The 72,089-nt window shown below is 41.4% G+C and overlaps 5 protein-coding genes across 6 annotated transcripts; 2 read left to right on the forward strand and 3 right to left on the reverse strand.

Moving 5' to 3' along the window:
- Positions 1-19,762: 19,762 nt before the first annotated feature.
- LOC310931736 (glutathione synthetase-like) lies at positions 19,763-26,533 on the reverse strand (the record flags this gene model as incomplete). Its single annotated transcript, XM_083894967.1, has 8 exons — positions 19,763-19,886; positions 22,458-22,535; positions 22,615-22,695; positions 23,770-23,886; positions 23,971-24,104; positions 25,138-25,213; positions 25,378-25,523; positions 26,432-26,533. 8 exons carry the CDS (start codon positions 26,531-26,533, stop codon positions 19,763-19,765), a joined length of 858 nt encoding a protein of 285 aa, XP_083751093.1.
- Positions 26,534-27,956: 1,423 nt separating this feature from the next.
- Positions 27,957-32,133, forward strand: LOC310931737 (dynein regulatory complex subunit 5-like; the record flags this gene model as incomplete). Its single annotated transcript, XM_083894968.1, has 3 exons — positions 27,957-28,116; positions 29,425-29,933; positions 31,633-32,133. 3 exons carry the CDS (start codon positions 27,957-27,959, stop codon positions 32,131-32,133), a joined length of 1,170 nt encoding a protein of 389 aa, XP_083751094.1.
- A 5,485-nt stretch (positions 32,134-37,618) lies between these two features.
- On the reverse strand, positions 37,619-46,283 carry LOC310931738 (glutathione synthetase-like; the record flags this gene model as incomplete). The annotated part of the gene is made up of 12 exons (XM_083894969.1): positions 37,619-37,742; positions 39,285-39,474; positions 39,994-40,075; positions 40,594-40,788; positions 40,886-40,955; positions 42,297-42,374; positions 42,454-42,534; positions 43,953-44,069; positions 44,170-44,309; positions 44,446-44,521; positions 44,686-44,831; positions 46,182-46,283. The coding sequence occupies 12 exons, from the start codon at positions 46,281-46,283 to the stop codon at positions 37,619-37,621; spliced, it is 1,401 nt and encodes a 466-aa protein (XP_083751095.1).
- A 5,209-nt stretch (positions 46,284-51,492) lies between these two features.
- LOC310932301 (glutathione synthetase-like) lies at positions 51,493-60,273 on the reverse strand. Of its 2 annotated transcripts, none has more exons than XM_083895595.1 (13): positions 60,178-60,273; positions 58,278-58,422; positions 56,864-57,009; positions 56,686-56,761; positions 56,414-56,553; positions 55,253-55,369; positions 55,065-55,145; positions 54,863-54,940; positions 54,679-54,748; positions 54,179-54,373; positions 53,395-53,476; positions 53,113-53,302; positions 51,493-52,129 (listed from the first exon to the last, which is right to left on the reverse strand). In XM_083895595.1, exons 2-13 carry the CDS (start codon positions 58,407-58,409, stop codon positions 52,006-52,008), a joined length of 1,431 nt encoding a protein of 476 aa, XP_083751721.1. In that variant the 5' UTR covers positions 58,410-58,422; positions 60,178-60,273; the 3' UTR covers positions 51,493-52,005. The 2 variants fall into 2 exon arrangements, with proteins under 2 accessions (XP_083751721.1, XP_083751722.1); XM_083895596.1 differs by having other exon boundaries at positions 58,278-58,419; positions 60,178-60,268.
- A 3,006-nt stretch (positions 60,274-63,279) lies between these two features.
- Positions 63,280-69,372, forward strand: LOC310932311 (U8 snoRNA-decapping enzyme; the record flags this gene model as incomplete). The annotated part of the gene is made up of 4 exons (XM_083895611.1): positions 63,280-63,411; positions 63,601-63,641; positions 66,401-66,656; positions 67,998-69,372. The coding sequence occupies 4 exons, from the start codon at positions 63,280-63,282 to the stop codon at positions 68,241-68,243; spliced, it is 675 nt and encodes a 224-aa protein (XP_083751737.1). The 3' UTR covers positions 68,244-69,372.
- Between the last annotated feature and the right edge of the window lie 2,717 nt (positions 69,373-72,089).

The raw sequence follows: 72,089 nt of genomic DNA on the forward strand, positions 1-72,089 counted from the left end.
ATATCGGTTTAAATCGATGATTTTCCCTATGGGATTTGGTGCAGGGAGAGTGAGCGGTTTAAAATTAGGTTACAATTAAAATATACTGTTTTGTTTCCTTTGCTGGCCTGAAAAAGACACATTTAAACCTTACTTTGCCCCACACCAAACTCCATAGAGAAAATCATCGTTTTTAGCTCGCAGAAACACAGGAGCTGCTGGTGCTTTGCTGCCTCGTGTGGTCAGATTGTGTCAGTTTTGTGCATTTTAACAAAGGATATCAAACAGCGTTGTCACAAAATAACACATTTAAACTTTCTGACGGAGGCAAAAGTGCCTTAACGACACCTGTGTGCTGTGATGTTAAATCGATGTTTTTCTCTATGGGGTTTGGTGCAGGAGAGTGAGCGCTTTGCAAACGTTGGGTTTCCAGATGGAAAAGGCTGAGATGATCGTCTTATAATGTTGTTTTGGCTTCAGCAGGCATATATTATTGAGGTGGGCCTTTTGTTAAGTGGGTAAAATCAGCATTTTTTTTTTAATGCAGTTACGGGCAGCACCGAAATGTGTCATACAACCACACTTTTAAAAAAATTACTGATTCACAGTGTGTTTCTTCAATAAATATTTAGTAAAAGGCTTGTTTCGGTTCACTTTGATTGAGAAAATCATCGTTTTTAGCTCGCAGAAACACAGGAGCTCCTGGTGCACTGCTGCCCCGTGTGGTCAGATTGTGTCAGTTTGGTGAATTTGGAGAGTGAGCGGTTTACAGAAAGTGTTTTTTATCAGATTGGCCTTTTGTTAAGTTGCTAAAATAAGCATTTTTTTTGTGTGTTCTTTAGGTTTTATCTTTTATCTCACAGCGACAACACACACACACACACACACACATGTGAAGCTAACCTGGTTCCATGTAAGTGATTCTGTGTGTTTTTTTCTTATCAGATAAAAACAGATTGGGTTTTTCAGAGGAAACAGTTTCTCTGAAAATAGAACGTAATCGTCTCTATCGCGAGTTCACAGTTGCGTTTCCTCTCATTTTAGCTTCTTTAACCGTACATGAATTTTCTTTGAAGGCTTTTTCGTCGACCACAGGTCGATTCTGCGAAAGACGCCGTCGCTCGTTTCCTCTTTCGTTCTGAGAATCACACACAGCAGCATATCTGACACCTGACTGCTGCTGCTGTTGTTGTTGTTGTTGTTGTTTGTGCAGCAACGCCTGTTTTCTACATGGACTTTGGTGCAGGAGAGTGAGCGGTTTGCAAAGAGACAAAAATGGACACTGAAAACTAAGAAAGAAAGACTTTATTTTGCAACAAATATGAAAAGTCAGACTTTTATTCATCAAAAGAGTTGAAAAATGAATAGAAAATATATTCAAGACATTGATAAGATTAGAAATAATGATTTTCTCAAAATTAATTTTTTTTTCTTATTTTTTTTTTTTTCAATATGTTTTTTTCTCAAAATATTTTTTTCCTCAATATTTGATTTTTTTTTTTTCAGAATTTTTTTTGGGGAACGTGATTTCTTTTTCTGAAAATGTTCATTTTTCTCCAAATTTTTTTCTCAATTCATTTTATTCCTTTCTCAAAATGAAATGTTTTTTTCTTTAAAAAAAAAAATCAAATTTTTTTTTTTTTTTCAAAATGTAATATTTTTTCTCAAAAAACTCCAACACAAAGTTTCCTGTACGTTAAACCACTGCGTTTTAACGTCGACAAGGACGCTGAAGTTAGTTTGAATGAACTTCATGAACTTCCGTGTGGACTTTGGTGAAGGAGAGTGAGTCACAAACATGACACTGTTTGCCCTGCAACAAGAAAAGTTAAGTTGTTTTTTTCCTTTTTCTGAATTCTGTGTCAGTTTTATTCAATATTGTTATAAATAATACAAACTCTTATTGATGGCGTCGCAAAATGATCGTTTTCAAAAAATGATCACAAATTTATTTAAAAAATAACTGTTTTTCTCCGTGTATAAATATTTTCTTGATAAATCTGATAACTTGATAAAGTTTGTTTAGTTGGTGTTTTTAATTTGGTTTGTCGGGCTTTTGTTTTGTCACTTCCTGTTTTATTTTGGCGATGGGTTTTCCTGCTGTCTGTGTTCACTGTCTCTGTCTTCACCGCGGCCCCTGTGATTAGTAACCACTGACACCTGGTGATTATTACTTACTGCACCTTTAAAAGCGTCACTCTGCCCTGGTCAGTTGTCAATGCGTCACCTATGTGTATTCAAACCTCCTCCAGGCTGCAGCAGGTCTTACTCTAGCCTCTTTCACCTGTTTTCAAAGCTTTTCTTGATGGACTTTGGTGCAGGAGAGTGAGCGGTTCAACGCAACGTCCAGACACAGAAGGTGTCGTTCCATCGTATTCCCATCACATTTGATGAGTCATCGACGACGACGGTGACGACGAGGGTTAGTTTTCATCGCTGAGTTCAGTGTTTATTATTTTCACGGAAACGACAAAGTGCAATTAAAAATAATTGCACCCAGAGCTAATTTGCATCTATTAAATAATTACGACGCGGTCGGGTTAGCACGACGCGCAAAGTCAAACAGTGCGCGTACGCGTCGTACGATACGACAGGAATGTCGCGATACAACGATTCTGTGACGATCGACACGAGTCGCGAAACTGAAGAAAACCCGCTGTGAACTCGCTCTCCTTCACGATCAGCGACATCTCGGTTATCGTATATTTGCGCGAGGAAGAACGACGATACGCTAGCGTTCAAAAGTTTGGGTTCACCTGTACAGTTTGTGTTTTGAATGAGTTTGAATGAAAATGAATAGAAAATATAGTCGACATTGACAAGATTATAAATAATGATTTTCTCAAAATTTTATTTTTTCTCAAAATTTTATTATTTTTCTAAAAAAAAAAAATTCTCAAAATAATTTTTTTTCTCTCAATTTTATTTTTTCCTCAAATTTAATTTTTTCCTCAAATTTTGTTTTTTTCTCAAAATCTTTTTTTTCTGAAAAATGTAATTTTTCTCTCAATTGTTTTTTCTCAAAATGTTTATTTCTTTCTCAAAATTAAATGTTTTTTTTCCAAAAAAAAGACATTTTCAAAATTTTAATTTCTTTCTCGAATTTCTTTTTTGTTTTCAAAATGTTATATTTTTTCTCAAAATGTAATTGAAAATAGAGATATTACATGTATGATGTAACTCCAACAGAAAGTTTCCTGTACGTTAAACCACTGCGTTTTAACGTTGGCAATGACGCCGTTTTACTCTGGAGCGCTAGCATCGATATCTGGCTTCTCGATTATCCATGAAAAGTCAGACTTTTATTCATCAAAAGAGTTGAAAAAATGAATAGAAAATATAGTCAAGACATTGACAAGATTAGAAATAATGATTCAAAAAAAAAAAAAAAAAATTGTTTTCCTCAAAATGTAATTTTTTTATCCTCAAAATATATTTTTTTTCCCTCAAAATGAATTTTTTTCTCAAAATTATTCTCAAATTATCGTATATTGTACGAGAGAGGATGACAATGCCACCCCTAATATACACACTTACAAATATACTTTCCGGGCTCTTCTAGCGTACGTCCCACAATCCCATCATGCAACAGTCGTCCATAGACGTGCGTACAGTATATACCAGGAAATATGTCGGAGAAGCACCAGGGGGCAGTATATAAGGCTCAGTATTTCTCGATCTGTGTAGATTTAAACGTGAGCGGCAGGAGCGTTTTTCCTGCCGACGTGGCGGCATAAACGAGATATTTCACAATGTAACACTAACGTTTCCTGTACGTCAAACCGCCGCGTTTCAGCGCCGCCGTTACCTCGAGAGCGCGACGTTCACGCCGCTGCGACGCGGAGTCGTCGGTCACAGAGTTCGAGGAGTTTGAGGTTTTGTTGTTTTGAAAAGTGCCGTTTCCTGCGTCTCTGATGTTCAGAAATTTCACTTCCTCCTTCTCTGCTCTGAAAATGCGGGCGGGCGGGCGGCGGTCTCTGAGAAGGCCGACGCCCACCCACCCCCGTGGCGGCCGATGCTGCGCGCCGATTGGCTCGCGGCTGCGGTTTGTTCCCGTAAAAGCTGTGAGTTCCACCTTCTTCTTATGAGAAACACAGAGAGTCCGGACTGTTGTGTAATCAGCAGCTCAACTGTCAACCTCTGTGTGTGTGTGTTTGTCAGAGAGTGTGTGTGTGTGTGTGTGTGTGTGCGTTTGTCCTCCATAGACACACACACACACACACACACACACAGTTTAGTAGCAGGTGAATGGGATTCACGTGTGGCCTTGAGAACGTGAACTCGTGGGCGTGAGCGCGTGAATCACGTATCAGAGCTTTGACCCTCGGGTTAGGGTTAGCTTACCCTAACCCGCGTCGTCATTAGCTTAACGTAACTCTAAATTCAAGCACTTTCAATGACCCAGGTCTATTTAGGATGATTTTCAAAAACCTTCAAGGGCCTTGAATTGTTCGCAGACGCGTTCACGGTCGCGCCCCCGCGTCACGCGCGAAGTTTCGAGACGATCGGTCGACGTGCGGCAAAGTTCGCGAATGGTCGAAATTCGCAAAAAAATGTGGATGCTTTTTTAGTGGCCACGCCCCCTTTTTTGAATCCGCGAAAGCTTCTGATAGCATTTCAACTTCGATGCATCGAGTACAAACGACGTTACGCTACGGTAAACGTGCTCGGGCGAGTTTGCCAAATCCAACATGGCCGACTTCCTGTTCGGTCAAAAATTATATTTAAAAAAAAAAAATGTCACAAAACGTACAAACGTTAATGGTGGAATGGCGGCGCTGTTGAGTCCATGTCACTACCGCAGTTTTTTCGCGCTCCTCTTCGAACTCTTGAACTAATGTGCCGAGCAAAGCAAAAATTCATGTTCGCACTTTAGCTAGCTCTGCATTTTTGTTTATTTTCTTAATATTGGAGACTCTAAACCACCAATTTTTCTGATCGTAATCAAAGTTTGCGCTCGATTCCCTTCAGTTTGGTCACAGAAATATCAAATCAAATGAGCACGTTACCGTTACGCGTTATCAGTGCTACCGTTAGCGTCCGTTAATGCATGACGCGCTTTCATGACGACTGAACCGGGAAAGCAGCGCGTGACGTCATGTTTACGCGACTCCCCGATTGTTAAAATGAGTCTCTAAAGCTAACGCTAAACTTTAAAAACAGAGGCGCACATACGCAGTTACACGGGTACGCTAACGTTATTTGTTAGCGCTCCAATTCCGCTGTAGGCTAACGCTAACGGGTGCTAACGGGTGCTAAAGGAGCTAACGGCGCTTACCGGTAAGCGGTGCCTGGAGTCCGGTGCCGCGGTGCGTAAACATGACGTCGCGCGCGTCTTTTTTACGGTCAGTGGTCATGGAAACGCGCCGTGCGCTAACTTTGACGATCTCTGCGAGTGTGATCACATCTTGTTCTCACGCTGCTTCTTTATTTATTATCTCATTAAATTAAAGAATACATTCCTTCTTTCTCTCTTTTTTTCTTCTTCTGCCCTCTGAATAAACTCCCACCGCTGACATTCGTCTTCATGAGAAAAAAAAACCCTCCTTTTTTTTTTTCAACTTGTGCTCACATGAAGTCGGTCGCTCTGTTGACTTTGTTTTCACATTTTTGTGAATGAGTCAGACTTCGTAGGAAGGGAGACACACACACACACACACACACACACACACACACACACACACACACACTCAGGCGAAGACCATCCCTGACCGGGTTGAACCTCCGCGGCCGACAAGCCCCGACACGGACGCAGTGAGGAGGTTCACACGAATGCTAACTTAGCGTTAGCTTGTTGTTGTTGTCGTTTCGTCAGCGTTCATGAAGCCATGCCCGCTTAAATGTCAGTTATTGACATTTCTTCATCCATTTCGCATCGTTTGCTATCGTTTTCTCAACGTGGGCGGAGTCGACGACCGTGGAAATTATCGGTTTTTTTCATATATATACGTGACGCAAAGTCGTGACTCATAAAACGGTCGTTTCGGGTGAAACTGAATCGTTGTAATCGGTGGATTAAAAAGATTTGTTCACAGAATCAGTCACTGAACTGAAATACACACCCAAGATACCAGAGTGCTGTTATTTATGCTACCACTAGGGGGGCGCCTGTTTAAAAAAAACACACCTACAGGCTGTAATTCCCGTCTATGACCCATAGTTACGTTTTACGAAAACTCCCTTTCCCTTTCCCCTCCTTCCTCTCCTCTGTCCCCCACTGTTCCTTTCACCCCAACCTGTCTAGGCACATGGCCGAACATCGCCTTTGAATCCCGAATTGTTGCCGTTTCTCGTCTCTTCTCGGCGATAATTGAGGTAACGTTTGTTGTGATTTGTCACCGCACAAATAAATTGTTTGCGTCGCGAACGAAACGACGTTGCAACACTTTCGCGTAGCCACGGCGACCGCGGCCCGCGTCAAGAAAAGTCACGTAGAACCGAGTTGTGCTAGAACCGTAGGACGTGACGTCGTGTTTCCGTGACTCCCCGATTGTTAAAACGAGTCTCTAAAGCTAACGCTAACCTTTAAAAACAGAGGCACACATACGCAGTACACAGGTACGCTAGTTATTTGTTAGCACTGCTCTTTACCTTTAATGGACAGACTGATCCAGTTCCACTGTAGGCTAACGCTAACGGAGCTAACTGGTAAACGGTGTCTGGACTCCTGTTGCCGCAGCACGCAACATGACTTCACGCGCGTCTTTTTTCGGTCAGTCTTCATAGAAACGCGCGGCGCGTTAGCGTTGCCGCCGTTGACCAACGTTTATTAGAAACATACATATTTACCGTGGTTTTTCAGCTGCCCGCTTAACGCATTGCACTTAGTTAGTTTTTAGCATAACCACACGCGTGCTAACCTGCGTGGGCGCTAGTGAGAGGTCAGGTGATCATGTAGGCCCTCTAGTGGTCACGTTTGTATGTTTTATTTGTTTTATTTATTGATTGATTTATCTCTGACGTACAGGACTTTGTTTCAGCTGTTGTTGTTATTTTTAAAGTGCTTCATTAACACAGGGTCCGCTGCTATGCTAAGCTAAGCTGTAACGCACCGCCGCGCGCTAGCTAGTGGTGCTGGATAAATTGTCACCGGGCAGCACAGGTGGTCCTACTTTAGTTCCGTGTTGTAGTTATTGTTGTTATCGCGTCCTCAAAAAATAGAAACATTTCAAAGCGAGACTGAGGTTTATGCACGTTTTTAAATAAACGTAACGTAAATAGATTTTTAAGACAGAAATTTAAAAAACAAATTATTGGATTTAAGCCTTTTTAAGACCCCGCGGATACCCTGTAATAAAGCTGGATTGGATTGGATGTGACGTTGATATCCTGCTGCTACTGCATGCATTCAAGGAACACGTGCACTTTTCAGTTAGCGTTAGCGCTTGTTAACGTCGCCGCCGTTAGCCGCCGCTAACGGGCCAAACGTCAAATATCGTCGCAGACTTTTTCCTCTGTCCTCCGTCTCGTCTCTCGACGGTCTGGACGAGGAGCAGCTGCTCAAACACCGAGCGCTAACGCTAACGCTAACGCGTCCTCCAGAGCAACAGACACTTCCAATTAAAGCGGAGTGGGAAAAAAAAGCGAAAGCACTCGTCTCTCGCTGTTTGCCTTCACTTTAAGGACTGTGGGAGTGCAGGGTCTGGCCCGCGGTGGCTCAGCGGCCTCAGTGTTTGTCTCTGGATGCCTGTCGGGGTTGCCAGGGCAGTGGGAGTGAGTGGGTGGATTCCGGGGGGTGACCCTGACTTTCTCTGTCAGACTCGGTCCCTGAGCAGCTGATTGGCTGCAGGAGGAGGAGGGAGTGGATCCTTCAGTCTGGGAGGGTTAGCGTTAGCTCTGAAGAATAGGACTGGAACCAGTGCCTAAAGCTGTAGTATGTAACTTTGTTTAGATCTTCGCCCAGCGCTGCACACAGGAAGTGATTTATTTAAAATAAATAAAGCGAGAACATGTTGGAGGGAATTCTACTAGTGGCATAAAGACTTCTTGTCCCCGCCCACCCCTGCTCTCCTGCTGTATACACACAAACGCTCCCTCAATCGGGTCTGATAGTTTTGAAAATGAAAAGGACACAGAAAAAAAAAAAAAACCCAAATAAATCTGTCCACGAAGACCAAAGAGAGTGAGGGAAAACGGCAAAATAACAACAGCAATCAACTAGTGCTGGCGCCAACCCTAACACACGTTAGCGCATGGCGTGTTTCCACGACGACTGAGCGGAAAAAAGACGTGCGTGACGTCGTGTTTACGTGACTCTGGATTATTAAAATTATTCTCTAAAGTAACGCTGAACTTTAAAAACAGACGCACACATACGCAGTTACACAGGTACGCTGGTTATTTGTTAGCGTTGCTCTTTTTCTTTAATAAACAGACCGCTCCAGTTCCACTGTAGGCTAACGCTAACGGCGCTAAAGGAGCTAACCGGTAAACGGCGCCTGGTTTCCGGTGCGCGTATACATGACGTCACGCGCGAGTCTTTTTACGGTCAGTCGTCATGGAAGCGCGATGTGCGTTAGCGGCGACAACACGGCGCTCGGACCGCGTCGCGTTTGAGCTAAACGTAAAGGTGTGATTGGATGAGTTTCGATGCTAACATGAGGTTTGGTTTCTATGCAGCTGTTTGTTAGCTTTGTTCCAGGTAAATAACGACAAAGGTGACGATAACCAGCAAGAATCTCAGCTATGACGAAGTCGCGCTGAAACCGAAAGTGAATCATCAAATTTTTGGCAGCTAAGAGGTGGAATGTTCCGCGGAGAGCGGACGTAGCCTTAGCATCTGTGATGAGCCACACGCCTCACTTTTTGAATACTTTTACTTAAACGTACATTTTATATCAGAAAATAACTTTTGGCTTTAACCCTTAAGAAAAAAAACTTACTAATTTGTCCTTCGCGGCAGAAAATGTCCACCTTCCCCAAAAACTTCTGTAAAAATAATATATGTTCATGTTTTCTAAATTTAAAAACGACTTCAGTCTGATATATAATATTGATATATACTGTACATATCAAATATTAATACATATTAATTTTAAAGTTCAGTATGTTTATATCGAAAAATGAATGGCAGAAACAAATAAATGAAATAAAACGTAATAATTTGTTCTTCGTGGCAGAAAATGTCCACGTTCCCAAAAAACTACTGTAAAAATAAAATATGTATTAATAAGTTTTTCCGCTTTAAGTCTTTTACTCGAGTAAAAGGTGATTTTAACTTCTACCAAAGTCATTTTCTTGTACTTTTACTCAAAACTCCCTGGTACGTATTTTTGTGTCTTAACAGACGTAAATGTTTCTGTTTGTCTTCACCGGTTTGACCTGAAGGTCGAGGGCGCGTCGATAACCAGAGGGGCGGCGCCGTCGAGCAGGTCCGACCGGTTTCACGTTTCCTTTTCCCTTTTCAGAACCGGTGGGGGCGTGGCTTAGAGAGAATAAAGCAGTAGGGGGCGTGGCGTAGAGAGAATAAAGCTGTGGGCGTGGCCACGACGACGCTGAACCTGACCGTCGAGTATTTCTGTCACGAACGCTAAAACCAAACCCGTGTGAAAACCGCAGGAATGTACGCAGATAAATACGACTAAAACAACAACAACTCTGGAATGTGAGTTATTTATTGTGCGGGAAAACTGGAATGTAGAAAAATGCCGAATATGACTTTTCGGTTTTTGTGATTAAATCGCATTTTAATTTGTGTTTTTACTGAGTTTGTTGACGTTTCTTGTTCTGTTTGGTTTTATTTGAGGCCACAAAAACTGAAAATCTGAGCGAGTTTTGGGGTCGATCCGGTGAATTTTACCGGAATTTTCACATTTTGTCCTCCCACTAGCCACTTTGTACGGCAACCATGTCAAACCATGTCCTGGTGCAACAGCTTTAAGATCCCCCCAACAACAACAACAACTGACACATCAAACTGTGCAGTTCCACAGAGAATATTCGGGTTTTTGAGGACGCGCCACCTAGTGGGAACAGTTAGAGCTGCAACTGAGGAGTATTTCCTCGATTATAAATCCATAAAAAGTCAGAAAATGCAAAAAAAACGTTGTTGTGAGGGTGAACTGAAAGTTCAGGAGGAGGATTTTTCACAGGATCAGGAGTGAAATAGCGTCTTTATGACTCATTAAGGGCGAGAATGAAAGGTCAGCGAGGGTCAGACTCCCAGAACTCTGCGAGCGAGGACCTCGGCGAGGTTTCCATCAGATGCCGGTGGAGCGTTGGATGTCGGATGAGGGGTGGATGTGGCGGGTGGGGCTTACATACATTCCTGTTTGCTGACTGAGTCACTGCAGAACAGACCGAGCTGCTGCTGCTGCCACGTCCTTTAAGGGAAAAGGTCAGGCTGATCCTCGGCTCTGTCGGCGGATGCGGCGACATCCAGGATACACACAAGTGACATGACGCAACACGCGCACACACACACACACACACACACACACACACACACACACACACACAGGGAAGAGAACGGTGCGAACAAAAAACACGTTAACTGGAAAGACTGAAAGAGGATTAAAGCGGATTAGGACACACGTGACAACATTTTTACTAACTTTTTTTTTTTTTTTTTAAGTTGATTATATAATTACGGAGCCCCCGAAGTGACATGAGAAAAAATTAAAAAATTGAAATCTCGAGTTACAAAGTCGAGATTTCGAGTTTCAAATTCAAGATCTCGAGTTTCAAAGGCGAGATCTCGAGTTTCCCAAAAAAATGAAAAAAAAAAAAAATTCAAATTTTTTTTTCAGATTCAGTCGAGATTTTGAGTTTCCAAAAAATTGTGGAAAAATAAAAAAATAAATAAAAAAAATCCTTTTTTTTTCTGATTTTTTTGAGAAACTCGAGATCTCGACTTTGAAACTCGAGATTTCAATTTTTTATTTTTTTTTCTCATGTCACTTTGGGGGCTCCGTGTATAGTAAAGTCACAATCGTTGTGACAAAAGTTGAAAAAATTCTACAAAATGTTCACAGAATTCTGAGATTAAAGTCAGAATTCATAGGGAAAAAAAGTCAGAATTATTTATTGTTATTATTCTGAGGGGAGAAAAGTCATAATTCTGATATTTAAGTCAAGATTCATCTAACAAGACAGAAATCTGAGCTTTAAGTGATAAATCTGAGTGGGGGGGGGGCAGAATTCATAGAAAAAAGACAGAAATCTGAAAATAAAGTCAGATTTTTTTGTTATTATTATTATTCTGAGGGGGAAACTAAACCAGAATTATGGGGGGGTCAGAATTCAGAGATTTAAGTCAAGATTAATAAATCTGAGTGGGGTAAAAAGTCAGAATTCAGATATTTAAGTCAGAATTCTTAGAACCAAGACAGAAATCTAAGATTTAAGTCAAAATTCATAGAGAAAAAGACATCATTTTGATATTTAAGTCAGAATTATTTATTATTATTATTTTTCTGAGGGTGGAAAAAAATTGAATTACGAGGATAAAAAGTCATAATTCTGATATTTAAGTCAAGATTCATCTAACGAGCGAGAATATTGAGATTTAAGTGATAAATGTGAGGGGGGTAAAAAGTCAGAATTCAGAGATTTAAGTCAGAATTCATAGAAAAAAAGGACACAAATCTGTGATTTAAGTCAAAATTCTAAGGGAAAAAGAGATTAAAGTGAGAATTGTGTCTTTAATATCACAAATTTAACGTGGTTTTTTTGTTACTTTGTTACTTTTTCTGGCCTGAATCCTCTTTCCTTCACAAACTCAAAAGTTCAAAAGTGTGTGTTTGTGTTTTTGTTCCCACACACTGACACACACTCAGAGACTCCATGACTCAGCCTCTGTGTAATTAAACATTTCCACCTTTGCACTTTTTTTTTTTCTCGTCTGTCTCAACAAATATTTGTCATAACCTCGTTGCCCACATGCATTCCCACAGGCCACGCCCCCACAGACCACGCCCCCCTCCCCCCTCCCTGTCTTCCCGTAAAGCCGCCGCCTCGCTCACTTCCTCATTCCTGAAAAAGCACTAAAGCAGAAACGCTGTGGTAACGGCTTCTGTTCTGTGATCATGATGATTATTGACCTTTAACAGAGGAAATAAACTTCTGTTCAGGTCGAGTTACGGTCGGAAAACAAACGTGGTTTTACACTGTGTTTAGTACGGTGGCCCTGAGGTGCACAACACAAACGCAAATCAAAAAACACCAACGCAAATCACAAAACACAAACACAAAAAAAAATACAAACGCAAATCAAAAACACAAACGCAAATCAAAAAACACAAACGCAAATCAAAAAACGCAAATCAAAAAACACAACACAAACGCAAATCAAAAAACACCAACGCAAATCACAAAACACAAACACAAAAAAAAATACAAACGCAAATCAAAAACACAAACGCAAATCAAAAAACACAAACGCAAATCAAAAAACACAAACGCAAATCAAAAAACACAAACGCAAATCAAAAAACACAACACAAACGCAAATCAAAAAACACCAACGCAAATCACAAAACACAAACGCAAATCACAAAACACAAACGCAAATCAAAAAACACAAACACAAACGCAAATCAAAAACACAAATGCAAATCAAAAACACAAATGCAAATCAAAAAACGCAAAAACATTAACTCAAAACGCAAACACAAATCACACAACACAAACACAAAAGCATAAAACACGAAAACATTAACTCACAACACAAACACAAAAGTGACTTAATGTTTTCGTGTTTTATGCTTTTGTGTTTGCGTTTTGAGTTAATGTTTTTGCGTTTTTTCTGCTCTTGTGTTTGTGTTGTGAGTTAATGTTTTGGTGTTTTCTGCATTTGTGTTGTGTGATGTGCGTTTTCCGTAAGACCGGTTTGACTGTCGGCGAGCTAACGGCGCTAAAGGAGCTAACGTAGCTAACGTAGCTAACTGGTAAACGGTGCCTGGAAACTGCTTTACTTCAGAGACTCATTTAAAAAATCAGGAGTCGCGTAAACATGACGTCACTTTTTTCCAGTCAGTCGTCGTGGAAACGCATCATACATTAACGTTGATGCCGTTAGCACTAGTTTTAAAAGTCAGATTTGAAAGTCCTCTGGTGTGTGTGTGTGTGTGCGTGTGTGTGTGTGTGCGCGTGTGTGTGTGTGTCGTTAATAGCGCAGGAAACGGGGATTCTACGCTGCACAATATGTTTTTATAGTAGTGAAGAACTGGAAAAAGTACAAAAACAGGAAGTGACCTTGACTCAGTGTGTGTGTGTGTTGTGTGTGGAATGCAGAAATGTCCGTGGAACTCACGGGAATTCCTGAGTGTTGAAATCGCTCCGTTGACTGTCAGTGACTCCGCTCACCACAGAACACAGGCGGCGAGGGAACACATGAACACGTGCATGATGGGAAATAAACGCAACGAAAAGCCACAGCGATGAGGTAAATTGTCTGTTAGAGCCGTAGCTCCGCCCCCATCCACAGTTAGCCCGGGCGCACCCCAGGGCTCCGTGCTCGGACCCTCACTCTTCTCCAGCTACAGTTTATATGACTTAGCATTAGCGGCGTCAACGTGAGCGCACGCCGCGTTTCCATAACGACTGAGCTGGAAGAAGACGCGCGGGACGTCGTGTTTTTACGCGACTCCCAGATCGTTAAAATTAGTCTCTAAAGCTAACGCTAAACTTTAAAAACAGAGGCGCACATACGCAGTAACACAGGTACGCTAACGTTATTTTTTAGCGCAACAAACCGCTCCAGTTCCACTGTAGGCTAACGCTAATGGGCGTTATGCTAACGCAGCTAACTGGTAAACGGTGCCTGGACTCCGGTGCCGCGGGACGTAAACATGACGTCACGTGACGTGAACGTCGTTTTTTTTTTTTTACACAAACAGGGCAGCACTTCTCTGCAGTTGAGGTTTGTTACCTCGCCCCCCCCCCCCCCGGGGGCACCCCAGCGCTTAACTAGTCCAGGTATTTGAACCGGCAACCCTCCATTTACAAGCCCAATTCCCGTCTTCCACTTCCACTGCTATGCCGATGACACTCGACTCTATCTCAGCGCCAAATTTCTCGCCTCTCTGCGTCAACACAAATAGGCAAATTGTTATTTTGACCTCGTTTTTAAACTCAAACACGGGAAATATTAGACCCTTAAAGACACATTTAATGAAAAAGACGTCTAATAAATGACTTTAACGTCAAACAAACTCATTTTCTGAGGGTGTATGTGTCGAATATTGATTAGATTAGATTAGTCAGACGTTAGCTTAAAGCTTAACTTTCACCACCGTAAGAACAAACGTACGTGAAACTTTGCGAGACCGGGTTGGTGCTGGTTTTTCCCGCTAACAGACAGTAGGGGGCAGCAACAAGACATTTAAGCATCGCAATAAACTGCGAAGCTGTTAAATTTGGGTCAAAATTCATGCTTTAATTCATGGACATTTTTACTCGAACTAAGCTAACAACACAACAGGAAGTGGTCAAATGAGACTTTTGGGGGTTCCGTCCAGTGACAGTTGAGGGTTTTACTTCCGCCCATTCTTGTTGATAGGATGTCGTGGAAGTGGGAGGAGCACACGAGTGTTTGCTGTGATGGTTACTAAAATAAAAATAATAATAACACTCGTCGGCTTTGTCGGCCTATAACGGAACGCTCGACTCCTGGATTTAGATCCACACACACACACAGTGATCTTCATTCATTGGTGTAAATGAGAAAAGAGCAGGGTGACTCTGACCCACTTCCACGCTGCCATGGCCCACATCCACACACACACACACACACACACACACACACACACACACACACACACACTCACACACACACACTAATCCTCACACTTAAGAGAGCGAGGTCACCCGCTAACTAGGCTTATGTAACTGGCTTATTACACTTTATTATCATCATTACTATTATTATTATTATTACGACACGGTGGAGAGAAAAACACTCTCAGAGGAGGAAGTCGCTGACGTGGACAGAATTTCTGCTGAACTCTTCCTCTCTCACCTGAGCTAACACTGCTAATATGCTAACACGGGAATGAGCAGAAGCAGAGATCCTCGTTTGACCTCACACTCTTAGAAATAAGGGTTCTTCTACAAGGGCTGAGGTTCTACCTGGAACCATTGGCTTTCAAGGGCTCTTGGTAACACTAATGGTTCCAGTAAGAACCATTTTGATCCAGCCCTTATTTCTAAGACTAGCTTCACACGACAGCGATCTTGCGTTCCCACTTTTTATCAAAATCAAAAAACGCAAAAACATTAACTCACAACACAAACACAAAAGTGACTTAATGTTTTCGTGTTTTATGCTTTTGTGTTTGTGTTGTGTGATTTGTGTTTGCGTTTTGAGTTAATGTTTTTGCGTTTTTTCTGCTCTTGTGTTTGTGTTGTGAGTTAATGTTTTGGTGTTTTCTGCATTTGTGTTGTGTGATGTGCGTTTTCCGTAAGACCGGTTTGACTGTCGGCGAGCTAACGGCGCTAAAGGAGCTAACGTAGCTAACGTAGCTAACTGGTAAACGGTGCCTGGAAACTGCTTTACTTCAGAGACTCATTTAAAAAATCAGGAGTCGCGTAAACATGACGTCACTTTTTTCCAGTCAGTCGTTGTGGAAACGCATCATACATTAACGTTGATGCCGTTAGCACTAGTTTTAAAAGTCAGATTTGAAAGTCCTCTGGTGTGTGTGAGTGTGTGTGTGTGCGTGTGTGTGTGTGTGTGTGTGTGTGTGTGCGTTCCCACTTTTTATTCCGCGTTTAGACGAGCGTCTTTGGGTGGAAATCTGCACGCACACACGGCGACGCAAAAGTGTGTGAAATGTGATGTAGTATGCATGCCAGGTGGCTAGGTGGCGCTGTGAAGCACTGCCATACAACAACACCAGGAGCGTTGAAACTTTTAGGAATTACGACAATAAGCTACAGGAAGCGCGTTCGTTGACGCGTTTTTCCGTCGCTCTGCATCGTGAACATTCAGTGCGGCTTAAAAGTCAGACTTGAGACAATAATCCTGTTTTCTTAATGTCAGATAAACACGTTAGTCCGACTAGAATCAAGCTAGTCTTAGTCAGACTAACATACCCTGGATAATGCGATTCATGGTCCATAAGTAGAAGTCATACTTTAAGAGGTAGGAAACATACAGGCGGAGGAGGCGGAGTCAGAGTCCGTCTTAGTGCGTCTTAGAGTGTCTTAGTCCGACTACGGCCTTAGTCTGATTAATCTGTGAATGTTCAGATTGGTCGTCGGTTTATCTAATTACCGTAGAGAGCCTTTTTCATCTACGTTCCGTTGGCCACGCCCCCTTTGAAGTGGGAGGCGACTGCACCCTACCCAGGCGTATACCCAATCACAATGAGATGTGGTCCGGTGTTAGCACGTAGCGCTGTTCGTGACGATGCTAGCATGCTATTGTTTCTCGAGCGGTACGGCTAACGATTTCTCACTCGCGATACCTTTGCGTCCACGTCTCTCTCAGCTCAGAGGCGACGTCGCTTGCGGTTGTTGCAGCTTAAAAGTCCGATTTTAATCCGACTTGAGACAATAATCCTGTTTTCTTAATAATGTCAGATAAACACGTTAGTCCGACTAGAATCAAGCTAGTCTTAGTCAGACTAACATACCCTGGATAATGCGATTCATGGTCCATAGAGGCGGAAGTAGAAGTCGGTAGGAAACATACAGACGGAGGGGGCGGAGTCAGACGTACACGGCCGATAAATCGATTTTCTCAGACCTTGTCTTAGTCCGACTACGGCCTTAGTCTGATTAAACTGTGAATGTTCAGATTGGTCGTCGTTCTATCCAATTACCGTACATTTTGATCTACGTTCCATTGGCCACGCCCCCTTTGAAGTGGGCGGCGACTGCACGCTACCCAGACTTATCTCAATGAGATGTGGTCCGGTGTTAGCGCGTAGCGCTGTGCCTGACGATGCTAGCATGCTATTGTTTCTGGAGCGGTACGGCTAACGATTTCTCACTCGCGATACCTTTGCGTCCACGTCTCTCTCTCTCTGAGGTCAGAGGGCGACGTCGCTCGCGGTTTCCCGTGACGCTAACAGAGGCCGCCGTCACTTTAGCAGACGAAGCTAACGGTGGATAATCTCTGTCACCGTACGTTGACCCTCTGCCGTCAGAGGAGAAGACGCTGCAGTGTTTCCTGATGATGATGACGTATGTGATGTATGTGTATATATGTATAGTATTAGAAGAAGTTCCACGACCTGCTGTACTTTATAAATACACAGAGAAAGTACAGTACAATAAAGTATACTTTAGTGCAGGTTGTGTAAATGAATGAATGGTAAACTTTAGTTTATAGGTGTTTATTCAAATGTAAACATACACACACGGATCTTCAATAAAATTCTTACACTTACTGTTATTTTTTTGGGGTCCCCCCCCCCCCCAAAAAAATAAAATCTTCCACGACCCATCTGTAGTTTAAGAGTAAATATAATACTATATAAATGTGGTGCTGCGTAAAAAATATATAATATGATATACATAGTATGGTATAATACAGTAAAAGTTTAAGTATAAGTACAAGTATAATATCGTATAGCACCATGGTAGAATATTATGACATATGTATACACACACACACACACACACTGTGTATACAACTGCATGATAATTCAATATGAAAATTGATCTGTTGAATGTAAGAAATGCCTTTGGTTCTGCTGCCACCTAGTGTCCAGCCCGGAGTGGTGCATTTTATTCACGTTTGATTAGTTCTTCCATGTTTTTGTTGCCTTTTGTGCATTTTTTTTTGTGATGTTTTACGTCTTTTATGTATTATTATACTGTACTGTGTGTGTGTGTGTGTGTGTTAGTGCTTTACAAATAAAGTTGGATTGGATTGATGACGAGTTGTTTATTTGAATCAGCTGAGCTGGAGCAGAGAAACGGCTAAAACATCCAGGACCAGGATTGAGAAAACCCGGAAGTGGACTACTGCAGCAGGTCCAGGTCAGAATATACTGAGGCTCTGATTTACTAAAGCTTTGGATTGCAAACACAAAATGTGACTCCACAGTGCACCCGAGGCAAATCAATTGTAACGGCAGACTATCGATGTACATATCTGTGTTGATAGAATGATATTTAAAACAAAACTAACGTTGCATCGCATTCATTTTTGAGGGACTTCTTTCTCAGCAGCAGTGGAATCGGTCCGCCGCTGCCATAGCGTAACAGGAAGTATGACGCGCTGCTGCTGAGACATAAATCCTTCAAATTGCAAGATTAGTTTTATTTCAAACATTCTATCAACACAGATATGTACATCGATAGTCTGCCGTTACAATTGATTTGCCTCGGGTGCACTGTGGAGTTGGCATGAGTGTTTCTAATGCTAATGCTAGCAGGTACCATTGACTTGCGCTAGCCATAGCACCAGCGAACTCGGCAACTAGAAGAACTGAATGAAATTTCTCGAAAACGTCTCCAGACGTCTCCATCACACCGGCCGAGTTGGAAAATAGGGTCATATGTCCAAAATTCCGAACTATCACTTTAACCACCTGCAAAACGTCAACCAGCAGCAGGCGCCATCTTAAAGCTCGCTCACGCAATTTAGCGCTTTCTGTTTGAGATCTTAGTGAATCAGGCCCTTAGACTGTGAGAAACGAACTTCCTCTTCTTGATCTTCTCACTCTTTCTATGAACTTGAGGATTAGAAATGAACATAGTCAAAGAAGGTTTGGTCATGGAGGTTGAAGATGAAGCTGGTGGAAGAAGAAGAAGAAGAAGAAGAAGAAGAAGACCACAGAGAAGGTTCATGGATGTTGTGAAGGACGACACGAGGACACTTGGTGTTAGAAGAGGACAATAGAAGCAGACGCTTGAGAAGACAAAGTTCACTCATTAGCCTGTTGTTGCTAGAGTTTGATCTTCTTCAGGAGTTCAGTTGTCTACTCCCAACGTCTGAACTCTGATGATCTGTTTGAATGAGGTCCTTCACAGACTCGACGTCCTCCTGAGTTTGCAGGTGTCTCATTCGTCTCCCGATGCTGATCATCGCGTCGGTGTCGTACGTCTCCGTCGGATACCTCAGGACCTTCTCGAACTCCGCCACCCTGTACCTGAACTTCATCTTCTTCTCGCGCCTCTTCTGCTCGTTCAGCTGTTTCCTCACCTTCTCCAGCTGTTTGCTGAGCTTCTCCCTCTCTTTCCTGAAGAGCTTGGTGCGAACGTCCGTCCAGTTCCTCTGTCGGCTGAGTTTGACGGCCAGGTAGTCCACCTTCTCCCACAGAGCCTGGTTGTCGCTGGACTCTGACTCCAGAGTGGCCGAGAGCTTGTGGATCCTCTGCTGCAGAGACAAATTCAGGTCCTTTTCCCTCTGGAGCTCGGTTTGGAGATCGCCCACGTGTTTGGCGAGAGCTTCCAGCTTCTGAGTTCTGCTGAAACAGAATCTGTAGATGGAATCCTTGGTCCAGTTGTAAGGAATCAGACACGCTTTTGAAACCCACAGTGCCGTACGCTGTCCGAGGTGCAGTGAGTTGAGGTTGCCCATCGCGCAAAGACGTTGTGTATATGACCGTATTTGTGTTTTAGGAGTTGGTTTCTATAAAGATGATGACGCGACTTCCTCCTGGATTCAGTTCTCGGTGAAAAAGCTTCTTCTTCCCCTTCCGATCGTTTCATTTGTGAGGATTAAAGAACTCTTCGGAATGTTGCATCACTCCTTTCAAGTCTTTGCATTAGATTGTCCCACTGTAACCAATGTCCCAACCTTTTATGGCACAAACAATGACCGATGTCAGGATCGGTCCCTGCTCACGGAGAACAAAACCTGGTTTATAAACAAGTCGGACTTCTGTCAGACGAGGAGAGGGTTGTCCAGTCCAGCTGCTCCGGACATTATTCCTGCCTCTGAACACTCGGACCTCTTGGTCCTGAGCATGTGACCAACGCACTCGTTCATCACCAAGTCTCTGCCTCGTCTGTAAAGAGTTGGAAGAGAAAAGACAGAGCGGGTAAAGTCGTTTGCTCTGCAACCAAAGACTGAGTCGAAGGAAGTTTACAGGAGATATTTTTTGGGCTCCCGAACGTAATTTGCAGAACTTTCATTAACCCATTGACGCCGGGAAAGCATTGCCGCACTTCTACCACTGAGCGGCAGCGCGTTTTATTCTCTCAGTAAAGCGGATACGTCAGGGTTCCTCGCGACATCGTTTTGAAATGACTTCTCGTGAACATGGAGGACTTTGACAGCGGAGAGATTTCTGAAGGCAGTGATTTTGAGGAGTTTCGTCTTCGATGACGTCATTGGGGGATCGGGGGCAACCGTTCCCAGGGAAACAGGAACTTTGGGAACAAATCCCGGTCTGGTTGAATATTACAGAGCGACATTAGATCGTTCTGATTGGAGAAGGGCGAATGTCCGCCTAAATGCGTCATATGCATTTATGACCTTTTGAAGTGATTCACACGCATTTGGAGACCGGGGTCTGATTCTACCGGTTTAGAGGTTTAAAACGAGCTGTCAATCACCCTAATTGACCAAGGTAAGCCAGAGCTATGGCGCTGCGTAACTGAAGACGCTGCAGAGTCACAGAGTTGTTATTACGCACCGCACAGGGAGCAACGATTTACAGCCAGTTATCATACTTGGTTTTTTTTCAAAACAAGTTCTTTTCAGATCTGTAGTGACATGTAAATAAAATTAAATGGGTTTTTAATAATTTGGTACCTAAGAAATCTCAAATGGCACAGATGGTGCCAAGCTGTGCCAAAAGTGAAAACGCCCAGACATCTCTTTACTTAAACCTCTGTAATTTCACTCTGCTTCACTTCAGCAGCATCAGACTTTACACAGCTCATGTCCACATGTTGTCACATGACCTCCATGTGTTTTTAAGCTCCGACTGCATATTTTAAAGGTGACATTTGCTTTAAAATGCCCAAAAAAAATTAGGCGAGAGAAAAAAATCCTTCAGTTATGTTGTGTTCCATGTACATTTACTCTGACACAGTGGCATCTACAGTGAAACTTACACCTCTGGTGGAATCTCACAAGTGTTATCTGTAGTTTGATACCAAGATAATTCACATAGAGCTTTTAACTGCAGAGGTTTACTCTATTTAGTTTTGGCATGTCATTTTCGAGCAGGGACTCCAAAAAGAGGGTCAGGGAAGAAGAGGTTAATATTCAGCACATTTTGACTCTGTATTCACTCTCCTGAGTCAGTTCCTCTGTGAACGATCGTCACCTCGGCTGCAGCTCATTCCCTCTGATTACACAGCAGCAGATATAAACCGCTCTGCCGCCACATTATCGTCTGGGTTTTGCTCAGCGCTCGCTGTTTTCTGTCTGACTGAAGGGGTTAAATCTCGTTTATTTGGGGAACGAGGGAACAACATTTCAAATGTGCTTCAAAAACAGTGCAACCATTCGCCCCTGATACAGGAAGTGCCCTATAACTATAGGACCATGGCCTCAACGCAACAGGAATCGGCCTTTTTGATTTTTTTGCCGTCCATTTTGGCGATTTGTGAATCTAAGTGGTACGTTTCTACAAATCGACTTATGACAATGTTAGCAAAATTGTCGAAAGGTTTTGCGGATTCAAAACGGCACGACCATGGCAAACCTTGGCGAATTTCTACCATTCGCCCCGATACAGGAAGTGCCCTATAACTTTAAGACCATGGCCTCAACGCAACAGGAAGTCGGCCTTTTTGAATTTTGGCGTCCATTTTGCCAATTTGTGAATCTATGTACGTTTTTACAAATCTACTTAGGAGCAACGTTAGCAAAATTGTCCAAAGGTTTTGCGGATTCAAAACGACACGACCATGGCAAACCATGGCAAATATTCGACCATTCGCCCCCCGATACAGGAAGTGCCCTATAACTATAAGACCATGGCCTCAACGCAACAGGAAGTCGGCCTTTTTGAATTTTTGCCGTCCATTTTGTCGATTTGTGAATCTAAGTTGTACGTTTCTACAAATCTACGTAGGAGCAATGTTAGCAAAATTGTCCAAAAGTTTTGCGGATTCAAAACGGCACGACCATGGCAAACCTTCGCGAATTTCGACCATCCGCCTCCCGATACAGGAAGTGCCCTATAACTTCGGCATAAATTGAGTTCCACCAAATTTCCCGAAACTTGGCGGGAAGACCGTGGCCTCAACTCAACAGGAAGTCGGCCTTTTTGAATGTTGGCGTCCATTTCGGCGATTTGCACCCTACGTAAATGAGCTAGACACATCGAGAAGTTGTCGAAAGTAGTTTTTTTTCTCCCACTTTTTGGTCTCTAGGCCGGCCCCCTATTGACCACACTGGACGTTCATTGGCCCCCAGGTCATTTGACTTTGACACCCCAGAGATAGAGCGACAGGAAGTTGACGTAACTCCAAAGACAATAAAACATCCAGGTTACATAACGTCGAATTCCTGCCATCTTCTTGAATTAGGAAACTCCGACACGACCATGAGTCACAACCACATTTGCTTTGCATTTATATTGTACTAACGTTAGAAAAGTAGGTTTCCTAAACAAACGTACACATGAAGCCTCTTGTCCCGATCCAGTGATCCTGTTTCACAAACGTCGCCAAACAGTTTCCTCGTTGTGGGAATGTTTCTGAAACAGAGCGAGAATAAGAGATTTGAAAACGACTAAAATGATCACGAGAAATCTGCTGAATCTTGTCGTCTTTTACCTTTTCCACAGTTCGTACTCTATCGACTTCTGGTCAAAGATGTTTCTCTGTTTCTCTTCGACCAAGAACATGACGACCGCTCTGTAACGACAAAAATGAAAAAAAAATTCAGTCTGGACATTTTTGTCTGCGACTCTGACCGTGGGCGGGGCTTAGGAAGCCGCCTGCCGATTGGCTACTGAGGGGTTGGAGCGACGCGCAGTAGAGGCGCGTTTGGAGACGATGTCCGTCTGGAACTCGTTCTCCCAAGTTTTTCCCCCCGTCGACATCCGACAAAATAATGCGTAGAGCTAGCGCTGGGCACGTTAACAGCGTCAACGTAACGGAGTCCAGGCACCTTTTACCAGTTAGCTCCGTTAGCCGCGTTAGCTCTTTTAGCACCAGTTAGCGTTAGCCTACAGTGGAACTGGAGCGGTCTGTTTATTAAAGGAAAAGAGCAGCGCTAACAAATAACCTAGCGTACCTGTGTACTGCGTATCTTTTTTAAAGTTTAGCGTTACTTTAGAGACTAATTTTAACAATCGGGGAGTCACGTAAATATCACACGCGTCTTTTTCCCGTCGTCATGGAAACGCGCCGTGCGTTAACGTTGACGCCGTTATGCGCCGTTAACGTGCCCAGCACTTGTTGATGTTTGTTGTCTCTCTCTCTGGTCTTCGTAGACGGATTTATTTGTTTTTTTTCTGCGTCCTTCATTTTCAAAACTATCAGACCTGGCTGAGAGGAGCGTTTGTGTGTACGCAGCAGGAGAGCAGGGGCGGGCGGAGACGAGAAGTCTTTGTCGCGCAGTAGAATTTACTTCGGCAAAAGACGCGTAGGTTTTTTAAATGAAAACACAAAGAATCGTTTATTAGCCCGTAACGGGTCACGCGCTAGCGACGTTAACGTTAGCGTCGCTAACGTACCCAACACTATGTTACACTATGTAACACTACGCTAGGTGTTTTAGAGGTATTTATCTGGCGTTCCAGACACAAAACGAATGAGTGAGGGAGCACAAGTTTACGCAAAAACAGTCGGAGCAAACAAAATTGCGATGATTGCAAACAGAAAGTGCATTTTCAACACTTTCTGCGCCGCTGTCGCCAAACTACGCTCTTACAGACCTTTGATGGTTGACCACAGCTATTTAAACTCATCAGCGTTTGCGTTCACCTCTCTGATCCGTAGAGTTCCCAGGCTTTGGCCAAACCTGCAGCCAGACCAGCAGCAGCCGCGCTGTCCGGGATGCGTCGACCGTCCTCCGGTCGGCCGGCGGACTTCAGGATTTCTCTGCGAAAGTGAAACGAAGGAACGATGACGGACACATTTTGGAGATCTTTAACTCAACGACGGACCGGACCGGACAGAACTGACCTGTGGATCTGTGGCATACAGGACGATGAACCGCCAACAGCGATGGTGTTGATCTCCACCTGCTTCAGCGACGACGTCCCGTCTTCCCTCTGGTCCAACATGTAGTCCGAGCGGAGGAGGCCCAGCGCGACGGGCTGAGAGGAAGAACCGACGATAATAAACGAGTAAACGAATGATCGATAATCCCCAAATCTGCATGCTTTTGGACTGTGGAACCAGGAGAACCAGGAGAACCCAGAGAAAACCCTCACAGGACATATAAGCAGCTATCAAAAGTAAAGTGTGTATTATTTGGCAAACACCTTGTTGAGGTTCATGATGACGGGTTTGACATTTGGTGAGAAGTTATTAACAAACACTCTTAGAAATAAGGGTTCCAAAAGGGTTCTTCTACAAGGGCTGAGGTTCTTCCTGGAACCATTTGCTTCTGAAAAACCCTTTCCCCAAAAAGGTTTTTCAAGGGTTCTTGGTAACACTCGTGGTTCCAGTAAGAACCATTTTGATCCAGAGAACCCTTTGAAACCCCTTTCCTGAATAAAGGGTTTTGAAATGGTTCTTAAAGGTTCTACCTGGAGCCAAAAATGGTTCTCCTATGAGGACAAGCCGAAGAACCTTATATGGTTCTACTTAGCACTTTTAGAGTGTAGGAATAAAGGCACATTTACTTCAACTTTGTGTGTATTTCTTCAGTTATTGTGCGCCAAGTACACTCTTAGAAATAAGGGTTCCAAAGGGGTCCTTCTACAAGGGCTGAGGTTCTACCTGGAACCATGGTTCCAGTAAGAACCATTTTGATCCAGAGAACCCTTTAAAACTCCTTTCCTCAATAAAGGGTTTTAAAGGGTGGAAAAAGGTAGGGAGAAAAAGGTTCTCCAGAGAACCCTGGAGAACCCTTTTTAAACCATTGGTGGAACCCTCCAAAACCTTGGGTTCCACCAAAGGTTTAAAAAGGTAGAACCTTTATATAAAGGTTCCACCTGGAGCCAAAAAGGGTACTCCTATGAGGACAAGCCGAAGAACCTAATATGGTTCTACCAAGCACTTTTATTTCTAAGAGTGTAGATTTTTTTATCGTGTTGTGTTGTTGGTGCGTTTGTAATCAATGATTTATCGTTGGTTACGAGAATCTTGCTTTTCTAAAATGAGTTGTTGTTTTTTTCGAAGTACCTGAGAGGTTCCTTCTTTCACGATGTGTCGGTGGATCCTGAACAACCTCGCCGTGAAATCATCGACTGCAATCGTGCTGTCGGACAAACAAACAACGTATGATTTATTTAAAGAAGAAGACGAAGAGAAAAACGTACATTCACAGAAGTTTAAAAAGGAGGATGGAGCGACCAAATGATCTGGAACAGACCGTTGAGTCTGGACCCCAGAACACCACCCTAACCCTAACCCTAACCCTACCTTGCAAGAGCCTCATGCAGAAACTCCGTGTCCTGACTGACTTTGTCCACCAGGGTGTTGTAGTGAGTCTGCAGAGCCAGAGCCTGATCGTACGCAGCTTTAGGCATCGCTGTGGGAAAGAGCATGAATGGAGCGTAGGTCACCAACTGAAAAGAGGAAGAGAAGAAATCTGAGCCTGATTCTGTCCCAAACATTTCAACTTAATCTGGACTTAATCTTAAACCTTAATGTCTATGTTTTTGCCACAACATCCACATTTTTTCCCTTAGTGTCCATGTTTTCCCTTCAAGTTCCTTGTTTTTCCCCAACACAGTATGACACTGTATGACGCAGTTTAACACAGTATAATACTGTATAATGCAGTATTACGCAGTATAACACTATAACGCAGTATAGCACAGTATAACACTATAACACTGTATGACACTGTATAACACAGTATAACACAGTATGACACTGTATAACACAGTATAACACAGTATGACACTGTATAACACTATAACACAGTATGTCACTGTATAACGTATTATAACACAGTATAACACTGTATAACATTGTATTACGCAGTATAACACTGTATAACAGTATAACATAGTATAACACAGTATGACACTGTTTAGCACAGTATAACACTGTATTACACAGTATAACACTGTATAACAGTATAACACTGTATTACACAGTATAACACAGTATATAACTGTATAAAACAGTATAACACAGTTTAACACTGTATAACAGTATAACACTGTACTACACAGTATAACGCAGTATAACACTGTATAATGCAGTATTACCCAGTATAACAGTATAACGCTGTATAACACAGTATAACACTTTATTGTGCAGTATAACGCATAGTGCGCAATATAACACAGTATAACACTGTATAAAGCAGTATTACACAGTATAACGCAGTATAACACAGTATAACACAGTATAACACTGTATAACACTGTATAAAGCAGTATTACACAGTATAACGCAGTATAACACAATATAACACAGTATAACACTGTATAGCTGAAGCTGATTCTCCCACAGACGTCCTCACCTCTGACGACTCTGGCGTCTCCTCAGTCCTGATCATCAGTCCCTGCTGAAGAGCTTCCAGTTTGGCCTCGACCGCCAAATCTTCAACCGTGAGCGAGTTCATCGTCCGTTTGTGCGCTCGGATTCACCTGCTGACGCACAGTGAACTATATCAACTGTATACATTTATATATATTTACAGATATATATATACATGTCACGCCCTCCTGCTGTGGTCGACACCCAGGGCGTGTTTGAGTGTCTTTGACTGTGTTCAACCCTGAGAAAACAGCATTTAGACCATGTTAAAACTTTTTTTTAATCTCAACTTCCATGTTTTTATCTTAACTTGTGTTTTTCCCTCAACATCCGTTTTTGCCAAAAATGTCAGTTTTTCCCTTCACTACATTGTTTTCCCCTTTATGTCCATGTTTTAACCTTAACTTCCATATTTTTATTTTAACTTCCGTGTTTTTATCTTAACTTCCATGTTTTAATCTTAACTTCCATGTTTTTACCATAACTTCCATGTTTTTGTCTTTACTTCCATGTTTTAATCTTAACTTCCATGTTTTAATCTTAACTTCCATAGTTTTATCTTTAATGTCCTTGCCTTTATCTTAACTTCCATGTTTTTATCTTAACGTCCATGTTTTTACCTTAACTTCCATGTTTTTATCTTAACTTCCATGTTTTAATCTTAACTTCCATGTTTTTGTCTTAACTTCCACAGTTTTATCTTTAATGTCCTTGCTTTTATCTTAACTTCCATGTTTTAATCTTAACTTCCATAGTTTTATCTTTAATGTCCTTTCCTTTATCTTACCTTCCATGTTTTTATCTTAACGTCCATGTTTTTATCTTAACTTCCATGTTTTAATCTTAACTTCCACAGTTGTATCTTTATTGTCCTTGCTTTTATCTTAACTTCCAATGCTTTTCCCTCAAAGTCTGTTTTTGCCAAAAATGACAATTTTTTCCCTTAACTTCCTTATTTTTCCTTTAATGTCCATGTTTTTTTCCTCCCTTAACATGTTTTCCCCTAATGTCCAGATGTAGGATTTATATGTGGATATAAAGTTTTTTGTCTTTATTCCAAGATGGCCGACCGAACGGTCCGGTCTGAATCTGGCAAAAATTTCCGTCCGTGTTATTTTTTTTTCCCGCCTTTTTCGACTTCTATCTGGAACGCGGTGGATCCGGAGGAAATGCGATGATGATGTCACTCCCGCTTTCGACTTCCAAGTCGTGACGCAAATGGAACGCGGTGCAGAGCGGTGATGTCATCGATGACGTCACCCACTCGAGCCTTTTATTGTTGTGTTTTCAGCTCTGAGACGTTTGAGCCTCAGAAGAAGAAGAAGAAGAAGAAGAAGAAGAAGAACTTTGAACGGCGTCGAAGTACAGAAACATCTTTACCCGTGCAGGGCAGCACCGCACCCCTCCATGTATGTAGTCTGCCGGATATCATAATTATTATCAATAGAAGAAGAAGAAGAAGGAAGTAACACCTTATCCTCCGAGATACGACCAGAGGAAGGACGACCATGGACGACCTGGGAGTAGGAAAAGAAGGCGGCGGCGTGCAGGACTCCACCGCCAAAGACAAACTCCACGAGCTGAAGATCTGTGACCCTCGCTGGACTCAGGAGCTGATGCCTCCTCTGTCCAACCTCTGCCTGCAAACCATCGTCGGCAACTTTGAGGGTAAGCTAAGCTAACGTTTAGCTGCATCACGCCGTTGTCGTCTTCCTGCAGTTTTTGTTGTGGTCGCTGTATCTTTATATCAGCCATTTTCAACCATTTATGCATGGAAATGTTTGGTTTCTTCAGGTAATTCCCGTTAGCATAATGCCTTTTTTGTCTGACTTTAGCGCCCGTGAGCATAACATATTTTGTTCTCTGACTTTAGCGCCCGTTAGCATAATGCCTTTTTTCTCTGACTTTAGCGCCCGTTAGCGTAATGCCTTTTTTGTCTGACTTTAGCGCCCGTTAGCATAATGCCTTTTTTGTCTGACTTTAGCTCCCGTTAGCGTAATGCCTTCTTTGTCTGACTTTAGCTCCCGTTAGCGTAATGCCTTTTTTCTCGGACTTTAGCGCCCGTTAGCATAATGTCTTTTTTCTCTGACTTTAGCGCCCGTTAGCATAGTGTCTTTTTCCTCTGACTTTAGCGTCCGTTAGCATAATGTCTTTTTTCTCTGACTTTAGCGGCCGTTAGCATAATGCCTTTTTTGTCTGACTTTAGCGCCCGTTAGCATAATGCCTTTTTTGTCTGACTTTAGCTCCCGTTAGCGTAATGCCTTTTTTCTCTGACTTTAGCGTCCGTTAGCATAATGCCTTTTTTCTCTGACTTTAGCGTCCGTTAGCATAATGCCTTTTTTCTCGGACTTTAGCGCCCGTGAGCATAATGCCTTTTCTCCGTGGCCTCAACTCAACAGGAAGTCTGCCTTTTTGAATTTTTTCCGTCCATTTTGGCGATTTGTGAATCTATGTGCGTTTCTACAAATCTACGTAGGGGCAATGTTAGCAAAATTGTCCAAAGGTTTTGCGGATTCAAAACGACACGACCATGGCAAACCTTCGCGAATTTCGACCATCCGCCCCCCGATACAGGAAGTGCCCTATAACTTCGGCATAAATTGAGTTCCACCAAATTTCCCGAAACTTGGCAGGAAGACCGTGGCCTTAACTCAACAGGAAGTCGGCCTTTTTGAATTTTGCCGTCCATTTTGGCAATTTGCACCCTACGTAAATGAGCTAGACACATCGAGAAGTTGTCAAAAGTTGTTTTTTTTCCAACTTTTTGGTCTCTAGGCCGGCCCCCTGTTGACCACACTGGACGTTCATTGGTCCCCAGGTCATTTGACTTTGACACCCCTGGGTAAAGGTAAAGGTCGGCCATCGTAGTTGTCCAGATTTTTGGTGGCTGCTCTCTTCGACCAACCGGGTTAGGGTAACCCAACCCTAACCCTAAATGAACAAGACGTTGACTGTAATTGTTTTGCACCGTTACAGAAAACCCCATCGTTGAGCAACTCAAACCCGACGAGAAAGACTTCCTCCTCAAGCACCTCTTCACCGACCTCCCGCTGCACGTGACGGCTAACCTGATCAGCGACGGCGTCTACTGGAGGCGCTGCTGCGAGCGCCAGTGGGACGTCTGCGACGTCTCCGACTACGGCCACAGCTGGAAGCGGATGTTCTTCGAGCGGCGCCTGGAGAGCATGATCGAGCGCTTCGTTCCGGACGCCAGCGACCCCGCGCTGATCCTGGACATGGTGCAGCACTGCAGGGCCCACATCAAGAGGCTGAGCGTCTCCCAGCTGCTGCTGAGCGACGGCGAGTCCTCCGCGGACCACTTCGACTTCGGCATCCTGCTGGACAAGCTGACCAGCCTGGAGGAGCTGCGTCTGATCTACAGGGTGAAGACGTGCGGCATGGACTTCGAGTGGAAGATGCTGGAGATGAGCGACGGCGACTGTGAGTCCCTCGCCAAGGCCGTCGAGTCCTGCAAGACTCTGAAGGTGAGTGTCGGGTCCTTCCTTCACAGAGGACGTCGTCTTCTGGAGAACACGGCTTCTCAAAGCGGTGGTACGTGAGCTCCCTCTGGTGGAAAATCCGAAATACTGATACTCGCGACCGTGAGTCCGTCCACAGCTGACGTTGCTCGGTCTGTTTACGTCGCTGTATTTTAACGTCGGCGATGACTTCGCGCGGCGGGGCTTAAGTTTATAACTTTATAAAAAAAGGGTTCATGAACAGTAACGAGCTTCTAGCTCGATTTGATTTGTTTCCATCAGTGATCGTCGTCACTGAAGAGTCGTGAATCAAAGCCAAGAAAAATGTCCTTTATCTGTAGATTAAAGTTAAAAAAGACTTTGTGTTTATAATTCCAAAATCTACTTAAAATTCCAAAATCTACTTATAGTTCAAAAATCTACTTAAAATTCCAAAATCTACTTAAAATTCCAAAATCTACATAAAATTCCAAAATCTACTTAAAATCCAAAATCTACTTAAAATCCAAAATCTACTTAAAATTCCAAAATCTACTTATAGTTCAAAAATCTACTGAAAGTTCCAAAATCTACTTAACGTTCCAAAATCTACTTATAATTCCAAAATCTACTTATAGTTCAAAAATCTACTTAAAATTCCAAAATCAACTTAAAATCCAAAATCTACTTAAAATCCAAAATCTACTTATAGTTCCAAAATCTACTTAAAATTTTAAATCTACTTATAATTCTAAAATCTACTTATAATTCTAAAATCTACTTAAAATCCAAAATCTACTTATAATTCTAAAATCTACTTATAGTTCCAAACTCTACTTAAAATCCAAAATCTACTCATAATTCCAAAATCTACTTAAAATTTAAAATTTACTTATAATTCTAAAATCTACTTAAAATCCAAAATCTACTTAACGTTCCAAAATCTACTTAAAATTCCAAAACCTACTTAAAATTCTTAAATCTACTTAACGTTCCAATATCTACTCAAACTTCTAAAATCTACTTATAATTCTAAAATCTACTTAAAAGACATTTAGCAAACCAAATGTCTCGTGAAGGTTCATGACGTCTTCTGACTGAACTCAGCTCTTTTGGCTCTTTTTCAGAGAATCTTAAGTTTTCCTTTACCTTGTTAAGCAGTTTGTGAATCGCTGCTCTGAGACGTCAGGGGAAGATGAAACAAATGCTCTAATATTCTGTTGTGTTTACGTTTCACGACTGAGCGTTTGCAAGAACGTTTGCTAGAACGTTTGCGATCGACTGCGTGCGATTTTCTTCTCGTGGAACGCGCGACGCTCCCGGGTAAGCTCGGCGTCTCTGGGCTTCTGCACGATATTATCGGTGTAACGGTCTGAAAGGGCGGAGCCATATGTTTGGACAAATATTAGCTTGTTTCTGTTTGTACATGTTCCAGTCTGTAAATAAAAACACTTCTAGAGCATTTCCTTGTTTTCAGTTTTACATAATTATCGCGTTTTCTTGTTCCAGTCGTTCGTTCGTTTTTTGGTAACGTGAAGTTCGGGAACAGAGCGTTGTTCACTAAAGGAACTGAGGGCAGAATTTATGTATAAATAACCGGGCCTGAACTACGATAACATATACCTTTATTGTCCCACAATGGGGAAATTCCCAAGGGTTAGCGTTAGCGTTAAACCCTAACGCATCGCTGTACCTGTCGTAATCTGCCATCTTCTTATTCCCACAGCGACTGAGGATCCAGCTGAGCAACATTGACGATAATCAGTGCCACCTGCTGGTCAAATACCTCCTGGACCACCCGACCCTGCGGGAGCTCGACTTCTCCCACAACCTGATCGGCGACGGCGGCGCCAGGGCCATCGCCGATCTGCTCGCCGGGAGCAAACTGGAGGTCCTCAACCTGTTCGACAACGACATCGGAGACGAGGGCGCGGCGGCCATCGCCCGCGCCCTGTCGCAGAACGCCACGCTGCTGTCGCTCAACCTGCGGCTGAACCGCGTGAAGGACGAGGGCGGCCGGGCCATAAGCGCGGCGCTGCTGAAGAACGACACCCTGCGCCACCTGCACCTCGGCGCCAACGAGGTGACGGGGCCGACCGCGGTGGCGCTGTCCGAGACGCTGGCTCAGAATCGCATCCTGAGGAGCGTCAACCTGTCCTGCAACAACCTGGGCGAGCTCAACGAGGCGGTCGTGAAGCACCCGTCTTTTCGCTTGTCGCTCTGCTGAAACTCGTTAGCACTAGCATCGGATCGGACGACTGTCCCACGGGGTCAAATGTTAGCGGCCTCAGATGAAGCAAAAATGACCGGGACCTGTGCTGGTTTGGACACCCTGCCGTGTGAAGGACACGCCGTCCCCCCGACGTCTCCGGCTTCCTCGCTAACTTCCCTTCATCTTAGCTCGCTGAGAGTTTACCATGGATGCAATCTGGCTCTGCGGCTAACATTCAACTTTGGACTCCTTAGCCAGAAGGTTGAGTGTTGCGTTAGCATAACGTTAGCACTAGCAACGGGGCGGCGGTATTTAAATATTTGCCTTGCAGACTAGTTCCTGGTGAATCTGGTCTGAGTTCACGATTTACTGGAAATTTAACCACGAAATCCGTCTTCTCACTTCTGCTCACTGTGGAGCGATTTAGCCTCGACCTTCTCTCTGGATCTGTGGGGATACGGTTAAAAAAAGCACTCCAGTTAGCCTGTTAGCCTGTTAGCCTGTCTCCAACATCGAACCAAATATAATGTAAGATAAAGGTAGCTACTCCGTAACATATTGCTAAATGATTTTCTGTATTTATTACTTACTGTAACCCAGTCCCCAGACCTGCTCACAACACCTTCAGCAAGGGCCATTTCTTCAGCCACAATAAAGCTATAGCTTTCACAGCTACGTCGTTTTTTGGTCGTGGCTTTTGTGAACACATTCTGTTGCCGTCGCAGTCGCGATCTCAATTACACTCGTCGCATGATGCGTATACAATGATAGATGCCATCTAGTGGCGGGAAATGTATTGTATGGTCAACGCACGCCTTAAAGCAGCATAGACTTGTTTTAACACAGGTTTTTAAGACCAATGAATCACTCGCGTGCCACATCTGGCCCCCGGGCCTCGAGTTTTACACCCTGCTGCTGCTTTTTATTGACATTTTTACAGTCTGTTACTGAAACACTACATTTTCTCCAGATGCCAAACAACTTTGCATCAGTCCTCAAACAGAGCTGAATTCCAACATCTACTTAAAATTCCAAAATCTCCTGAAAGTTTCAAAATCTAGTTAAAATTCCAGCATCTACTTCAAATTTGAAAATCTACTTAAAGTTCCAAAATCTACTTAAAATTCCAAAATCTACAGATAATTCCAAAATCTACTTAAAATTCCAAAATCTACTTAAAATTCCGAAATCTACAAATAATTCCAAAATCTACAAATAATTCCAAAATCTACACATAATTCCAAAATCTACTTAAAATTCCAAAATCTACCTAAAGTTCCGAAATCTACAAATAATTCCAAAATCTACAAATAATTCCAAAATCTACAAATAATTCCAAAATCTACAAATAATTCCAAAATCTACACATAATTCCAAAATCTACTTAAAATTCCAAAATCTACCTAAAGTTCCGAAATCTACAAATAATTCCAAAATCTACAAATAATTCCAAATTCTACACATAATTCCAAAATCTACACATAATTCCAAAATCGACTTATAGTTCCAAAATCTACACATAATTCCAAAATCTACACATTATTCCAAAATCTACACATTATTCCAAAATCTACACATAATTCCAAAATCTACACATTATTCCAAAATCTACACATTATTCCAAAATCTACACATAATTCCAAAATCTACACATTATTCCAAAATTTACACATTATTCCAAAATCTACACATAATTCCAAAATCTACACATAATTCCAAAACCTACTTATAATTCCAAAAACTACATATAATTCCAAAATCTACACATAATTCCAAAACCTACTTATAATTCCAAAAACTACATATAATTCCAAAATCTACTCATAATTCCAAAGTCTACTTAAATTTCTGAAGTCTACTTAAAGATCCAAAAATCTACTCATAATTCCAAAATCTACTTATAACTGTAGATTAAAGTTAAAAAAGTTAAAAAAGAACTTTTTTGCTTCTTCTTCAGAGAATAGTAAGTTTTCCTTTACTTTGTGAAGCAGTTTCCACGAGTGTCTTCCACCTTCTTCACAAGTGTCACTGATGTTGGTGAAGACGTCGTGTCTTATCTGTTCTGTCAGAACATGCAGAACAGGTCAGCAGCAGGAGGAAGAGGAGGTTTAAGGCTGAAGGCTGAATCCACCTTCCCCCTCCACATTCCCCCTACCCCTTGTTTTTGTGCGATCCTGTGAGGGTTAGGGTTAGGGTTAGGGCCAAAGGGCTTTCGAAACGAAGCTTCCTCAGGACCGCAGTTGAAACGGAGGGTTTTGAGGAATTTTTCCAGATTCCGCCGCGTCACCTGTCAGCGAAGATTGAAAGCCGGCCGTTTAAAGACTCGCACAAATGCATTTTCAGCATTTCAATCACGACAGTCGTGTGTAATGATCGTATTGCGGTCTTCTTCAATTGTCAACGGTGTTTCTGAATCACTGGTCAAGTTTGTTTTGAATTACTAGCTAGTCGTAGCCGATGCTATCCCGAAGTTCCTTTCGTAAGTGGTTAGCTAGCTGCTATCGCTATTTTATACACCAAATGTATTTTGTATGTTGCTGAGCTGTTGTTATCTGTTTTTTGATAATTGTCTGTAATGTCAAGTATGTTTTTATTGTGCTCTGAACATCCTGCCCAGGGACCACAGGTAGCAAATTAGCTGTTTAGCTAACCCTGGTGTAGAACCTGCTCTATACATGGTCCCTGTTTACAAAACAATAAACTAAACCTCGGAGAAATCCATCAACAAAAATACTTTTTGTAAATCAGGAAATGACGCGTTTCCAGAGCACGTTCACAGGCCCCTTCGAAGACGTCGTATCCCTCGATCTCAGTTATCTGCTGTTGTGATTCAACTTAGGTAATTGGTGAGAAAATATTAATACAAATGATCAATTATTTTTAATAATGAATTTTCTTATTAATGTTCTTAAAAAACGGGGCACCACTCCTCTCAAGACAAGGAGAGTGACAGAAAGACTGTCACTTAACGACCTTCAAGTTATCACTAATTAATAATAAGTACATTAATATTAATTTATAATTAACAAGGAAGGTGTGAGGTCGTACACTGGCTTCTTTCAATTACCCTTTGTCGCAAACGAGCAAGCACAAAAAGACAGGAACGGTACTTTTAAAATAAAGGTTTAACATTTATTGAAGTATTAAATTGATCAATAACAACAAACAAACATCAATCCTCTGGGGGGGGGCGTGTCACTTTGGCAGCGTGGGACACAGGAAGTAAACAAACAAAGCCAGAAGGTAAACAAGAAGGAGGGGTCTCTGACGTGACGGCTGTCACGGCGACGCTCCTCCCACTTCCGGTTTACGGAAGGTGGCCGATACGTCGCCGTAAAAAACGGCGTCACTCGCTGTTACCGCGAGGCGACAGCGAGTTGGCGCTCGTGCTCTGATTTCGTCACTCGGCTCTTCCGTCCTTCACCAGCGGGGGGCGCTGAGTAAAAGAGGACGGTGACGATGAAAGAAAAGAAAAGCACATAAACAATAAAAAAACACAATGAAACTACCGGGCGTGCACTGCCCGTGTTTATAATAAGCTCTGACTGAGCTATTTGCCCAGACACAATCGCCGCCAACTGTGAGTCGTCTTCTGGCGAGTAAGGGGAGGCGCTGTTGCTTCACGCGGTTCAAATCCGTCCTTCGGTCGGTGCCGGTATCGGAAAAGAGAACGGTCGCCTCGTCGCGCGGCTCTGGAGCTGTGTGATACGTGGTCCACCGACTCACGACAGGGACAGCTGGTCGACCGTGGTTTCGGAGCACGGTATAGCAAGGAATAACTCGCAGGGAGTTATTCACGGAGTCTCTGATCAAAAATAAAAGTGCCAAAAATGGGGTAGGAATGGACAAAGAAAGAATCTTCAAAGCTTGGCCAGCAAGGGTGTAGATCTTCAGGGTGTTCCTCTCCTTAAACTCATACGTCTGCTCCCGCGGACAAAAATGGTTGAAGAGACCGGACTATGGGGGTTCTTTCAGTTTTGACACCTTTGCCTCGGGGGCGGGGCCTCCCGTGATGTCCACCAATGGGGTCAGCAGTTGCCTGTTGTTGACGTCATCTGCCGCACTGGTTTGTGGGAAATGAGTCCACCCTTGACTAGCGCAACATCCTCATTTAAATAAGGCGGTCTTAACCACTTCTGCGCCTGTAGTCGGTAGTAGGTCACCAGCAAAACGGCGCCGTCTTTAAGCTCGTTCACGCAATTTATCGCTTTCTGTTTGAGATCTTAGTGAATCAGGCCCTTAGACTCTTAGAAACTAACTTCCTCTTCTTCATCTTCTCACTCTTTCTATGAAGTCGTCAGATTCTCGTTTGTCGGTTCTTCCATGAGTTGCTGCGATCGTTGTTGGAACGATGGACGGGATTAGAAATGAACATAGTCACAGAAGGTTTGGTCATGGATGTTGAAGATGAAGGTGGAGGGAGAAGAAGAAGAAGAAGAAGAAGAAGAAGAAGACCACAGAGAAGGTTCATGGATGTTGTGAAGGACGACACGAGGACACTTGGTGTTAGAAGAGGACAATAGAAGCAGACGCTTGAGAAGACAAAGTTCACTCATTAGCCTGTTGTTGCTAAAGTTTGATCTTCTTCAGGAGTTCAGTTGTCTACTCCCAACGTCTGAACTCTGATGATCTGTTTGAATGAGGTCCTTCACAGACTCGACGTCCTCCTGAGTTTGCAGGTGTCTCATTCGTCTCCCGATGCTGATCATCGCGTCGGTGTCGTACGTCTCCGTCGGATACCTCAGGACCTTCTCGAACTCCGCCACCCTGTACCTGAACTTCATCTTCTTCTCGCGCCTCTTCTGCTCGTTCAGCTGTTTCCTCACCTTCTCCAGCTGTTTGCTGAGCTTCTCTCTCTCTTTCCTGAAGAGCTTGGTGCGAACGTCCGTCCAGTTCCTCTGTCGGCTGAGTTTGACGGCCAGGTAGTCCACCTTCTCCCACAGAGCCTGGTTGTCCTTGGACTCTGACTCCAGAGTGGCCGAGAGCTTGTGGATCCTCTGCTGCAGAGACAAATTCAGGTCTTTTTCCCTCTGGAGCTCGGTTTGGAGATCGCCCACCTGTTTGGCGAGAGCTTCCAGCTTCTGAGTTCTGCTGAAACAGAATCTGTAAATGGAATCCTTGGTCCAGTTGTAAGGAATCAGACACGCTTTTAAAACCCACAGTGCTGTACGCTGTCCGAGGTGCAGTGAGTTGAGGTTGCCCATCGCGCAAAGACGTTGTGTATATGACCGTATTTGTGTGTTAGGAGTTTGGTTTCTATAAAGATGATTACGCGACTTCCTCCTGGATTCAGTTCTCGGTGCAAAAGCTTCTTCTTCCCCTTCCGATCGTTTCATTTGTGAGGATTAAAGAACTCTTTCTTTCTTTCGGAATGTTGCATCACTCCTTTCAAGTCTTGCAGATTGTCCCACTGTAACCCATGTCCCAACCTTTTATGGCACAAACAACGACCGATGTACAAAACCTGGACCTCTTCTGGATTAAACAAGTCAGACTTCTGTCAGACAAGGAGAGGGTTGTCCAGTCCAGCTGCTCCGGACATTAATCCTCCCTCTGAACACTCGGAACTCTTGGTCCTGAGCAGGTGACCAACGCACTCGTTCATCACCACGTCTTTGCCTCGTCTGTAAGGAGATGGAAGAGAAAAGACCGGTATAGTCGGGTATTTCAGTTGTTTGCTCTACAACCAAAGACTGAGTCGAAGGAAGTCTACAGCTCTGCTGTGGTGCTTCATCCTTATGCTATTTTGACCAAAGCAAGTCACAGACATGTTCATTAGGACACCAGGGTTAACTAGGTTAGCTTGGAGAAATATGGTATAATATGACCCCTTTAAGATTAATGTGTTCTTAATCAGTGATGGTTCCACTTTGTACAGGTGTAAAAAACACCCGAGACGCATTGAGGACGGATTGTTATCCGATCTGTCAAAACCACTTTGGGAGGTGGTCCGGTCCGGTCCGCTACACCCACAACAACTACATGGACGGTTGGTGGTTCCGAGCGCAACTGAGAAAGTGGATTTCATCGATTTCCCGCTGGTCAAAGACGTCTCTGAAAAAAGTCTAACTTCACAGAATCTAAATTGACCTGATTATTTTATCTTGATGTAAACGACAATGCTTCACAGACCCAACCTTAATTCTTACGGTTGAAATTGAACCATGCTAACCAGCTATCGCCCCTTTCAAGCTGGCTGGCTAGCTAGCCACTGCCAAATTGGAGCTTAAATCCAGCTTAAATTGGACTACTCTTTGCAATTTTGACAACACAAAAGACTTAAACTTTCATTTTCAGCAACCGCTTTGCTAGTTGTGTTTATTTTTGGACGAAAATCACGCAGGAAGTAAACGATATCCGCGATACCGTCAAAGGGGGTGCGTCTTAGCTAGCATGCCGAAGGGGAGCTACGGGACTTGACATGTGCTGCGTAATGTCGACATGTTTTGAGTCCTTTGGACGTATATTTAGTTCCGTATAAATCAAACTTGATGTCTCTAAATGCAAAAAGAATGAGTTTCACAATCAAATCAATCATTTTATCCTGTTTTAAATCAGTCCCTTTAAGGCGTTAAGGTGTTTCTCAACCTTTCTACAAAGAGCATCCACTTTTAAAGAATTGCAAAATCAGTGCAGAATGTAAATTACACCTTACATCACTTTGAATTGGCTCATAAATCATTTCCAAGAGATAGGAGTCGCTAAAATATGAGATTCCAGTGTTTGTACTTTTGAGCAAAGAATTCAGGAGCAAAAACAGAGCTGTAGTTTTTAATATTCACTCTCCTGAGTCAGTTCCTGCCTCAGTGAACGATCGTCACCTCGGCTGCAGCTCATTCCCTCTGATTACTCAGCAGCAGATATAAACCGCTCTGCCGCCACATTATCGTCTGTGTTTTGCTCAGCGCTCGCTGTTTTCTGGTTAGATCTCGTTTATTTATTTGCGCGACTTTTATTCCCGCTCACGTGGTTTTTACGGACAAAGAGGGAACAACGTTTAGAATGTGCTTCAAAAACGTGCGTTTGTGACACAAACAGAACCAAGAGTTTAAATCAAAACATCTGAAACGCCAGCAGTGTGACACAAATAATCCCAAATCTGAGACCATAATCTTGTCCCATATCACGATATAGATCAAATATCAACATCTTGAGTGAACACAGACCTGACGTAAACTCCAAACGCTCCCAGTTCACTGACGCAGTTTGTGATCTTGAGCGGAGAATCTCGTCTGAGCAGGAAGTTCTGTGACGGCACCGCCTGGATCTTGTCCATCAGAATATACGCCGTCCTCTCGCTGCCGTCCGTCATTCCCCGCAGGACTTTACAGATGTCTGAGCCGTAGATGTTGTTACCTGGAGAAACGACAACAACAACAACACAATGACGCAAAAATCCCTCTGAATATAGCAACAAACGTTGTTGCGGGGAGATTATTGGGGGGCCGTCTGCACCGCCCCCTACTGGCCGCCAACACAGAGTCCTGATTATCAGGAGGTCGTAAGAGATGTGCAATTTGGTCGGAATACAAATTGCACATCCTGTAGCCGGTTACCGACAATAAGATCAAGACAGGGATATTTAAGCGTTATTTTAGAGCTAGCGTTATTTCAGGGACCGTATCTATGTTCCCCGGGTCCTATGTTCCCCGCTTTGTATGTGACCGGGGAACATAGGACCCTTTCTCTAACCCTAATCCTAACCCTACCCTTTTTCAAAAAGAGGGTCCTATGTTCCCCTGTCACATACAAAGTGGACCTTTTTTGGGAAAAACGGGGAACATAGGACCCGGGGGAACATAGGTACGACCCCTTATTTTAGAGCTAGCTAAACATGCGATAATTCCCTGAAACGGCTTCCTCGGGTGATCGTACCTCCTCCTTCTCGCTGAGGCTTCAGGACAAAGCGCTCCGGTGCTGCTAAAGCCATGGCTACAGCTCTGTCGCCCTCTGGACCCTGAATTTAAGAAGAAAAACAGTCAGTACGTCAATCCAGCTAAGGCCATAGTCCGACTAAGTCAGACTCCAGATACCATTCAAAAGTTTGGACTCACCTATACAGTTTTTGTTTGTGTTTTCCATTAAAAGTCAGACTTTAATTCATCAAAAGAGTTGCAAAATGAATAGAAAATATAGTCAAGACATTGACGAGATTAGAAATAATGATTTTTATACCAAATAAAACAGTTTTCAGCTGTGCTAACATCATTGCACAAGGGTTTTCTAATCATCCAATAGCCTTCGAACGCCATTAGCAAACACAATGTACCATTAGAACACTGTTAATGGGCCTCTATACACCTATGTACAACAATGTATAGAGTGTATTTATGAGCCCAAACTTTTGAACAGTACTGTACATGCAGGAGTAATCGGACTATGAATCGCATTATCCAGGTATGTTAGTCCGACTACGACTAGCTCGATTTTAGTCGAACTAACGTGTTTCGGTCACATTATGCGTCGCGGTCTCACCAGGTCCAAAGTGTAGAGTCCGGTGAACGTGGCTCGGATCTGCTCCACGACCTCAGGCTCCTCGGGGAAGAACCTCTCCAGAACTCCGGGTTCTGCGAGGACCTGCTGGACCTTCTTGGTCCCGGCGAGGTGAGTGCTGATGTCCGGACACTTGACGGCCAGAGAGCGCTCCATCAGAAGACGAGCGTCCCAATACTTTGCAGAAAAACAAACAAACAAAAACATCTTCATCTATGGAGTTTATTTTTCCCGTGTTGACTTTTAAACTTGGAGCAAAGGAAGTCACTGATACCTCTGCAGGAACATACTGCTCAGGCATGTAGCCATTCCTGTAGTAAACCACTGCCACCTCCTGGCCGTCACTGCAGATAGAGCAACAGGAAGTTGACGTAACTCCAAAGACAATAAAACATCCAGGTTACATAACGTCGAATTTCTGCCATCTTCTTGAATTAGGAAACTCCGACACGACCATGAGTCACGACATTTGCTCTGCATTTATGTTGTACTGACGTTAGAAAAGTAGGTTTTATAATAACAATATTGGACACGGAACTTAAAGGTCCCATATTATACCCTGTTACCACAAGTTAAACTAGGTCCTGATGCCCTAATGAACATGTCTGTGTCATGCTTTAGTCAAAATATCATAAGGATGAAGCACAATAACAGTTCAATAACTCTGCCAAAACAGCCTTTTTCACAACGCTCGGTTTTGTGCCTGGTCATTTACATGTGAATGAGACCCAGGTAAACACACACCCACTGCTTCCAGGGGAGTGTCGATCTAACTTACTATCCACAGCCATACTGTCGCCACTTATCACCTATTGTCATGCACCGTCGTCCCAACCCCCGCTCCATATACCCCATAGTAATGTCCGTTTACCCCGTTGTTACTGCGTTTCACCGTAATGCATAGAGTGACCACGATTTTTGGCTTCTCGCGATCATAAAAACATTAAAATCGAAGAAAAACGATTAATGCGCCGCGCGGCGTGTATGTGAATTCCCATGCTAGAAAAAGACCCTGAACGCACCAGGGTAACTGCGGCTGAAAGTGACGCGTGTGGATCAACAACACGAGGAGAGAACGTGGAAACACGACAGAAAGGCAGCCTTTGGATGTGAAGAAATGTAGGACAACATCTACATCTTTCTGCAGTGCTTTCAAACGCGTGCTCCTCATATCAACGATCCACACACGTCACTCGCTAACCGCAGGCTCGTAACTGGTGCGTTCAAGGTGTCCCTCCAGCATAGGAATTTACACACACGATCAACAACAAAGGGCTTGTGAAGCTTGTGAACATTTTTTTCATAAATAAAATATATCCACTGGACACAAAAATCCTTCTGAGGCTGGAAGTTTGTGTAAAACACTTTGCTCCGCTGTGCAGCCACTCTTCCTCCCTCGCCTGCAGTCTCGTATTTCACAGGGACAAGGGGGAGCTACGGTGGAGCTGTGAAGTACTCTGTGAAGTACTCTGTGAAGTACTCTGTGAAGTACTCTGTGAAGTACTCTGTGAAGTACGCGTGTTTTATCGCCTATACTTACACAAAGTGGAACCACTAAAACATGACTGAGTCTTGTTTTTTCACATTTTGGGGACTGGTATGGCCCCCTGAGTCCCAAATATCAGTACTAAAAGATTAAAAAGTTGATTTTGCACAATAGGGGACCTTTAAATAAACAAACGTACACATGAAGCCTCTTGTCCCGATCCAGTGATCCTGTTTCACAAACGTCGCCAAACAGTTTCCTCGTTGTGGGAATGTTTCTGAAACAGAGCGAGAATAAGAGATTTGAAAACGACTAAAATGATCACGAGAAATCTGCTGAATCTTGTCGTCTTTTACCTTTTCCACAGTTCGTACTCTATGAACTTCTGGTCGAAGATGTTCCTCGGTTTCTCGTCGACCAAGAACATGACGACCGCTCTGTAACGACACACCAATCAACCTTGGATACTTAATGTTGACGAATCAAATTGTTTAATTGATTCTTGTTATTTGATTTAATACATTTTTACTTTTGTTCATTTAAAGCAGGGGTTCTCAAAGTTTTGATACATGAGGGGCCAATTTAGGAACCCAACATTGGACTGAGGGCCGCCAAAGGAAAAAAAAAAACGAAAGCTAACGTTCCTGGAACATTCTGGAAATCAGACATTGTTAGCTGGGTAACCTATAGCGCCATGTAGCGATGCACAGATTATGCTAAAATTCTGCCTAACCCAGTAGCTGCTGAAATTCAAGCTAGGGACTAAAAGTCTGGAGAAGCTAGCAACAGCAGCTGTTGACACTGTGTGTCATTCTCCTGGCTAAAAGGCTAACTCGCTAACTTCTAGCTATCATCTCTGCCTTACTAGCTTGTTGTGAAGACTGTTTTTTAAGCGTTAATATAATAACGCTTTATAATTCACCGGGTAATTACCCAGTATTTTGGCCATTGTTCTTACACATTTTTGTTACCATATATTTACTGGGTAAATAGTTAGTAATTGGGGTTTTAGAGTTATTTATTTGGCGTTCCAGACAACAAAACGAACAACGAGGGAGCACAAGTTACCGCAAAAACAGTCGGAGCAAAGAAAATTGCGATGATTGCGAACAAAAGAAAGTGCATTTTCAACACTTTCTGCGCCGCTGTCGCCAAACTACGCTCTTATAGACCTTTGATGGTTGACCACAGCTATTTAAAGGGATAGTTCGGAATTTCGGACATAAGACGTGTTTTCCAACTCAGCCGGTGCGATGGAGACGTCTGGAGACGTTTTCAAGAAATTTCATTCAGTTCTTCTAGTTGCCGAGTTCGCTGATGCTATGGCTAGCGCAAGTCGATTATACAAGTTAGCATGGCATTAGAAACACTCACACCGACTCCACAGTGCACCCGAGGCAAATCAATTGTAACGGCAGACTATCGATGTACATATCTGTGTTGATAGAATGTTTGAAATAAAACCAACCTTGCAATTTGAAGGATTTATGTCTCAGCAGCAGCGGAAGTATAGTGCTGAGAAAGTAGTCCCTCAAAAATTCATGCGATGCAAAGGTTAGTTTTGTTTCAAATATTATTCTATCAACACAGATATGTACATCGATAGTCTGCCGTTAAAATCGATTTGCCTCGGGTGCACTGTGGAGTCAGTATGAGTGTTTCTAACGCCATGCTAACTTGTATCATTGACTTGCGCTAGCCATAGCATCAGCGAACTCGGCAAACTAGAAGAACTGAATGAAATTTCCTCGAAAACGTCTCCAGACGTCTCCATCACACCGGCTGAGTTGGAAAATAGGGTCTTATGTCCAAAATTCCGAACTATCCCTTTAAACTCATCGGCCTTTGCGTTCACCTCTCCGATCCGTAGAGTTCCCAGGCTTTGGCCAAACCTGCAGCCAGACCAGCAGCAGCCGCGCTGTCCGGGATGCATCGACCGTCCTCCGGTCGGCCGGCGAACTTCAGGACTTCTCTGCGAAAGTGAAACGAAAGGGACGATGACGGACACATTTTGGAGATCTTTAACTCAACGACGGACCGGACCGGACTGGACCGGACCGGACAGAACTGACCTGTGGATCTGTGGCATACGAGACGATAAACCTCCACAGCCTGCGGCGATGGTGTTGATCTCCACCTGCTTCAGAGACGACGTCCCGTCTTCCCTCTGGTCCAACATGTAGTCCGAGCGGAGGAGGCCCAGCGCGACGGGCTGAGAGGAAGAACCCAGATCCCACAGGGAACGTTCATTTCTTCGCTATCTCCCGCTTTTCGTACCTCCACAAACCTCGATCTTAACGGCTTTTCTAGAGTTGTTTTGCAAAAGTAAAAGCCAAAGAGCTCTGTACCTGAGAGGTTCCTTCTTTCACGACGTGTCGGTGGATCCTGAACAACCTCGCCGTGAAATCATCGACTGCAATCGTGCTGTCGGACAAACAAACAACGTCTGATTTATTTAAAGAAGAAGGAGACGAGAAAAACGTACATTCACAGAAGTTTAAAAAGGAGGATGGAGCGACCAAATGATCTGGAACAGACCGTTGAGTCTGGACCCCAGACCACCACCCTAACCCTAACCCTAACCCTACCTTGCAAGAGCCTCATGCAGAAACTCCGTGTCCTGACTGACTTTGTCCACCAGGGTGTTGTAGTGAGTCTGCAGAGCCAGAGCCTGATCGTACACAGCTTTAGGCATCGCTGTGGGAAAGAGCGTGAACGGAGCGTAGGTCACCAACTGAAAAGAGGAAGAGAAGAAATCTGAGCCTGATTCTGTCCCAAACATTTCAACTTAATCTGGACTTAATCTTAAACCTTAATGTCTATGTTTTTGACTTAACGTCAACCTTATTCCTAAATGTTTTTCCCACATTTTTTCCCTTACTGTCCATGTTTTCCCCTCAAGTTCCTTGTTTTTCCCCTAACACAGTATGACACTGTATAACGCAGTTTAACACAGTATAACACAGTATGACACTGTACAACAGTATAATACGGTATAACAGTACAACACACTGTATAACACAGTACAACACAATATAACACTGTTTAACACAGTATGACAGTATACTGTATAACACAGTATAACAGTGTATAATACTGTATAATACTGTATAACACAGTATAACACTGTATAACATTGTATAACACAGTATAATACAGTATAACACTGTATAATACTGCTTGACAGTATAACACTTTATAACACAGTATAATACTGTATAACACAGTATAACACTGTATAATACTGTATAACACAGTATAACACTGTATAACACAGTATAATACAGTATAACACAGTATAACACTGTATAATACTGTATGACAGTATAACACTGTATAACGCAGTATAATACTGTATAACACAGTATAACACTGTAATACTGTATAACACAGTATATTACAGTATAACGCAGTATAATACAGTATAACACTGTATAATACTGTATGACAGTATAACGCAGTATAATACTGGATAACACAGTATAACACTGTATAATACTGTATAACACAGTATATTACAGTATAACGCAGTATAATACTGTATAACACAGTATAATACAGTATAACACAGTATAACACTGTATAATAATGTATAACGCAGTATAATACTGTATAACACAGTATAACACAGTATAACACTGTATAATACTGCTTGACAGTATAATACTGTATAACACAGTATAACACAGTATAACAGTGTATAACACAGTATAACACAGTACAACACAGTATAACAGTGTATAACACAGTATAACACAGTATAACACAGTATAACACTGTAAAATACAGTATAACACAGTGTAACGCAGTATAACACTGTATAATACAGTATAACACAGTATAACACAGTATAACGCAATAGTACATAATATAACCAGTATAACCCTGTATAACGCAGTATAACATATGAGGCGTTACTATATTCAACAGTACAATATCCTACGGCAGTTTTTATTCGATAAATCCTTTGTTTTATGAAGAGTTTTTTAACGTTTAACGCGTTCCACGTTCTCCGTTCCACGTTCTCCGCAGCTCTTCTTCTGGGTCACAACGTTACAGAGCTGACGTCTAAAGACGTCCTCACCTCTGACGACTCTGGCGTCTCCTCAGTCCTGATCATCAGTCCCTGCTGAAGAGCTTCCAGTTTGGCCTCGACCGCCAAATCTTCAACCGTGAGCGAGTTCATCGTCCGTTTGTGCGCTCGGATTCACCTGCTGACGCACAGTGAACTATATCAACCGTATACATTTATATATATTTACAGATATATATATATATACATGTCACGCCCTCCTGCTGTGGTCGACACCCAGGGCGTGTTTGAGTGTCTTTGACTGTGTTCAACCCTGAGAAAACAGCATTTAGACCATGTTAAAACCAACTGTAGAAACACCTGAGCAAAAGGGGCTGAAAATGTTTGAAATTGGATGGAATGTATATATACACATAAATATACACATATCTGTATATATGTGTGTATATATATATATATAGTTGATGATTACCAGGGTCGACAAGTCTGCTTATTATAAGCGAGTTTGGGCTTGTTTCGATGGACGTTAAGAACATTCCTCGCTCCTCCTGTTTTTCTCACGGTTTCCCCGGCGTTCCTGGCGTTCCCACCCTTCCCCTTTCTGTGCATCTCAAACACACACACACACACACACACACACACACACACACACACAACATGATGTGATACAATATATAGTACAGAGTGTTCTCTTCTTCTTCTTCTTCTGCGCTCACTGTGATACAGTTTAGGACTTTTTATTTATCTTAACGTCCGTGCTTTTACCTAAACTTCCTATTTTTTTTTTATCTAAACTTCCATGTTTTAATCTAAACTTCCATGTTTTTATCTTAACTTCCATGTTTTTATCTTAACTTCCATGTTTTTTTATCTTAACTTCCATGTGTTTTTTAATCTTCACTTCCATGTTTTTATCTTAACTTCCATGTTTTTATCTTAACTTCCATGTTTTTTTTAACTTAACTTCCATGTTTTTATCTTAACTTCCATGTTTTTTATCTTAACTTCCATTTTTTTATCTTAACTTCCATGTTTTCCCCTCAACATCCGTCTTTGCCAAAAATGTCAGTTTTTCCCTTAACTTACATTTTTTTATCTTAACGCCCGTGCTTTTACCTTGCCTTCCATGTTTTAATCTTAACTTCCATGTTTTTATCTTAACGTCCGTGTTTTATCTTAACGTTCATGTTTTAATCTTAACTTTCATGTTTTATCTTAACTTACATAGTTTTATTTTAATGTCCTTGCCTTTATCTTAACTTCCATGTTTTTCCCTCAACATCCGTTTTTGCCAAAAATGTCAGTTTTTCCCTTAACTTCCATATTTTTATCTTAACGTCCGTGCTTTTACCTTAACTTCCATATTTTTATCTTAACGTCCGTGCTTTTACCTTGCCTTCCATGTTTTAATCTTAACTTCCATGTTTTAATCTTAACTTCCATGTTTTTCCCTCAACATCCGTCTTTGCCAAAAATGTCAGTTTTTCCCTTAACTTACATTTTTTTTATCTTAACGCCCGTGCTTTTACCTTGCCTTCCATGTTTTAATCTTAACTTCCATGTTTTTTATCTTAACGTCCGTGTTTTATCTTAACGTTCATGTTTTAATCTTAACTTTCATGTTTTATCTTAACTTACATGTTTTTACCTCAACATCCGTTTTTGCCAAAAATGTCAGTTTTTCCCTTAACTTCCATATTTTTATCTTAACGCCCGTGCTTTTACCTTGCCTTCCATGTTTTAATCTTAACTTCCATGTTTTTATCTTAACGTCCGTGTTTTATCTCAACGTTCATGTTTTAATCTTAACTTTCATGTTTTATCTTAACTTCCATAGTTTTATTTTAATGTCCTTGCCTTTATCTTAACTTCCATGTTTTTATCTTAACTTCCATGTTTTTCCCTCAACATCCGTTTTTGCCAAATTTGTCAGTTTTTCCCTTAACTTCCATATTTTTAACTTAACGTCCGTGCTTTTACCTTAACTTCCATATTTTTATCTTAACGTCCATGCTTTAACTTGCCTTGCATGTTTTAATCTTAACTTCCATGTTTTTATCTTAACTTTCATGTTTTATCTTAACTTCCATAGTTTTATTTTAATGTCCTTGCCTTTATCTTAACTTCCATGTTTTTATCGCAACATCCGTTTTTGACAAAAAATGCCAGTTTTTCCCTTCACTACTTTGTTTTCTCCTTTATGACCATGTTTTAATCTCAACTTCCATATTTTTATCTTAATGTCCGTGTTTTTATCACAACTCACACAATTAGCTCAAAATCGCATCCTGAGGAGCGTCAACCTGTCCTGCAACAACTCGACGTCTCCGGCTTCCTCGCTAACTTCCCTTCATCTTAGCTCGCTGAGAGTTTACAATGTACGCAATCTGGCTCTGCGGCTAACATTCAACTTTGGACTCCACCGGCTAACGTTAGCCAGAAGGTTGAGTGTTGCGTTAGCATAAAGTTAGCACTAGCAACGGGGCAGCGGTATTTAAATATTTGCCGTGCAGACTAGTTCCTGGTGAATCTGGTCTGAGTTCATGATTTACTCGAAATTTAACCACGAAATCCGTCTTCTCACTTCTGCTCACTGTGGAGCGATTTAGCCTCGACCAGCTCTCTGGATCTGTGGGGATACGTTTAAAAAAGCACTCCAGTTAGCCTGTTAGCCTGTTAGCCTGTCTCCAACATCGATCCATCCACCAGACGAGTTGAGACAAGAGACAAACAACCACACCTAGGGTCAGTTTAGAGTGTCCTAATTAACCTAATCCCCGAATTTTTGTACCAAAAGAGAACCCACATGCTAACTCCACGTGGTCTAACGGGCGACCTTGTTACTGTGTGGCCTTTGTGCGATTGCTTGCTTTTGTGAATGCTTTACCGAGGTTGACGTTTGTTGTTAATTAACGTACAGACGATGAATCCACAACACAAACGTAGAGAAAGAGCTCCGCTAATATGCCGTCAAACAGGTTCCCCAACATTAACAACATTAAACAGGTTGACACAACTCAACTCAACTCTGTTTTGATTTGTTTCCATCAGTGATCGTCGTGAATCAAAGCCAACAATGTCCTTTATCTGTAGATTCAAGTTAAAAAGACTTCCTGTTTATAATTCCGAAATCTACTTAACGTTCCGAAATCTACTGAAAGTTCCAAAATATCTATGTCACGTTCCAAAACTTAAAAATCCCTGAAAACATTCACGTTAATCTCAACATTTAACAAACCAAACGATGTTTTCTGACTGAACTCATCTTTTTCGGTTAGTTTTTCAGAGAATATTAAGTTTTCCTTTACCTTGTGACGCAGTTTCCACGAGTGTCTTCCACATTCCTCACAAGTGTCACTGATGTTGGTGAAGACGTCGTGTCTTATCTGTTCTGTCAGAACACGAAACAGCTGATAACACGTCACCAGGAGGAGGAGGTTCAGTCAGGTCGAGCTTCAAATTTAAACCTCACTAATGGAACAACCACATTTGTGCCGAGTCATTTCAAGCTGTTTCATAACAATTCTCCAACTGTGGAACATATTCTTCTTCTACTGCCATAAAGAAGACATAAAACGCCCTCAACACCCTGCTGCTGCTTTTTATTGACATTTTTACAGTCTGTTACTGAAACACTACACTTTCTCCAGATGCCAAACAACAGAGCTGAATTCCAAAATCTACTTAAAATTCCAAAATCTACTGAAAGTTTCAAAATCTAGATAAAATTCCAAAATCTAGTTAGAATTCCAAAATCTATTAAAAATTCCAACATCTACTTATAATTTGAAAATGTACTTAATGTTCCAAAATCTACTCATAATTCCAGCATCTACTTCAAATTTGAAAATCTACTTCAAATTTGAAAATCTACTTAAAGTTTCAAAATATACTTAAAGTTTCAAAATATACTTAAAATTCCAAAATCTACAGAAAGTTTCAAAATCTAGATAAAATTCCAAAATCTAGTTAAAATTCCAACATCTACTTCAAATTCAAAAATCTACTTAAAGTTCCAAAATCTACTTAAAGTTCCAAAATCTACTTAAAGTTCCAAAATCTATTTAAAGTTCCAAAATCTACTTAAAATTCCAAAATCTTCTTAAAATTCCAAAATCTACTAAAATTCCAAAATCTTTTTAAAGTTCCAAAATCTACTTAAAATTCCAAAATCTACTTAGAACTGTAGATTAAAGTTAAACAAGACTTTAAAATCCCTGAAAACATTAACGTTAATCTCAACATTTAACAAACCAAACGATGTTTTCTGACTGAACTCATCTTTTTCGGTTAGTTTTTCAGAGAATATTAAGTTTTCCTTTACCTTGTGAAGCAGTTTCCACGAGTGTCTTCCACATTCCTCACAAGTGTCACTGATGTTAGACGGTGTTTTATCTGTTCTGTCAGAACACGAAACAGCTGATAACACGTCACCAGGAGGAGGAGGTTCAGTCAAGTCGAGCTTCTAATTTAAACCTCATTAATGGAACAAATCACGATGTTAACAACCACATTTGTGCCGAGTCATTTCAAGCTGTTTCATAACAATTCTCCAACTGTGGAACATATTCTTCTTCTACTGCCATAAAGAAGACATAAAACGCCCTCAACACCCTGCTGCTTTTTATTGACATTTTTACAGTCTGTTACTGAAACACTACACTTTCTCCAGATGCCAAACAACTCAATCAGCCCTCACACAGAGCTGAATTCCAAAATCTACTTAAGTTTTCCAAAATCTACTTAAAGTTTCAAAAACTACTTAAAATTATAAAATCTACCTAAAGTTCTAATATATACTTAAATTTCCTAAATCTACTTAAAGTTCCAAAATCTATTTAACGTTCCAAAATATATTTAAAATTCTAAAATCCACTTAAAATTTCTAAATCTACTTAAAATTTCAAAATCTACTTAAAGTTCCAAAATCTACTTAAAATTTCAAAATCTACTTGAAATTCTAAAATCTACTTAAAATTTCAAAGTCTACTTAAAGTTCCAAAATCTACTTAAAGTTTCAAAATCTACTTAAAGTTCCAAAATCTACTTGAAATTCTAAAATCTACTTAAAATTTCTAAATCTACTGTAAGTTCCAAAAATCTACTTAAAGTTTCAAAATCTACTTAAAGTTCCAAAATCTACTTCAAAATCTAAAAGCAGACAGAAGACATAACGTCTTCTTCTATGAATTCAGAGCAACAGAAGCTGAACAATGTTTTTCATTCTTTTATTTTATTTATTTATTCATCACTTTTCAGGAACTTAAACAAATGTGTTATTTTACACAGTCACAGTATTGACCCCATGATTGCATGATGTCCGTTAGATGTGTAAAATAACTTCAGAATGAATGGTCCCAACACTGACCCAATCAATATCTCCCACACCAAACCCCACAGAGAAAACCAGTGATTTAAGCTCACGGGGACACAGGAGCTGCCGGTCTACTGCTGCCTCTGGTGGTCACTTTGTGTCACTGACGTAAGTCGTAACATAGGATTTCAAAAGCCGAATTCTCAAAATAACACACTCGAACTTAGCAGTGAAGGCAGAAGTGGGTCAACGACTCCTGTGTGCTGCGATGATCTGTGATGTGAAAAACGTTGATTTTGTCAATGGGGTTTGGTGCGGCGAGAAAACGTGATTTTCTGAGGTATAAAAAAATGGTTTAAAAATAGAAAACACAGCTGTTTTTGTTAAGGACACTTTTTTTCATTTTGGTTTTTGGAAATCTGTGTGCAGTAGCGCAGAAGAAGCAGCAGATGGCGCCACAGCTTCACTTCTGTCACTGTGATTTCACCTCAGTAATAAAAATGTCTTCATTTCGAGGCTCAAACGCCCGGTCAGAAGGAGATGGAATGTTGAGTTTTTCCCTCAGACGAGGAGAGGGTTGTCCAGCACGGCCACTCCTGCTGCCACGCCTCCGTCTGCGTGTTCTGAACTCTTGGTCCTGAGCAGATGACCCACGCACTCGTTCATCACCATGTCCTCACCACGTCTGCCAGGGTTAAAACAGCATTTTACTGAGGCCTAAGATCTGTTCTTCTCCATGTTTTATGACTGGATTAAAACCACAGTGAATACAAAAACGACATACTATACTATGTTGTCCAAAAAAATTTTAAAACATTTTTTTGGTCCAAAATATGACAAAAGACGACATACTATACTATGTCGTCCAAAAAAATGTTGGTACAAAATTTGACAAAAACGACATACTATACGATTTCATCCAAAAATGTTTTTCCAAAATTAGACAAAAACGACATACTATACTATATGTCGTCCAAAATATTTGGGAAAAAACTTTTTGGGGAAAAAAAATTTTGGTCCAAAATTTGACAAAAACGACATACTATACTATGTCGTCCAACATTTTGTCCAAAATTTGACAAAAGCGACATACTATACTATGTCGTTCAAAATTTTTTTTAAATTATTTTTGGTCCAAAATTTGACAAAAACAACATACTATACTATGTCGTCCAACATTTTGTCCAAAATTTGACAAAAACGACATACTATACTATGTCTTCCAAAATTTGACAAAAAACTACATACTATACCATTTCATCCAAATTTTTTTGTCCAAATTTTTTTGTCCAAAATTTGACAAAAACGACATACTATACTATATGTCATCCAAAACTTTTGGGAACAAAATTTTCGGTCCAAAATTTGACAAAAATGACATACTATACTATGTCATCCAAAATTTGACAAAAAACTACATACAATACAATTTCATCGAAAAAAATGTGTCCAAAATTCTTTGTCCAAAATTTGACAAAAACGATATGCTATACTATGTCGTTCAAAAATTTTTGAAAATTATTTTTGGTCCAAAATTCGACAAAAACAACATACTATACTATGTCGTTCAAAATTTTTGGGAAAAAAATATTTGGTCTAAAATTTGACAAAAACTACATACTATACTGTGTCGTCCAAAATGTTTTGAAAACATTTTTTTGTACAGACCTGAGGTAAACTCCAAACGCTCCCAGTTCACTCAGGCACTTTGTGATCTTGAGCGGAGAATCTCGTCTGAGCAGGAAGTTCTGTGACGGCACCGACTGGATCTTGTCCATCAGAATATACGCCGTCCTCTCGCTGCCGTCCGTCATTCCCTGCAGGACTTTACAGATGTCTGAGCCGTAGATGTTGTTACCTGGAGAAATGACAACAACAACAACAACAAAGACAGATAAATATCAGAGACAGAGGCGTGGTTTAAAGGTGCAGCTGTGAGTGTGATCGTACCTCCTCCTTCTCTCTGAGGCTTCAGGACAAAGCGCTCCGGTGCTGCTAAAGCCATGGCTACAGTTCTGTCGCCCTCTGGACCCTGAATTTAACAACAACAACAAAGAATTCTGACTTTAATCTCAAAATTTAATCTCAGAACATAATCCCAGAATTCTGACTTTAATCTCAGAATGTAATCCCAGAAATCTGACTTTAATCTAAGAATTTAATCCCACAATTCTGACTTTAATCTCAGAATGTAATCCCACAATTCTGACTTTAATCTCAGAATTTAATCTCTGAATTCTGACTTTAATCTCAGAACGTAATCCCAGAATTCTGACTTAAATCTCAGATTGTAATCTCAAAACTCTGCCTTTAATCTCAGAATTTAATCCCACAATTCTGACTTTAATCTCGGATTGTAATCCCAGAACTCTGATTTTAATCTCAGAATTGAATCCCACAATTCTGACTTTATTCTCAGAATTCTGACTTTAATCTCAGAATTTAATCTCAGAATTCTGACTAATCTCAGAACGTAATCCCAAAATGCTGACTTTAATATCGGAATTTATTCTCAGAATTCTGACTTTAATATCAGAATTTAATCTCAGAACATAATCCCACAATTGTGACTTTAATCTCAGAATGTAATCCCAGAATTCTCAATTCTTTATTGTCCAGTTGATTCAGGAAAATTATCTTTGGTCTAATCTGACAAGATTAAGAACAAGATGTCAAATCTCTCAGGACTACACTCATATGTGACTGGAGTTTAATCTCAGATTAATGGTCTCACCAGGTCCAAAGTGTAGAGTCCAGTGAACGTGGCTCGGATCTGCTCCACCACCTCAGGCTCCTCAGGGAAGAACTTCTCCAGAACTCCAGGTTTAGCCAGGACCTGCTGGACCTTCTTGGTGCCGACCAGGTGAGTCCTGATGTCCGGACACTTGACGGCCAGCGAGCGCTCCATCAGAAGACGAGCGTCCCAGAACTGAGACGGAACAAAGAATAACAAAATATGGCTTCTCAGGAGAGCAGGAAACTGGCTGTGCTTTTATTTTGGAGGATGATTGAGCTACGGGTGGAGAGTTTTACAATTTTATTGTTTGTTCTTAGGTCTATTAGGTCACACGTTTGTATGTTTTATTGATATATCTCTGATGTACACTGTTGTTTTTAAAGTGCTTTATAAATAAAGTTGGATTGGATATATGATATAAGAGTATGAGCGTCATGTCCAGACTTGACTTAAAAATGTTAGAATCAGCGTAAAACTAAAAAGAAATGAGCAGATACCTCTTCACAAGGATACTGCTGAGGCATGTAGCCGTTCCTGAAGTACACCACTGCCACCTCCTGGCCATCACTGAAAATACAGTCACGTAAATGTATTAAAAAGTGTTTTCTTTTGCAATAAAAAGGGATATAAATGGATAAAAAAATGGACGTGGACGAACAGAACAAACAAACACAGACTCACACAAAGAGCTTCTTGTCCTGATCCAAAGATCCCGTTTTACAAACATCGTCAAACGTCTTCCTGGTTGTGGGAATGTTCCTGAAATATAAACACAGAGAGGAAATTGAACTTTTCCGGTTTTCACTTTGTTTCTCAGGAAGAGGCCTTTCAAAGTAAAAGCTCATACCGAGAGAATAAAAGCACGAAGAAACATTAACTTTACCTCTTCCACAGCTCATACTCGATGCATCGCTGGTCAAAGATGTTCCTTTGTGAGTCTTCCACCAAGAACATGACGACTGCTCTGTGACAGTAACACAATTACACATGGACATTTAGTTACTAATGCATACATATATATATATATATATATATGTATATGTATATATATATGTATGTCCTAACTCTGACCTCTGTGATGCGTAGAGCTCCCAGGCTTTGGCCACACCTCCTGCCATCCCAGCAGCAGGGTTGTTGTCCAGGACTCGCTGGCTCTCCTCCAGGCGGCCGGCCACATTCAGGATTTGTCTGTCAATCATGAAAAAGGATAAGAATGTGCAACATTGAGTGGTATAGCACCACCTATAGGCAATTTGATTTTTTAAAAAAAAGTTTTTTTTTTCACTTTTTACGGAAAAATATATATATAAAATTTTTTTTAACAAAGACAACTAAAACAGCATGAGATTAAAGCCTGACTTTAATCTCAGAATTTAATCCCAGAATTATGACTTTAAATCTCAGAAATTAATCCCAGATTGCTGACTTTAATCTCAGAATTCTGACTTTAAATCTCAGAATATTATCCCAGAATTCTGAATTTAAATCTCAGAAATTAATCCCAGAATTCTGACTTTAAATCTCATAAATGAAATCCCAGAATTCTGACTTTAAATCTCATAAATTAATCCCAGAATTATGACTATGATCTCAGTATTTAATAACAGAATTCTGACTTTGATCTCAGAATTTAATCTCAGAATTCTGACTTTAAATCTCAGTAATGAAATCCCAGAATTCTGACTTTAAATCTCAGAAATGAAATCCCAGAATTATGACTTTAAATCTCAGAAATGAAATCCCAGAATCCTGACTTTAATCTCAGTATTTAATAACAGAATTCTGACTTTAATCTCAGAATTTAATCTCAGAATTCTGACTTTAAATCTCAGACATGAATCCCAGAATTATGACTTTAATTTCAGTATTTAATAACGGAATTCTGACTTTAATCTCAGTATCTAATGCCAGAATTATGACTTTAATCCCACATGTAAATAAAACTTTGTTTTGGCATTGTTAGAATTCCGATTTTATCTCTCAGAATAGTGCTAAATTTAAAAATAAAAAATAAAAATCTGATTGAATGAGTGTCATTTGTCTTTAAATGATACTCTAATCAAACCTGGGGCAACAACTAATGATAACTTTCATAATCAAGCAGTCGTTTTTGGTCCATAAACCAAGACACAGAGTTTGTTTAACTCAATAAATAAATGATGAACTGCTTCCGTCTTGTGAGTAACAGAGAATTCTTCTTCTCCTCGGATTAAAAACCCTAAAAACCTGTACCTGTGCAGCTCTGGCGTCCGTGAGGTCAAACCTCCGAAACTAGCAGCGATGGTGTTGATCTCTATCTGCTTCAGCGCTGACGTTCCGTCCTCTCTGTGATCCAACATGTAGTCGGAGCGATTCAGACCCAGGACAATAGACTGGGAGCAAAACAACAGAAAGACCACATCATCATCAATCATTCATTCATTCATTCATTCTGGAGAGTCCAGGTCAGGACTGTGAAACCTGACCTATGAACCCATAAATCAGTTTGAACTTTAACTCTTTACCTGAGCGCGACCTTCTTTCAGGATCTGCTGGTGGATCTCGAACAGCCGAGCAGTGAAGGTATCCACCGCGATGGTGCTGTCGAAAACAACGCAAGTTATTTCGTTAAGCTAGGTAGATCAAGTTGAGGTAGAGCAGGCGGGGTTTTTGTCGGCGTTAACGTTAGCGTAAAACAGCTACCTCGCCAGAGCTTGTTGGAGAAAGTCCGCGTCCTGACTGAGTTTGTCCACCAGGGCGTTGAAGTGAGTCTGAACAGCCAGAGCCTGGTGGAACGCAGCTTTGGGCACGGGCGTGGGAAAGAGCGTGAACGGCGTGTAGGTCACCAGCTGAGGAACGCAAAAATATACTGTCATTTTTGTGGCTGGTATCACAATCTACTATCTTAATATCGAGAATATATCGCAATATAAATCACATCAATATTTCTGTCAAGCTTCAAAGTTTCCCCTTTACCCTGAGGTGAAACGTAAAGATAGGAAAAGGTTTGGCTTTAAAGAACATCTCAGAAATTCCAGAATTCTGACTTTAATCTGAGAATTTAATCTCAGAATTTAATCTCAGAATTCTGATTTAAATCTCAGAAATTAATCCCAGAATTCTGACTTTGATCTCAGTATTTAATCCCAGAATTCTGACTTTAAATCTCAGAAAAGAAATCCCAGAATTCTGATTTTAAATCTCAGAAATTAATCCCAGAATTATGATTTTTAATCTCAGTATTTAATAACATAATTCTGACTTTAATCTCAGTATTTAATCCCAGAATTATGACTTTAAATCTCAGAAATGAAATCCCAGAATTATGACTTTAATCTCAGAATTCTGACTTTAAATCTCAGAAATGAAATGAAAAGAAATTATGACTTTAATCTCAGAAATGAACCCCAGAATTCTGACTTTAATCTCAGAAATTCATCCCAGAATTGTGACTTTGATCTCATTATTAATCACAGAATTCTGACTTTAATCTCAGAATTCTGACTTTAATCTCAGAATTTAATCTTAAATCTCAGAAATTAATCCCAGAATTATGACTTTAATCTCAGAATTATGACTTTAATCTCAGAATTATGACTTTAAATCTCAGAAATGAAATGAAATGAAATTATGACTTTAATCTCAGAAAATAATCCCAGAATTATGAATTTAATCTCAGTGTTTAATAAATTAATTCTGACTTTAATTTCAGTATTTAATCCCAGAATTCTGACTTTAATCCCACATGTAAATAAAACTTAATAAAAATAAAATAAATAAATAAAACCCGGCATTGTTAGAATTCAGATTTTTTTTTTCTTCAGAATAGTGCTAAATTTAAAAAAAAAAGAAAGAAGAAGAAGAAAAATAATATGAAGAATTTAAGTAAATGCAAATGTTTGAAGTTAGCTAAAATGATTTAAAAACGTTTGTATTTACTGTTTAAATAATTGAAAATGTGCCATTTTCGCAGACATGATGATATGTGCAAATGTCAGCTGGAGGTGGAGGTCTTTCATCCTCAGAAAGCTATTTTTGTGCAGATATGAGTAAAATATCGTAGCAACAAGCTTCCCACCACAGGCCCCGCCCACCACAGGCCCCGCCCACGCCTAACCTCTGAGGAGTTGGGCGTCTCTTTGGTCCTCATCAGGACTCCGTGCTGCAGCGCCGCGTCTTTGGCCACTTCTGCCAAGTTGCTGACGAGGGCAGAGTTCATCATCACCTCCACTGGTATCCCGGCGGCCATTTTGGTTCACCTACTGACAAACGCAGATCGGCGTCAGAGGCTGAATTCAGACGTGCACGGAAACTCCGGTCTGTCCCTTTAAATCAGCTTCTACATGACGCCGCGGTACAATGTTATCACGATATTTAGGTCACAATGTGATGTTATCACGATATTTAAGTCACAATGTGATGTTATCACGATATGACGTTATCACGATATTTAAGTCACAATGCAATGTTCGATGTTATTACGATATTTAAGTCACAATGCGATGTTATCACGATATTTAAGTCACAATGTGATGTTATCACGATATGACATCACGATATTTAAGTCACAACACAATATTATCATGATATTTAAGTCACAATACGATATCACGATATTTAAGTCACAATACGATATCACGATATTTAAGTCACAATACGATATCACGATATTTAAGTCACAATACGATATTGTCACAATATGATATCACAATATTTAAGTCACAATACGATATTTAAGTCACAATACGATATTATCACGATATTTAAGTCACAATAATTATGATATCACGATATTTAAGTCACAATACAACGTTATCACGCTATTTACATCGCAATACAATGTTATCACGCAATTTACGTCACAATACAATGTTATCACGATATTTAAGTCACTATACGATGTTGTCACGATATTTAAGTCGCTATACAATGTCACGATATTTAAGTCGATATACGATGCCACGATATTGAAGTCACAATACAATATCACAATAAAACATAATCACAATATTTAAGTCACAATACGATATATTTAAGTCACAATCCGATATTATCACGATATTTAAGTCACAATCCGATATTATCACGATAATTACGTCACAATATTGCAAATTACTGAATATTAGCAAAACCATATATTGCGATATACTCGCGCAACAGCTCCAGTGAGAGCGCACTTGGCACCATCTAGTGGACAGATACGTCAACTGTTTTTTTTAAACTTATCCACGAAAAGTTAAATGTTTATTTGTAACACGAGTTAAAATATGATACGCTAAAATAAAATCCATTCTTGGTGTCTCAAAAGTGATGTAACGCAATATTTAATGCAAGTACAAAATTGTACATATTTCTAGCAACTTTTACGCCTACATTTCCTCTAACTACAAGAAGAAGAGTTGGTATTATGGTCTGTATTTCCTGGTCCTGATGTGGGTGAAGTGTCTTAGTTCAACCATGGCTCAATACTCGCACCTTTTTTAATACTTTCACTTTTACTTCCAAAAACTTCAGTTGATTTTATATCAGAAAATCCCTTTTAAATACTTGGGTACAGTAAATGTCATATACTTAATAAGACTTTTACTACAGCAATATTATTTGTAGCCTATATATTTGTATTATTATTCAACTTCTACCACAGACATAATCATACTTTTACTCAAGTTTCCCTTTAGATGACCTTTATACAATACTGTAAAAAATATAAATAACAAAAAAAGTACAGTAAACTTTAAATTAACGTGCAAATATCGGTCTATCGGTCTCTATTTACTGATGTGTCATGCTAGCAAACAACACATATTAGTTAATAAAGTGATCGACAGCATTTAAGGATGGTGTAACTAATTAATAACAGCTATAGTATTTGTATTTGTTTATTTTATTATGGAATGAAAGTTTATCTAAGGTTAGTGATTATAACACACAGAGATAATGACACTGTTTTAATAACTGAGGGACAAACCGGTATTATTTCATACTTGTGTTTACAGCTAGCACAGTTAGCATCCTACCTTCTACGTCACCGTTCCGTGTCCGTCGCCAAGGCTTCACAAACACACAACGTCCGTGTGATTTAGGCCGAATAAATGACGTGTTTTTCCGCAGCGGGGACGTAGTAGTGGCGGAGCGGGAGGGAGCGACACCTGCACTGACAGAGAAGCCGGAGAAGTCTGCGTTCGAGGCGGCGTACTTCCGTGCTTAAAGCAGCTGCTCCTGAATGTGGCGTGCGCCAGTATTGCCGCAATTACGGTACCCATGCTTTTTCAAAATAAAGCATAAAGAATCCGTATCTTAGTGAAAAAATATAATAATTGGAAACACAAAATTAAAAAGGAAAAAAATAAAAACAGCCTGAATTCTGAGTTAAATTCAGAATCCAGATTTTTTTCCAAAATTCTAAAAAAAAAAATTAGATTTAAGTGAGAATTAATAGCAGTAATAATAACTGTAGTTTTGACTAGTCTCAAAAACAGTTAGCGATATCTGTAATTCAGTTTTGACTAATCTCGATAACTGTTAGCGATATCTGTAATTCAGTTTTGACTAATCTCGATAACAGTTAGCGATATTTGTTATTCAGTTTTCACAACTAACAATGACAGTTAGCGATAGCTGTAATTCAGTTTTTGACTAGTCTCGATAACGGTTAGCGATATCTGTAACTCAGTTTTGACTAGTCTCGATAACAGTTAGCGATATCTGTTACTCAGTTTTGACTAGTCTCGATAACAGTTAGCGATATCTGTAACTCAGTTTTGACTAGTCTCGATAACAGTTAGCGATATCTGTAACTCAGTTTTGACTAGTCTCGATAACAATTAGCGATATCTGTAACTCAGTTTTGACTAGTCTCGATAACGGTTAGCGATATCTGTAATTCAGTTTTGATGAATAAAAATGACAGTTAGCGATATCTGTAATTCAGTTTTTGACTAGTCTCGATAACGGTTAGCGATAGCTGTAATTCAGTTTTGACTAGTCTTGATAACAGTTAGCGATAGCTGTAATTCAGTTTTGACTAGTCTCGATAACGGTTAGCGATATCTGTAATTCAGTTTTTGACTAGTCTCGATAACGGTTAGCGATAGCTGTAATTCAGTTTTTGACTAGTCTCGATAACAGTTAGCGATATCTGTAATTCGGCTTTGACGAGTCACAATAACGGTTAGCGATATTTGTAATTTAGTTTTGATGAATCACAATAACAGTTAGCGATAAGACATTTATTTATTTATTTATTTATTTTAACCACAGTTTTTATTTGAAGTTAATGATTTTAATTGTATTGGACTTAGAGTAAATCTTGTACTACTATATCTTGTAACTAAAATCATAAAGTACCAAATAAAAATTCATTAAAATTACACTTTAAATCAATGTAAGGATGCAGTACAGTAGTCTTTATAATTGGTTTTATTTATACACAAATATAAATATATTCATATTTTCCTTTTCGTATGTTCCAGGTTTGTTGACACTTTATTTTGAAAACCAGAAATAGGACTTGCCTGCACCTCGCTCTGTCTGTACCGTAACTGTGTGACTACAGGCGCACTCCACATCCAGGGGCGGCTATGGCTGAAACACACAGGGACACGCTGCTGTGAGCTGCTCGCCGCTGATTGGCTGAGCCGCGCAGCAGCTCTTGATGACGCACCGACACCGACCAATCAGTGTTCGAGACGTCACAGCAGCAGGCCGGAAAAGACCGCCCCCAATGGAGAGCAGGGAAGAAGACGGTTGACGGCACAGCTTTCGTGAAGGGAGTCTGCCCTGAAAACACGGCAAGACGCTTTAAACTCAAATGGCTAAATGTGACAATCCGGCGTTAACAGAACAGATAACACAACATAGCATTCGATTAGCCTGTAGTTACCTTCTGACTGGTCACATTAACTGTGACGTTTGATGAGTCATTGTTGACTTTTAGAGATGTCGCCGAGTTAAAATTTGGCTTGGAGTTAGGGACGTCTCTAACTTAGTTTTGGCTAGTCACAATAAAAGTAATATTTTTAATTCGGTTTTGACGAGTCACAATGACAGTTAGCGATAACTGTAATTCAGTTTTGACGAGGGAACAAAAAGTCAGAATTCTGAGGTTTGGTTTGAGAATTTCGTGGGAAAAAAAAACCGATATCTATAATTCTGGTTTGACGAGACACAATGACAGTTAGCGATATCTGTAATTTAGTTTTGACATGTCACAATAACAGTAATATCTGTAATTCCGTTTTGACGAGACGCAATAACAGTTAGCGATATCTGTAAATGAGTTTTGACGAGTCACAAGGACAGTTAGCGATAGCTGTAATTCAGTTTTGACTAGTCTCGATAACAGTTCGCGATATCTGTAATTCTGTTTTGAAAAGTCACGAAAACAGTTGGCTATATCTATAATTCAGGTTTGACTAGTCTCCATAACAGTAATATCTGTAATTCAATTTTGATGAGACGCAATAACAGTTAGCGATATCTGTAATGCAGTTTTCAGTAGTCTCAATGACACTTAGCGATTATCTCTAATTCCGTTTTGACTAGTCTCGATAACAGTTAGCTATAGCTGTAATTCAGTTTTGACTAGTCTCGATAACAGTTAGCTATAGCTGTAATTCAGTTTTGACTAGTCTCGATAACAGTTCGCGATATCTGTAATTCAGTTTTGAAAAGTCACGAAAACAGTTGGCTATATCTATAATTAAGGTTTGACAAGTCAAAATGACAGTTAGCGATATCTGTAATTCAGTTTTGACTAGTCTCCATAACAGTAATATCTGTAATTCAGTTTTGATGAGACGCAATAACAGTTAGCGTTATCTGTAATTCAGTTTTCAGTAGTCTCGATAACAGTTAGCGCTATCTGTAATTCAGTTTTGACGAATAACAATGACAGTTAGCGATAGCTGTAATTCAGATTATGACTAGTCTCGATAACAGTTAGCTATAGCTGTAATTCAGTTTTGACTAGTCTCGATAACAGTTAGCGATATCTGTAATTCAGTTTTGACTAGTCTCGATAACAGTTGGCTATATCTGTAATTCAGGTTTGACGAGTCATAATGACAGTTAGCGATATCTGTAATTCAGTTTTGACTGTTTTCTCCGTGTGTCTGTAGATGGCGAGTGGACAAATGTCGAGGGAAGAGGCGTTGGCGTGTTCGGGCTACAGACACGCGTGTCACGTGATGCTCTACTCGGACACGAAAACTCAACTGTTTGGGAAAATACCGATCAGACATATCATACTGGTGAGTTAGAGCTTGTGAGAACGTTTTCTGAAAATAATAATTCCGAGGCTAGTTGAAGGAAGTTTTCATCACGTGTCTGTAATTCATTGAAAACGCAGAGGTCTGTGCCCTCTGTGTGTTTGTGTTCTGTCTGTGGATGCATCAGAGTGTGAATTCTTTTTGTTTTTCTGTGTTATCCCCCCCCCGCAGATGCAGATGCGTTATGACGGTCTGCTGGGTTTCCCTGGCGGGTGAGTGTTTTCCGTGCGGCTGCCGCGTTGTTGTTTTTACTTTTATACGTTTGTAAGTCTCTGCTGCTGGAGCTGTCAGAAGAGATCAACCGTCACGACGCACAAGAAACAGTCAGTGGTGGATGAAGTACTGGAAAAGTACAAGTACCTCACCATAATATCACCTTGGTAGAGCGATAACGTCGCAGATGAGAATACGTTTTTATTGTATTTCACTATCCAGAGGCAAATTTCCTTCTTGGAAAACTTTATTTGTCTAACTTTAAAGTGACGACGTCGAGCGTGGCGTGTTGACTATTTTGGAAATATTCTAAAGGATTATGGGAATGAATGAGAATTGACGAGTATGACGAATCTGTAATTCAGTTTTGACGAGTCGTAATGAGTTAGCGATAGCTGTAATTCAGTTTTGACGAGTCATAATGAGTTAGCGATATCTGTAATTCAGTTTTGACGAGTCGTTATGAGTTAGCGATAGCTGTTATTCAGTTTTGACGAGTCGTAATGAGTTAGCGATAGCTGTAATTCAGTTTTGACGAGTCATAATGAGTTAGCAATAGCTGTAATTCAGTTTTGACGAGTCATAATGAGTTAGCGATATCTGTAATTCAGTTTTGACAAGTCACAATTACAGTTAGCGATATCTGCAATTCAGTTTTGACAGAGCCACAATAACAGTTAGCGGTATCTGCAATTCAGTTTGACGAGCCACAATTACAGTTAGCGATATCTGCAATTCAGTTTTGACAGAGCCACAATAACAGTTAGCGGTATCTGCAATTCAGTTTGACGAGCTAGCTCGATTATTTATTTACTTTTTTTAACCACAGTTTCTATTTGAAGTTCACAATTTTGATTTTATTGGACTTAGAGTAAATCTTGTACTACTATATCTTGTAACTCAAATCATCAACTACCAAATTAAAAAAATCAGACGTTGTTGTACAATACAGGTAGGGGGCGTGGCCTCCGTAGCCCTGCAGTAATTAAGTGTCCATGCTGTGTTACTGTGATTGTACTCGACTGTATTCACATCAAACTCTGACTGGGTATTGAGTGCTATATTTGTTCCCAACCTTCAACTTTGAACATTTCCAGTTTATTCCCATAAATTCCCATGGAAAGTTTCCGACTTTGAAAGTTCCCGGGAATTTTGCAACCCTATCTGGGAACCAAAATTTCCAAAAGATTTGGGTCTCCCAAAGCCAGAACGATCCAGTTCTTTTACTGATTCTCCTAAACTCCTTCATACATCTTACAACAGAACTTCAAAAAATCTGAGCGATCCTGTTTTTCTGCTTCTGCCGTTGCATTCTATAGTCGTCCTTTAAGAGTTCACTGAGTTCGCCCTGACACAGTCACTGTAGATGTTTGTCAAACAGTTAACAAATAGATCCTCTAATAATGAAAATATCAGTCCACTAAGGGGCGCCAGTGGACCCCGCTGTCCTCCCAAAGCCAGGAACTATTTCCACTCTGCTGTACTTTTTAAATTCTACAGCCACACTTTTAACTTTTAGCATCAAACCAAAAGTAAGGATTGAGAAACCCTGATCTAAAACATTTGATCTGGTTCCGATTTGAGAAACCGTGATCTGGACAATTTGGCCTGGTTCGCAAGAGAAGGATTGAGAAACCCTGATCTACAACATTTGACCTGGTTCCGATTTGAAAAACCCTGATCTAGATCATTGGATCTGGTTCCCAAGACCAGGATTGCGAAACCCTGATCTAGAACATTTGATCTGGTTCCCAAGGGCAGGATTGAGAAACCCTAATTTAGACCATTTGACCTGGGTCTTGTTGAGAAACCCATGATCTAGACCATTTGACCTGGTTCCGATTTGAGAAACCCTAAACTAGATTATTTGATCTGGTTCGCAAGACCAGGATTGAGAAACCCTGATTGTGACCATTTGACCTGGTTCCGATTTGAGGAACCCTAAACTAGATAATTTGATCCGGTTCGCAAGACCAGGATTGAGAAACCCTAATCAAGACCATTTGACCTGGTTCTGATTTGAGAAACCCTGATCTTGACCATTTTACCTGGTTCCGATTTGAGAAACCCCACTAGACCATTTGACCTGTGTCTTGTTGAGAAACCCTGATCTAGACCATTTGACCTGGGTCTTATTGAGAAACCCTGATCTAGACCATTTGACCTGGATCCGATTTGAGAAACCCTGATCTAGACCAAGAACTGTCCAGGGTGTACCCCGCCTATCGCCCAATGTCTGCTGAGATAGGCACAGCACCGCCCGGGACCCTCTGGTGGAGGATAAAGCGGTAGATAATGGATGGATGGATGATCTAGACCATTTGATCTGGTTCCCAAGACCAGGATTGAGAACCCCTGATCTAGACCATTTGACCTGGTTCCGATTTGAGAAACCCTGAACTAGATAATTCGATCTGGTTCCCAAGAGCAGGATTGAGAAACCCTAATCTAGACCATTTGACTTGGGTCTTGTTGAGAAACCCTAATCTAGACCATTTGACTTGGGTCTTGTTGAGAAACCCTAATCTAGACCATTTGACCTGGGTCTTGTTGAGAAACGCTGATCTAAACCATTTGACCTGGTTCCGATTTAGTCAAACAGTTCAAAATCCATAGTTCAGGCATTGGTGACTTCATTCAGGCTTTGAAATGGATTTATTTACCTGTGCATTGAGGATTCTCCAGAGAACAATACTGCAAACATTATTAATCTGCTGTCACGCCTGATGTTGACCTTTGACCCTCCACCACTCTCCAGGCTCGTCAACCCTTCAGAAGAAACGCTGGAGGCGGGCCTCACCAGGGAGTTGTTGGAGGAGGTGGGCGTGGCTGTCCCCGTATCAGAGGAAGACCTGGTGGCCTCCCGTTATGCTCCTCCTCCTCCCGTCTTCTCCGCCTCCTCCTCCTCCTCCTACCGTCTCATCACTCACTTCTATGTGAAGAAGATGGAGGAGGAGCAGATCAGGGAGGTGGAGCGAGCCGCCGCGTCCACAGCAGCAGATCACGGACTGGAGGTAATGAGGATGGTTTGATTTTGGGCTCAGGGGTCAAAGGTTAAAGGTGAAGACAGTGATTCGTCCTCTGTTTTTAATGAATTTTTTGACCTTGGTCTTGTTGAGAAACCCTGTTCTAGACCATTCGACCTGGTTCCAATTTGAGAAACCCTGATCTAGACCATTTGACCTGGGTCTTGTTGAGAAACTTTGATCTAGACCATTTGACCTGGTTCGGATTTGAGAAACCCTGATCTAAATCATTTGATCTGGTTCGCAAGACTAGGATTGAGAAACCCTGATCGAGACCATTTGGCCTGGTTCCGTTTTAAGAAACCCTGATCTAGACCATTTGATCTTATTCCGAAGACCAGGATTGAGAAACCCAGATCTAGACTGTGACCTGGTCCCCAAGACCAGGATTGAGAAACCCTGCTCTAGACCATTTGGCCTGGTTCCGTTTTGAGAAACCCTGATCTAGACCATTTGATCTGATTCCGAAGACCAGGATTGAGAAACCCTGATCGAGACCATTTGGCCTGGTCCCGTTTTGAGAAACCCTGGTCTAGACCATTTGATCTGATTCCGAAGACCAGGATTGAGAAACTCTGATCTAGACTATGTGACCTGGTTCCCAAGACCAGGATTGAGAAACCCTGATCGAGACCATTTGGCCTGGTTCTGATTTGAGAAACCCTGGTCTAGACCATTTGACCTGGTTCCCAAGACCAGGATTGAGAAACCTTGATCTACACTATGTGACCTGGTTCCCAAGACCACGATTGAGAAACCCTGATCGAGACCATTTGGCCTGGTTCTGATTGAGAAACCCTGATCTAGACAACTTGATCTGGTACAGGACCAGGATTAAAAGACTGTGGATTAATGTGGACTACTTGACCTGTTTCTTATCGAGAAACTCTGATCTAGACCATTTGACCTGGGTCTTGTTGAGAAACCCTGATTCAGATTGAGAAACCCTGATCTAGACCATTTGGCCTGACAGACAAACAGACAGTCGAGTTAGCCTCATATTTTAGCTGCTTCTCCTCTGGATCTGGTCTCTGTTGGGTCTTCTGGATCTGGTCTCTGTTGGGTCTTTTGGATCTGGTTGGGTCTGTTGGGTCTTCTGGATCTGGTTGGGTCTGTTGGGTCTTCTGGATCTGGTCTCTGTTGGGTTTTCTGGATCTTCTGGATCTGGTCTCTGTTGGGTCTTCTGGATCTGGTCTCCGTCGGGTCTTTTGGATCTTGGCGAGTCGTAGTTGTGGTCAGGTTGGAGTACGTCTCCAGGAAATTGCTGCAACAGCCGTTTCAAACGTCGTATCTGAGCCGTGATCCGTGATCCTCCCCCTCCTCCTCCAGGTTTTGGGGATGGTCAGAGTTCCGCTCTACTCCACCAAAAGCAAAGCTGGCCTCGGGTCCTTCCTGTCGCACTCGTTCATCGGAAACTCTCGCTCCCAGCTCGTGGACTCTGTGATGCGTCTGAACCTGGTCTCTGCCGAGGATCTGCACAGAGCGCTGACTCACGCTCTGAAGATACACTCGCACACGGCCGGAGACCTGAAGGCAGCGCTGGCGCTGACCGACGCCAAGAGGAAGTGGCGTTGAAACGCACACACGTTACACGCGTTACACATCATATCAATCTGTTCTTCTGCATTGATCATTTAGACGCCTAAACACAGTGTTAATCCTAATCTCAATCATAACCACGTTTCAAACTTAACCAGTTCCCCAGAAATGAGGTTTAGGGTGAATTCCGATTCCTCGCTTAACCCTTAATCTCAAAAATGTTCTCCCTCTAGTCCAAGTGCTGTCCCTGATTCTCAGAAAAATTGAGTTGAGGGGCGAGTTTAAGGGCTGCATCGCCCTCAATGTTGAGATTTTCCGAGACCACCCTTGGGAGCAAGGGCTACCCAGAATGCATTGCGTGTTTTCGCATAAGAAAGATGGCGTCGAAAGCAGTGATACGAGTGCGCTAGTATTTTCTTTGTTAATAGAGATATAAAAATTCTCCCGACGTAAATGTGTTCTTCTTCTTCTTCTTCTTTTTTGGAGTTGACAGACTGGACGCAGCTTTGGCGTTATTCTGCCCCCTACAGTCTGAAGACGTATCTGCATTTAAGGGGTGTCCCATTTCTAAGTGACAAAATAACCCTCAACACTTGGTTTTGAGGGCCAGTTAAGATTAAGGGTTGAGCTCGAGGGTTAAGATAGGAATTGGAATTGGCCCATAGCCTCATTAGGACCAGGTTTCTCAGGTCTCCAGTGAGGGCCTGGACCAGGACCGGTAGCCCTTTCTCTAACACTCGTAGATTCTCGTATCCAACACAAACACACAAAGTGCTGACTCATGGTTTGCCTGCTGAGCATCAAACAGGATGAAACGTTATCGACTCTTTTCAACGTTAATGGAATTAAAATCGTTCAGAATGAATTATTTTCTTCCCCCACGATTCTGTAATTTCGCTCCTTTTTAAATGTCAAACTGGAAAATTGAAAAACTTTTATGATATAAAAACTTTAAGGTCCAGTGTGTGAGATATATATGACATTATACTAGAATATTAGACATTCTACTCTATTTTTTTAATATATATATGTAGTCTTGGTATTATATCTTTTTATTTTGTACTTTCTTCTTAATGCACGTTTATTATCCGTATCTTTACTGTGTTGCTGCTGTAACACTATATTTTACCACTTTGGGACGAATAAAGGACTCTCTTATCTCTTATGTATGTATATATGTGTGTATTTGTATGTATGTGTGTATATATATGTATATGTGTGTGTGTGTATATATGTTTATATATGTGTGTGTATATATATATGTGTATATGTATATATATGTGTATGTATGTATATATATGTGTGTATATGTATATATGTGTGTATATGTATATATGTGTATATATATATATATGTGTATATATATATGTGTGTATATATTTATATATATATATATATATATATATACATGTATGTGTATGTAGACGTCGTCCATTTTGGCAATTTGCACCCTACGTAAATGAGCTAGCTACATCGGGAAGTTGTCGAAAGTTGTTTTTTTTTCGCCACTTTTTGGTCTCTAGGCCGGCCCTACATTGACCACACTAGACGTTCATTGGCCCCCCCAGGTCATTTGACTTTGACACCCCTGGTCTAAGACAGCTAAGTTAGCATTAGCTCCTTCCCAGTTTGATTAAACGGGCATTTTTCGGAGGATTTGGAACCAACATCATATGAACATATTGACTAATATGATTCAAAAGTTGTTGTTTTTTCCCCCCACTTTTTGGTCTCTAGGCCGGCCCCCTATTGACCACACTGGACGTTCGTTGGCCCCCCCAGGTCATTTGACTTTGACACCCCTGGTCTAAGACGGCTAAGTTAGCATTAGCTCCTTTCCAGTTTGATTAAACGGGCATTTTTCGGAGGATTCGGAACCAAAATCATATGAACATATTGACTAACATTTGCACCTTAGAACTTTTGAACGATACTGCAAACATCGGAGACAATTGGTCTTATTTCGTCCACAGTTGAATGATTTCTATGTTTACGTGGAGCAAAGAAAGCAGAAAAACGTCACACGTAAGAACCTTTTTTTACGTTAAAAACTAACGACTCGTCAGGGTTCATCGTAGTTTCTGTCAAACTGAAACAAGTGGCGGTGAAGAGTGAAGCGAAAACCTCGAGAACTGCGCAGCCTTATATGGTCATGACAAGTACACGGACACATATATGTACATCCTGTCGTCAGGTCGGATCTGCTCTTCAGTCTTTGTTCGCCTCCTCCTCGCTGAGCTTCTGTTTCACAGAGTTGCCGTGCAGAGGTCCCAGCGCCAGCCGAGGATTAATGACGTCCGCGACGTACGCGATAAAATGCTTGCGGGGCGAGGATTTGATTGTCTTTAAGTGTACCCCGGGTGCACGTCGTGAGCCTGCACCAGATGTCGCTAACCTCATTTCCAGACGAAATTTGCTGCGATCCAAAGAGCAGAGACGCGACGCCGTCTGTAACGTTTCTATACCACACTCGCACCAGTAGTGTTTGGATTTTTGCTCTTCAGTTGCATCTGATGATGTTTTCCATTCGCGTGGATGACACAGTTTTAATTCCCTACCCTTAGAATGTGTGAGGATCTTCTTCGCTGCTTTATTAAAGGTAGAGCGTGAGGAATTTTAGCTACGAAATCCTAAAAAATCTTCATCCAGCGACAGAAAAGTTGTCTCTTAATTAATTCTTGTTACTCAAAACTCTCCCAGGGTTCGTCCTGGCCTTTTTCGCAGACCGCTAGCGTCACAATGAGGATACAGATCCGATGTCTAGCAGTTTTTTTTTTTTTTGTATATACATCTTACGCGACGTTAAACGCCATAACCCGACAGCCCCTCGCTCCTAGAAAACTGCAACAAGCTAGGTTTGTCGACGCGTTTCTGTCGTCCGCTTTGCGTACGTTGTCCGAACAATTTACGAGATCGCTTGTCGGTGTATCCGATTGCGTACAGAGTTCTGTCGGTACCCGATCCGTAACGGGAAGCGCGATCGATCGGTTCCTTTATGACACAGAAAAAAGTCGTACGAGATTTAAGAAATGCAAGGTTGAAGAAGTAGGAGCCTCTTATTTGTAACCTTTTACTCTACGAGGCTCCCCCTACAGTTTCGGAGTACGTATTTTTATCGTTTTTATCGTCGTTCTCTGTCACGATGAACGGCTAAATTAATGCCGTCGCTGCCTGGATCTTATAGCCGGTACCTAGCTAGGTTGTGCACTCCAAGTTTCTAGCAAGACCTCGTGATTTTTGAGGATTCCGGGTCTTCCGGGACCCCTGATCTTGCAAGGCTGGTTTTCCAGCAACAGACAGTAGGGGGCAGTGAAGACAACAGACCCAATCTCCCCACAACAAGAAATTTAACCAGACATTGGCCAGGCTACCCTATAACAGGGTTAGCCTCAAAATGTCTGGTTTTTTAGCTTATTTTAACCAATAACTTTAAATATCTGTGGACACCAGAATTTCAATCTTAAATTTGAAATTTGAAAAATGTAAACTTATGCACAGGCATTTTTTCCAACTCTCTCCTCTCTAGCCACAAAGTCACTGATGCGTTAGCTTCCTGCAACAGCGTGAGTTAAATTACCGCAATAGCGACATGTCTACATTTTGACGTGCATTTTTTTTACGATGGCATGAACCGTCGCAAAATTAAAGTGACGCAAATGTGTTATCTGCGATACGCTCGGTGTTAAAGGGTTGAAATAAAATTAGTGCTGGGCACGTTAACGGCGGTTAACAGCGCTAACTTTAACGCACGACGCGTTTCCATGACGACTGACCGGAAAAAGACACGCGCGACGTCATGTTTACGTGCCGCGGCACCGGAATCCGGGCACCGTTGAACAAATAGCTCCTTTAGCGCCCATTAGCATGCCTACAGTGGAACTG

The sequence above is a fragment of the Microchirus variegatus genome (genome assembly GCF_963457635.1).
Source record: "Microchirus variegatus genome assembly, chromosome: 9".
Classification (NCBI taxonomy): domain Eukaryota; kingdom Metazoa; phylum Chordata; class Actinopteri; order Pleuronectiformes; family Soleidae; genus Microchirus; species Microchirus variegatus.

Excerpts from the sequence above, each read along its gene's own strand:
- LOC310932301 (XM_083895595.1), bottom strand. The coding sequence starts at position 58,409 with ATGGCCGCCGGGATACCAGTGGAGGTGATGATGAACTCTGCCCTCGTC. Across the intron at positions 55,370-56,413 it reads CGGACGCCAGAGCTGCACAG|ACAAATCCTGAATGTGGCCG; the intron begins GTACAGGTTTTT and ends CATGATTGACAG. Across the intron at positions 54,374-54,678 it reads AGCAGTATCCTTGTGAAGAG|TTCTGGGACGCTCGTCTTCT; the intron begins GTATCTGCTCAT and ends GTTCCGTCTCAG.